The 72089-nt window shown below is 32.1% G+C and overlaps 1 protein-coding gene, 1 non-coding gene and 1 pseudogene across 3 annotated transcripts; 2 read left to right on the top strand and 1 right to left on the bottom strand.

Annotated features, from left to right (window-relative positions):
* Positions 1-31301: 31301 nt before the first annotated feature.
* On the bottom strand, positions 31302-32685 carry LOC107641289 (dehydration-responsive element-binding protein 3 pseudogene; annotated as a pseudogene). Its single transcript, XR_015883793.1, has one exon. The product of XR_015883793.1 is annotated as a dehydration-responsive element-binding protein 3 pseudogene (transcript).
* A 1189-nt stretch (positions 32686-33874) lies between these two features.
* On the top strand, positions 33875-35673 carry LOC107641288 (uncharacterized). The gene is made up of 3 exons (XM_016344784.1): positions 33875-34180; positions 34228-34971; positions 35062-35673. Exons 1-3 carry the CDS (start codon positions 33875-33877, stop codon positions 35671-35673), a joined length of 1662 nt encoding a protein of 553 aa, XP_016200270.1.
* A 14305-nt stretch (positions 35674-49978) lies between these two features.
* LOC148566190 (small nucleolar RNA R71) lies at positions 49979-50086 on the top strand. The gene has a single exon (XR_015885268.1). It is a non-coding gene; the product is annotated as a small nucleolar RNA R71 (small nucleolar RNA).
* Positions 50087-72089: the final 22003 nt, after the last annotated feature.

The following is a 72089-nucleotide window of genomic DNA, read 5'->3' as shown; positions in this document are numbered from 1 at the left end:
ATTGATGTCATTATGGGACAAAATAATTTCAAGACCAAGAAAATAACTAAGAGATCTAAGATCTTTCATCTCAAAATAGTGGTGGAAAGAAAGCTCTAGGCGATGCGTGGAGAATCAGACGGCGGTAGGGTTAGGTCTGTTAGACTTGAAACGACAAGACGGGTTCAATGATATAATCGATTATGTAAAAACTCGTAAAAAAGATTACCAAAAATAGTAAAAATGATGACATGGATTGAACGAATGAGTTCCATTCCTTCAACTCATAATGACAAGAGAAGCTTTGGAGGTGGTTAATAACTCAACACAACAACGAAAGGCGGCCAAAAAATGGAAGAAAACTAAATGGAGTGTGTGTGAACATCGCAAAAGGAAAAATAACCTAAACTCTAATATCATGTCAAAATCCAAGAGAAATATGATGAAATTGTTATATATATCTCAAGTATATGATACAATAAAGAAGCTTTAGCTAGTTATTTATAGTAATTATTAGAGATATAATCATTTATATTGCCTCCTTCTATTAGTTTAAGTTTTTGGGATGAATGATTTTATGACATGATATCAGAGCTGATGATTAATCGATCTAGTAATTAGGGAAGATTGTTAATATAATGTTGCAAGTGTGAGGAGTACATGAAATTAGTCTCACATAAAAAAAAATCAGAGAGAATGAAAAATTTATAAAATGAGAGACTCATTAATTTGATACTTTAATATTTTGACTTAGATATGATATCTTCTCATTTTATGTTTTCTCACTTGATTCTCTCTAATAATTAGGAGATCAAATGTGTTCTAACTTCCAACTATTAATCACTAACAACAATAATACTCTAATAATATAAATGATTTTTTATTATAAAAAATAGTATTTTAATTCTTTTTAATCCTGAATTACTCTTCCAAACAGGAGGTAATGAATGAATTTAACATTTCCATTAGCAAGAATGCGTTGACTATAACCTTAGCTTGCCGAGATCAAATCGTCACTCATGAGTGTATAGCTAAACATTAAAAGGGAAAACCACAAATAATTAACAATAATTATAATGTGCCACATATATTTGCTTTTACCTTTCCTTTTACTTTCAATGTACAATATGCTCAAATGATTGAAATCACAAAGTAAAAGTAAGATTCTTATATTTAAACCCACTTTTGAAACATTTGATAGGAAACTTATTCATAAAAAGTAGATGCTTATTTATTTACCAAAAAAAGCAGTTACGGAGTTTAATTTAATAGCATGGATGGGTTTGATTGAAATCATTTGTGTAAAAAGCTTCTAATTTTTTAGAAGTGTATAATTTAGTGTTCTTTTCGCATTTGAAACCGGAGGATATTATACATGGTATTTCTATAATTATATTTTCTTGTTTTAATGTTTAATTAAATTATATGGAATTCAGTATCCTTATATAATTTTTGTAAAGGAAAAGCTAGCAAAATATACAAATAAAATTTTTGTCGGAATTTTATGACCAAATGAGATGATATATATATTTTCAAAATAAAAAAGTGTAGCGTTATTATTACTAAAATTTCTATCAATTTTAATTTATATATGTTAGATATATAATTATTTACGTGTCTCTTTTTATTATGTTAAGTTTTTTAAAAAAATAATTTTATAATATGATATCAATATTTCTGTAACCAAAAATTCTAAAGTTCAATTTATTTGACTCTAAAAAAAATATTTAGCATAAGATACAAAATAAACAAAAATATGATTATTCATCTATCTTTTTTTATTAATTTAAATTTTTGTGATAAATAATTTCATAACATGATACAAGTATCCCACCCTTCATCATGATACTAATATCTCACAAAAAAAAAAAAGAGATAGATTTTGTATATAAAATTAGTTAATTAAGTTTATACAAAATTAGACTAATTTACCCTATATAGCTTAAAAAAAAGTGATAATGCGTGCTCAACCATATAAAGTGAGAACTAACTTTGTTTTCAATTTATATTAAGGAAGCTTTACTAACCAAGTATTTGGAAACTAATATATATATATATATAGGGAAGTTCTATGGTGGCATTGATTTTGGTGGCTAAATATGACATAAGTTTGACCAATAAATAAAATATTACATATGACAAAAAAATTAAATCTAAAATAAAAATGATTCTCTCTCTTATAATTTTTTTAAATTATTTTTATCAAAATAATTTTTTATAATTATTTTCATAATTATAAAAAATAATTTCAAAAAAATAACACCAAAATAATTTTATAATTATATTTATAATTATTATTTTATTATTATTTTATTTATTTTTGAAAATTAATTTTTATAATTATTTTTATTAAAATAATTTTTTATAATAATTTTTATTTTTTAATTATTTTTATTATTATTATTTTTAGTAATTTCTAAAAATAACACCAAATTTATTTTTTAATTATTTTATTATTATTTTTATTTCTAAAAAATAATTTTTTATAATTATTTTTTTATAATTTTGAAAAACTAACACCAAAATGATATTCTCTCTCTTGGTGTTAGTTTAAAAATAATCATAAAAAATTATAAAAGAAAGAATATTATTTTAGTTTTAGTTTTCCAAAATTACAAAAAGAAAAAATGATTATAAAAAAAATTTATTTTGATAAAAAATAATAATAATTAAAATAATTAAAAAATAAAAATAATTATAAAAAATCATTTTAATAAAAATAATTATAAGAATAATTATAAGAAATTATTTTTTAGAAATAAAAATAACAATAAAATAATAATTAAAAAATTATTTTAATATTTTTTAAATTATTTTTATAATTACAAAAAAATTATAAAAAATTATTTTGATAAAAGTAATTATAAAAAATTATAAGAAAGAGAGAATCATTTTAGTTTTAGATTTAATTTTTTTTTACTATATGTCAATATTTTATTTGTTGGTCAAATTTATGCCATCCTTAATCATCAAAACTAATGTCATCATAGAACTTTCCATATATATATAATGGGATCTCCCCCTTTCAAAATCGGACGTGAAAGTTTCCTTTCATCCGGCTTAAATAATTAAGTCCAAAAACAAAAAGAATTCGGTCTAATTAATTACTTGGCTTCGTGGCAGGATGTTTACTTTTTTATATTTGAAAAATATGTCCGATGTTATCTCCGAAGTGAATGGTGGTATATATAATTTTGAGACAACAATTTTCTTTTACTGCAAATGATTGAACTTTGTTTTAAACCGAACTATATTTTTATTTAATATATTAATTTTTTTAAAAATAAATAGTTCAGGATATTTTTTAGTTTTTGATTCTTAAAATCAGGTACCTGTTCAATAACCACTAATTCACTAAAGACATAGATACGAAAAAGGTCAGAAAAAGAAGGGCAGGGGGCAGGGGATGATGGAATTAGTGGCTTTCAATTCTTTGATAAAGCAAAATTTGGAAGAACATGCATGAACTGCTGCTTTACATATATATACTTTCCAATTTTTATGGTAATTATTATTGTTACTTTACATATGCAAAGTTGCAAACTGAAGATAGAAAGTGACAACAATAATGATGATAAAACTTCTGATTCCAACTTTTAATTATAAAACACTTTAGAGCATTATTCGTATTTAGGTAATGCTTACGACAGACGGTAAGAATGCATTTGTCATTTTCTGGCTATTAAAAAGGATTAATTTTTGGAGTGAAGTTACAATTAAGTTTTCAAAAATTTTAATTTTGGATTAACTGATCTTTGAGAAAAACAAAACTACCAATTCCGTCATCCACAATGGCAAGACAGTAAAAATGTTACGTGCTTTTTTTTATGGATAATGTAAAATAAAATTGAATTGTCTATGTATTTTATTATTTATAATTACGTGTCTTATTACTGTCACATAAACATGAAAATGATATTATTTTAGATAGTAAAAAATTTATTATTTTTTGAATTTTCATATAATACTTACCAATTATTATCTATTAAACACAAACCTCAATGAAACAAGTTAAATTTTACTTTAAAAATATTATTATCTTTGTGATCATTTTCTATAAACAAATATATTATTATAATTAATAGTGAGTTGAAACCCATTTTAACCCCTGAAATTTTTGATCGGTCTCAATTTCGACCTCTAAATTTATAGTTACCCAATTAATATCATCAAATATTAGATTGTGACCCACGTTTGTCTCTGTAGCTATCTCCATTAACAGAGATCTGATATGACACGTTAAGTTGACAGAATGTGTATTCACGTGGCACCCAATTTGCTAGAATGGATGTGTGATGAGTGAATGACGTGGCAAAAGTTAAATGAACTCAATTTAAAGCCTTTTTTTCCCAATATGTTCGAAACTTTGCCAGAGAAATTGAGTTCATTCAACTTTTGCCACGTCATTCACTCATCACACATCCATTCTAGCAAGCTGGGTGCACTACAAGAAAAACACCCATTCAGCCACACTTTTTTAAGCTACATTTGAAAAGCGTAGCCTATTCCTAGAATAGGCTACGCTTTTCTCAGTGTTGTCTTTTTGTAAGAGAAATGGAAACACAATTTTGGCATCATTTGAAAAGTGTAGCCTTAGGTATTATAGAAATTACTTATAAAGCATAGCCTTTTCTAAATATCTATGGCTACACTTTTCACACCAAAGAGAGCACTTTTAAAGAGTAACCTATTTGTTATAATTTGGGTACTCTTCAAAAACGTCTCCTAATGTATCTAGGGCCAAATACGGCGTATAACTTAGTGAATATTTTCCCCTTTGCCCCCCAAAGCATGCAGATCAGCTAGCTCTTCAGTAACTCGCGCCTCACCTTCATTCACTATCAGAGAAAGCCTTCGCGTCCTCACTTCTCACCTTCGCCACTCACCGTTGCTTCTTCCCCACTCACCACTCACCACTCACCACACATGACTTCGCCACTCATCGTCAGCTGCTCTCTCCTGCGTTGATCGTCAGTTGCGCTCTCTTGTATTGATCGTGAGCTGCACCCTCACCATCGTCATCTCTGCACTCTGGTCGTCCTCTCTGCGCACACATCGTCGAGAAGGTATCTATAGATTTCCGTTTGGTTTTGAAATTTGGGTGTTTAGAGTTCCAATTTTAGGGTTTTTAATTTGGGGGGTTTGATACAATAATATGGTTTATATGCAACTGTGAATTGTGAATTGATGAACAAGCCATGTATTGTTGATGAACATGCAGGGTTCAACTTGAATACCCCTTTTTTTCCTAATTCTCGCCAAATCCCGTTACCCAGTTTCCGTACGCACCTGCTACCCTCTACGGTGTTGGAGTTCCTTCAAGCTGAGCTCGAGCTTCAAGTAGCGGCTTTGCTTTCCATTCTTAGTGGAATTTGCGTTTTATTTGTTTATTTGTTTATTTTTTTCGAATTGTTACTGATTCTGGTTCGCGTGGCGATGTTATTTTGGAATAAAGAGGGAAGAGAGGAATTGCTTGTAGTGTTACTGAGCCACATTCAGATCCTGAGGGTGACAATGAGGAGGTACTTTTAGTTTGCTTTGGTACTATATCTGTTGGAGAATTTGTGAGTTGGTTAATTTGTTGTAACTGTCACGTTAGTTAGAAATCAGAAGTTAGTTTGTTTGTTTCAAATTTTGACAATTTGCTGCACTATATCTATTAGACTAGCATCTGTTATAAAAGTTATTTTAGTTTCAAAAGTTAGTTTCGATTAGTTTCAAATTCTGATCATTGTAGAACTCGACAGGAAGGAATTCACTACAAGAAAAATAGACAATTGCAGCGGAAAATTGCTTGCGTTTCCCCGAACGGCTGCAAATTCATTGAGTAGCTGCTGTTCTTGATGCGTTATTCGTCTCCGTCAAAGACTGCTCAAGATAGGGGCGGTTTTGTGTATCAAGCTCCCGTGCGCAAAAGCAAGGTGGAGAGGCACGTCCATTGTTTGTCCCTCCGCCGTGCACGTCCCGATGTCGTCGCGTGGCTTCCCAACCATCCCGGTATCGTCGTCCTCAACCTTCCCCCCCTTGCACTGTTGTGCGCCGCTCAAACGCACCCTCTTTCCCGCTTCCTGGTTCGCTTTCTCTCCCTTTTCTTGTTCTTCCAATTTCATCTTTTGTCTTCGTTCCTTTGTTTCAATTGAATCATTTTGATTGTTGATCGAATTTCTTTGCACCAATTTAGTTTAATTGCTTGTTCCCAATTTGGTTGCTATTTTGGTTCGAACCCTAGTTCCAATTTAATTGTTTCCTTAGTTGTTGACCTGAAGATAAATGGTTCATTAGTTGTTTCTTTGCTGAAAATATATTCCTGCATTCTATTAGAAATAATTGTCCAATTTTAATTGTGCATACAGAAGTAATCTGTTCTTTAAAATTTGTTAGAATTCCAATTTAGCTCCAAAATTGCCTCCGATACTGTTCTCATCTATCCTTTTTGAAATTGAAAAAGGGTTCTTTTACCTTTTGATCAATGTATATATAAGACAAAGGCTATCGTGGATTGAATGAAATGTTAAATGCTGAGGTTATAAAACAGAGTTCTGTGTTCTCTTTTTTTTTCTTGCTGAGTGTGTTCTCAGTCACATGAAATTGGTAGATACATTATTTTTTCTCCTATTAACTTCTGTGATCTCATGGTCAACCTCAATTTTGCTAATGCTTTCAATGCCATGTTCTTCTTTTTCATTCTTTTCTGTTTTTACTAGCACAATTTTGCTCCCTTGTGTCATTCATATGATGCAACTTAAAATTGTTATTGTTTATAAATGCTAGAATCTTATGTATATATATAAATGAAGGCAATGAAAGCTATGGTTTTATCTTGTTTTCGGTTCTGCATTATGAAATTATATTGGAGTCACCTAGTCAAACTCTATATGGTACTTCCAACTGCTTTTTATGTATATATAGTGAATGCAAGGCTAATTCTTTTCCATATAGAAGTAAGATAAGAGATATGCTTTAACATGATATAATTTTTTTGTATTCTTTAAAATTGTGAAAAGAACTAAAATTAAAGGGTCCAATTTCTAGGGTCCAAAAGCGTAACCTATTCCCAAACGCCAAAAGCGTAGCCTTTGGTGCAGAAAAGCGTAGCCTTTGAGAATAGGCAACGGCCGAATAGGAATCACCCCAAAAAACGTAGCCGTAACCCAAAAAGCGTAGCCGTAGCCTAAGGCATCATTTTTTTTTTACTTTTGGCTACACTTTTCAAGTGTACCTGAATGGGTGTTTTTCTTGTAGTGGTGTCACGTGGATACATATTCTGTCAACTTAATGTGCCATATCAGATCTCCGTTAATGGAGATAGCTACAGGGGCAAACATGGGTCACAATCTAATATTTGAGGGTGTTAATTGGATAACTATAAATTTAGGGGTCAAAATTGAGGCTGGTCAAAAATTTCAAGGGTCAAAATGAGTTTCAACTCAATTAATAGTATACATAAACACTTTCATTAAATTTTACATAATAAATTAATAGAATAATATAACATATCTATTATTTATTATTATTAAAGATCTCATTAATATTTTTGTTTCAAAAATTAATTAATTAGTCTAAAATTAAAATCTTCTAAAACTAAATTGCCACGTTACTCTAATTTGTATCACTGCTATCATGTAAAGAGATTTTTTTACTTTTGATTATGTATCATTTATATTAAACAAAAACATTTGATTGAATTATTATTATTTATAAACTCATTTATATACAAATATGTAATTGAGTAATAACACATTTGATTTTCTTATATTATCAAATGCATAACAACTAATTATATTAACAATGGTTTATCCCTTTCAAGAAAGTTTGTTTTTTCAGGTAGATACATATAATAATAGTGATGTTACGTTTTACCCTCTTTTAAGTTCTGACACATTGTCGATGTTAAGATTCCAATCTTACATATATCAGTCCTCAGTCCCAAAGAGGCAACCCTTTCTTTCCATTATATATGCTTCCACTGAAAAAGAAATCAATTAGGAATTTTCTGCCTTATTATGAAGTAAGACAGGCCTGTCTAGATTTTTTTTTTTGGTTGATGGCAATTTCTTTAATTTGTTTATTTAATCGGCTCATTGTTAAATATTTTTATTAAGTAGTCACCAAAAAAAGATTTTTATTAAGTAAAGAATATTATGTTTTTTATTAATTAAACAAATTTTTATTTTATTTTATTATATTTTATATAAATTAAATGATCATGATTCATAGGGAAACATGCATTTCATCAGGAATTTCTGTTCCTTTATACTAGCTCACAGTTTTTGTGATTAAAGCAGGCACACTATTGCACCCTGCTGTCAAACTTTATTTCATTCGGATTATTTCATAAATTATTACTGTTTGGTTTATATTTCCTAACATTAAACTCTTGTAGAACTAGTTAAAATGCAATTAAATCATATTAACTAGTTCTACCTACAATAATGTAGCCAAATTATTGTTATTTTATTAATTAGACAAAAAAATCTCAATCATGTTAACTTGTTCTACCTACAATAATGCAGCCAAATTATTGTTATTCTATTAATTAGACCAAAAAATCTCTTTAATCAATCTTAATATTAAAATGTACTCAATATTTTGGTTGATTCAGAGAATCAAACTAAAATAAGGGTGAATATTCATTTCGAATTTTTTTAAAAAGATTTTGAGGTTTTTAACAAAAAAAAAACTTTTTATTTTTGATATTTAATTTTCTGAGATTGATTAGTTTTTCTGTTAATATTTTTTTAAAATATATTTATGTGATATATTAATCATTAATATATCTTTCATTTAATTTATAAATATATATAAATGATTTAAAAATCACTAATATTTCTTAGTTTTACACTGTAAATTTAGCTAATATATTTTAAAAAGATAACAAAAAATATAAAAAAAATTAAACAACATTGACAATTATCCTTAAAAGACAACAAGATTTTTAACAAAAAAAAATTGTCAATCTTAGTTAATTTTTAATGGATAAATCAACAGTTTAACATGTCATATATGCTTATTCTATTAATACAGAGCGAGAATATTAATAGAAGAACTAATTAATCTCATAAAAATAAAGATCAAAAATAAAAAAAAAATTATCAAGAGTCTCTTTATTTTTTAAAATAATTGTCAAAAACTGTTTAGATTTTTTTTTCATAAAATAAAAAGTAAAAAAAATAAAATAAAATGCAACTGGTCTCAACGTCACAGTGAGGCAAGCTTTCGTAATGTGAATCTTTCTGGAATTCAGGCCCCACCTGATTTGCACCCAACAACATATATCTTGCACAAATCATACATACCCCATTCATTAATTGCTTTTGTATTATTATCTTGCAAATTATTGGCATTAATATTTAATACTCCTCTAGAAGATATATGTGCATGGGGCCAAATCATCTTAAAATTAAAATATACACATACACACAATGCTAGCTTCAATTGTCATATTATAACTATACCAAAAACATTGTATTACGTTAGCTGAGAGAAGAAGTTGTTGGCTGGGTTTGTTAGCTTTTTTTTTTGGATAGTGCTCTAGTTAATTATGAAAAGCATATGCTCTTTTTTATTATTAATTCTTTTGTTTGATATATAAACTAATTAAAATGTAGATAGTGTTTTTTTATCAATTAAAAAGAATATTTTTTAAAGGTGTTAGGAAAATGCAATTTTGTACTTTTTTTTAATAAAAACTCAATTTTTCCCTTGTATCAATTATTAATCATTTTAGTTCCCAAGTTTTATATACAATTCCTCAAAATTAAAACTAATTTTCTATATAAAAAATTTTAGAATACTGTAATGCTTATTATAATTTGAAAAGAAAAAAAAAAACCTAACTTTTTTATGATAAGGAATATTGAAATAAAATTATGAAAAAAAAAAGTTTTTTAGTATTAAATGTGTTCTAGCTGACAAAGTTACCAAACTAAATATGTATGATTTCTTCTCACTAAAAACATTTGTAAGCAAAATAATATATTTATTTATTTTAAATGCTATAATAACTTTTGAAAGAAATTTAAAAAGAATCCAAAATTTTGAGCAATAATTTTTTATCAGTTATTTTGTCATGAAATTATTTATTTTAAAAATTAAATTAACTAAAAATACATGAATAATCATATGTCTAGTATGTCTATTTTCAAAAAAAAAAAAAAAAAAAACTTAAACATGATACATAAATTTTTCATAAATTAAATCTAATTTTTTTTATTTTTCTCATAATAAAATTATTTTTTTAAATATAATAATAATTTTTATTAAATTCTATATTTCTAATCATAAAAATTTTAATAAAAAATTATTAAATCATTTATTTCAAAAATTAATTTATTAAATAAAAATATATAAATAATTATATATCTAACATGTTTACCTATAATATATGAAACCAAGAGTTAGACAAATATTACTTAATTTTAGTTACCCTTGACACATGGCAGCTCAAGAAGACTGAAGCTTTCAATTTTTGCAACTTTATTACTATTTTGGATTCTTAATGCATGGATTGATGAAATATGACATTATGACTAGTTATGCTGGAGGTTGACCAGACAATAGCCTTCAATATGAGTCCCTCTTTTTTTGAAAAGCTGCAAACAAAAACTCTCGTTTTTGGACCACACTGAAACTGAGGCGTAGAGACTACACAGCCTTCTTTCTTGCTATAACTAGTTAATTGCTAATTAGCTACAAGCCTTAGCCTACAAAATTTTTATTTAAAAAAAAAAAAGACAAAAAAAAGCACATGTAAATTTAAAGCACAGTACATTCACTGCTATATATGGAATGAGGATCTATCAATTCCCTTTCATTAAATTTTGCACTTCCCTCTTCCATGGTTACCTATAACATTAACTCCCATTCACCTAATAGTGTGTACCATTTATTATTCCATACCAATAAATCAACCTTCAAAATTATTTTATTGTGACTCTAGATATTCACTGTTAATTAGAATTGACTAGCTAGTTTGTTTTTGAAAAGTAAAATTTCTTATGTTGAATTAAGGAAAGAAATATAAATTAAGTGAAAAACTAAAACATAAGTTGATTATTTTATATTTTGATTCAAATAATATATGCAAGACTTACAACTTACATTTAAAATTATAACAATAATATTTTAATTAATCGATTGATTCTGATCTAATGCCTTGAAAGAATAAATCCTATCTACTTATAAGACACTCTTTATGAAATTATTTATTCAAAAGTTTATATATAAGGAGAGATATGACTGATTATATCTTTGATATATTTTTTAGCATAAATTTTATATATATTAGAGATATAATTATTTATATATCTTATTTTTTATTAATTTAAGTATATTTTTAGGAGAAATAATATTATGACATACTATCAAAATCTTTACGATTGAAAAATCTAAAATTCGATCTCTATTGAATCTCAAAAAAAAATATAGCATAAGACAAAATCAAAAAGAAAAGAAAGAAATCTATACAAAAGGTTCAAGACAAAGAAACAACATAATAAACCACAAGCATAGTGTGAACTAACACAACATAAAACTAACATTATTAGACTCAAAATTCTAACAAATAACTTGCATCAAATTACAAGCAATAGTAATAATATCATCATTTGTATAAATTTTAGATCAATTATTATCTAAATACTCAAGCACTGAAATAGATAATCTTTTCAATCCAAAATTCTTTAACATTCTGTAATGAATGATATCCAAATATGAGAGACAGATTCAATTTAAAAAAAAACACACACACACAAATTACAAAATAGTCGAAGGATGATAAAAATTGTGGAATGAGCAATGAAAACTTTACCTTCATCACAAAGAGATTTCTTGGTAGTGATGCAAAGAACCCTAGTGTGCATCTTTACGGGTCCTTTCACCCTGAGGTGCTTGTCCTTGGCAGAAGCACGGATAAAGGAGCCGAGCAGGACAACCAGAAGCGGCATAAATAGAAGGGGATGCAGGCGGCAACTGAAGTAACCGCCGGCAAATGAACCAGAGACAAAGGTGGAAATGAATGGTGGATAAAAAAAGGGGTTACATTTTTTTATTAAAAAAATAAAAACAAGATGGAATAGGGAGAAGGATGAGGGGCAACTTACCTGAACGACGGAAGAGAGACACAACTCTGGTGATAGAGGGAGCAGTAGCGGCAACTCTTCCAACGGTAGCAGAGACAGAAAGAGCAACTCCGTTTGAGACAATAAAACACGATACAGGTGACCTGACGCAGATTTTGGTGGAGAATGGAGGTGGTAGCACTGGCGGAGGGTGGTCGAAGGGGCTTTCGGAGGTAGTTGCAAGGAGAGAGAAGAGAGAGGAGAATGGGGATGGAGAGAGAAGAGAGTTCTCGAAAGTTAGGGGAGAGGGCCGCACATTTTGAATTTAAATCAGGTTTACCAGCGAATAAATCTGACGATAATGCTTACGCCAATGTTTCTTTTTCTCCCTCCAAATATTACCGACGAATTTATCGTCAGAAAATCTAATCCGACGATAACTTTTTTATCCGACCAATTTATTGCCATATTTGTCGATAAATTTGCCGCTAACATCTGACACTAATTTTGATGGTAAATTCGACGGTATTCAACGTTTTTCTTGTAGTGATCATAGCAGTATAAGTTTTATTTTTTTCTTGTTTCTTAGCTTATATTGATTTTTTCTCTTTTGGATCAAAATCAACAATGATTGAATTCTAAATTTTTTCGATCAAAAAACTCTAATACTATATTGATAAAATTACTTATACTAAAAGTTTAAATTGATAAGAGAAAATATATAATAGCTATATCTTGAACAAATAAAAATACATAAATGGTCATTTATTTAACATACATACAAAAGCTAAAAATTGAATTTGAAGTTTAAATAATTAATTGTGTTAATTAAGCTTCATAATTTCAAAAGTTTCAAAATTTTAGTAAGTTGGGTGCTAATTTCGGACAGAAAATTCGTGAATAACATAGGAAAACCCATCAATAAATTATTGATAGATTATCGAAAAAGTTTTTATTGATGGACAAAATTTTTTAATAATAAAAAATTCATCAATAAAAAATCAAAATATATCGCTAATTCTATTTATAATTTGTTATTTTTTATGTAGTGAAATGAGAATTTTAACATTAATTTTTTTTAGGATTCTTAAATTTACACCTTGTATTCTTAATATATTGATATCACATAATTCTCAAGGATATTGACAACTCTAACTTATATCTAATAATTCTTTCCTCAAAACACACACGCAGCAGTTCAGAGCAGGAGAATCTTCAGATTCATACAATAATACTAATAATAATTGACACGAAAAAATATATAGGAAATGAAGCTTAAAAACAAACAAAATCAAAGTAAAAAAAAAAAAAGAGAGAGAGAGAGAGAAGAGTTGCATAAAAATCTAGAGTTAAGATGAGTGTTGCGTGGGTTGTCTTATATATCTGGAAAAGAGGGGACCAACCCTGATTTGAAGATTCCTCAGGGAAACGATACTGCATTGCCTTTCTAATTATGACACTATCGTTTTTGGAGACATATGCATGCCTTCCCTTCCTAATAGCTCTCCACTCTTGTTTGCCATCCACCATGTAAATAAATTATTCTTATAATATTGTATATATGTTAGGAAAATTTTCAAGTGTATTGTCGTACCGGTGTTTCAGTGATTTTTAACCGTTGATTTTAATTATAAAAAATATATAATATATATAATTAAGATCAACGATTAAAAATTACTGATATACCAGTATAACAATACACTTAAAAATCTTCCTACATGTTATAATAACAACTAATTCATGGGTAATCTACTTGTACAACCGTTGCAAATATGTGTGTAGTTTGAGAAATACGCTGAAAATACACAATTCCAAAATTTATCTATTAATTTTAATGTATTATTAATATAAAATCGTTTTACACGTGTATCTAATTATATAATATTATATTAATAAAAATAATTATCTTAGGTAAAGTACTAAATTGGTCCCCTATGTTTGGGTATAATTCTGTTTTAGTCCTTAAGGTTTAAAGTGTTCTATTTGAATCCAAAAAAGTTTCATTTAGCATCAATTTAGTCCCAGAGTGAAGTCAAAGTTAAATAATTAACGAAATGTCCTACATAACAACAGTACAAGAACAAAATCGATAATCTGGAAAACAAGTACAAGCTCCATAGGCACAAAATCAACCGTGGATACATCAATACATTTATTTATTATTTTTCTTATAATATAAATAAAATATTTTCTATAGAACTAAAGAGAATGATAAATAAATGTATTGATGCATCAACGATTGATTTTGTGTCTCTGGAACTTGTACTTGTTCTCCGGATTATCGATTTTGTTCTTGTACTGTTGTTATGTAGGACATTCCGTTAATTATTTAACTTTGACTTCATTATGGGACTAAATTGATGCTAAATGAAACTTTTTTGGATTCAAATAGAACACTTTAAACCTTAAGGACTAAAACAGAATTATGCCCAAACATAAAGGACCAATTTAGTACTTTACCCAATTATCTTTTATATTAACAGCGTAAATGATCATCTAAAAAATGATCGTGATGACACGACTATATAAAATATTTTACATTATAAGTATATCAAAATTTAACTTTTATAATAATTTCATATAATATTTGTGTTATTGTTGATCGGTCAAACAATATTTTCTATATTAAATATTATTAGTAAAGTGAAATTTTATTTTCCTAGGTTTTACTTGATAATTGAATTAGAATGCGGGAGAAAATATGTCGTAAATGATTATATCTTAAATATGTTCTTTCATGCATGAATAAAAAATGGTATGAAGTATGAACCATAACAATGCACTGAAAATTTAGGAGAATAGCAGAAAATATTAATAAAATTGTGAAAGAATAGGAAAATAAAAGAATTGTGAAAGAAAAAGATAAAGAAATTTTATTGATTGTTGATTGAATGAATTGTAAACTATGAAGGTAAAACTAAGTATATATAGAGTATTGGTCTATGAAAGATAAAAGTAGATAAAGATAAGATATAGATAAAGATAAAGATAACTATAAGATAAGATAAAGACTAAATTATAATTTAATTTGTGTATTATGTTGGGCTAAATTTGTGGGCCGTGAGACGTCTTTATTGTTGTCATGGGCTAAGGTGGAAGAGTGGTTTAATACGCCCCCGCAAGCTGGAGGATGAAAGATGTCAAGAACGCTAAGCTTATTCAGATTAAGATGGAAGGGTTGAGGAGACAAAGGCTTGGTGAGGATGTCAGCTAGTTGCCCAGAAGAGGGAATTGGGAGAAGTTTCATCACTCCAACTTGAGCTTTTTGTCGAACCAAGTGACAATCAACCTCTAAATGTTTGGTCCGTTCATGAAAAACCGGGTTAGCAGCAATATGAAGAGCACTCTGATTATCACATTATAAAACTGGTGGGCGGATAGGAGAGATGCGTAAAAATTGTAACACATTTAGTATCCATTGAAGTTCACAAGTTGTGTTGGCAAGTGCACGATATTCTGCTTCCGTGGAAGAGCGGGCAACGGTGGTTTGTTTCTTGGTCTTCCAAGAGACTAAAGAACTGCCTAAGAAGAAACAATAACCTGTTAAAGATTGCCGAGTGTCAGGACATCCGGCCCAATCAGAGTCACTGAAGCCAAGAAGCTGAATTTCTGATTCCCTTGGAAAGAAAAGTCCTTTGCCGGGACTAGTTTTTAGATATCGTAACACATGCTTGGCAGCTTGAAGATGAGATTCAGTATGAGATGCCATGAATTGACTTAATTGTTGAGTGGCATACATGATGTCCGGTCGAGTAGTGGTGAGATAGATAAGACGGTCAACCAAACGACGATATACAAAAGGGTCGGATAGCAAGGGACTTTTGTCTTGATATAGTCTTGTGGTACTATCCATTGGAACAGAGGCAGGTTTTGCACCTAATAAACCAGAATCCTCCAAAAGATCAAGACAATATTTTCTCTGAGATAAGCAAATTTCCTTCTCTGATTGAGCAACTTCAATACCCAAAAAATATTTTAATGGGCCCAAGTCTTTAATTCGGAAGTGTTGGTGTAGAATAGACTTAATGGCAGCAAGTTCAGAAATGGAATTACCAGTGAGAACAATGTCGTCAACATAGACTAAAAGGATAGAAATTTGATCACCAATGAATTTGACAAATAAACTATAATCAGATGAGGTCTGCTGATATCCATGAGATAGTAAAAGATGAGAAAGTTTGTCATACCACATACGACTAGATTGTCGTAAACCATACAGTGACTTTAGTAGCTTACAGCATTGATTCGGTTGAAGAGATATAAATCCGGGTGACAGAGTCATATAAACATCCTCAGAAAGATCCCCATGTAAGAAAGCATTATTGACATCCAACTGATGTATAGGCCAATGCTTCATAGAGGCCAATGCCAAAACTAATCTGATAGTGGCAGGCTTGACAACAGGGGAGAAAGTTTCCAAGAAATCAACACCTTCAGTTTGAGTGAACCCTTTAGCCACAAGGCATGCTTTATATCGATCAACTGAACCATCAAGCTTGCGTTTGATGCGATAGACCCATTCACAGCCAACCGGCTTAACCCCTGCAGGGCAATCAACAAGACGCCAAGTTTTGTTCAGCTCAAGAGCATCCAACTCATCTTTCATAGCACTACGCCAATTAGAGTGTTGATTGGCGTCCTTAAAAGACTTTGGCTCAACGTCAGAATGTAGAGATAAAAGAAACTTTTTATGTAAAGATGAAAGAGAAGAAAAATACATGACTGAAGATAAAGGATACTTACACTTTGAGGGAGATTGATTTGTAGAGATGAGAGAGGAATTACACAAGTAATCAGAGAGATATGCTGGAGGTCGGTGAGGCCGGTCGGAATGATGAGGATGGGGTTGCTCAGGTGGTGAAGAAGGTGACGGGGGATGAGAAGGTGATGGTGGATTGGTGTCTAGTGTTGAAAGTGATTCGGTGGTCATGGGTTCAACTTGGTTAGGAAACGATAGTGAGGAAGAATGAGAGGTTGTTGGAGAAAATAAAGAACTAGGTGGAGTTGGGTCAATGGGTATAGGTGAGGGTTCAACTGGAAGACTAACTGAATCTTGTTTTTGAGAAGGTGTGTTTGGCAATGTTGGGCTGAGTGTCTGGAATTGGACATTTTTTGTGACTAAGGGCAAGATCTTTTCATAAAAAATCACGTTTCTAGAAATTTCAATTCTTTTATCTTCTAAAACATAAACAATATACCCTTTAAAACCAGATTGAAAGCCAATAAATAAAGCCTTTTTAGCTCTTAGATCAAATTTTGATCTACTTGCCATTTGGGTAGAAACAAAACATAAGCATCCAAAAACTTTAATGTCATGATAATTTAGTAGATGATTGAATAAAATCTCAAATGGTGTTTTAAAATTAATTGCAGATGATGGAACTCTATTAAGTAAATAAACAGCATGTCTAACAGCATAAGACCAAAAAGATGATGGTAAATTATATTGAAACATAAGAGCACGAGCTATATTCAAAATATGTTGATGCTTGCGTTCTACCCTTTCATTTTGTTGAGGAGTTTTAACACAACTACGTTGATGAATAATGCCCTTTGAAGCATAAAAATCAGGTAAAATAAATTCTGGTCCATTATCGGAACGAATAGTTTTGACTTTGGAGTTGAATTGTGTTTCAATTAAAGTAATAAAATTTTTTATTTGATTCTGTACTTCTCCTTTTGATTTTAATAAAGTAACCCATGTAAAGCGGCTAAAATCATCAACAATAGTAAAAAAATATTTATGATTATGAATAGAATTTTGTCGAAACGGACCCCAAATATCAAAGTGTAATAAATCAAAACTTGCATTGGCTTTGTTAAAACTTTGAGAAAATGAAAGTTTCTTTTGTTTAGAAAGATGACAAATGTCACAAGTCTCGTCATGATGCATAGAGATAAAAGGAAATTGTTTATGTAAATGATTAAGTCTTTGTTCAGAAAGGTATCCTAAACGAAAATGTCATATATTGGAAGGTGTAATGGGTGGAGATTGGATGGAATTTATGGAGTGTGTAGTGGATGAATTTTTACCAAAATTGGGTTCAAAGACATATAATCCCTCTCTCATTCTGGCCAAATCAATTGTCCCCAATTGTTGCTCTGTAGAGTGCAAGAAGAAGATGAAAAAGTGAGTTCACATATGAGTGCTGAAGTAATTTTTGAAACATAGATAATATTAAAGTTGAAATGAGGTAAATAAAGAACATCATGAAGAACCAAGGATGGTGAAAATTGAACGATGCCTTTATAAGAAACAGTAGTTCGAGAACCATTTGGTAAATGAACAATAATAGGAGAAATTTGTGTGTAAGAAATAAACCAAGACAAATTTGATACAATGTGATCTGTGGCACCAGAATCAATGATCCAAGTATTCAAGAATGAATCTCGATTTGAAGAATTATTAACAGTAGAAAAGGTATTGAAAGAACAAAGATAATGAGTAGTTGGACTTGGCAGAAACTCAAGTTGGTTTGAAGGACGAGCTTCTTCATTGAAAGGAAGTGCCATGAAAGAAAAGTGTTGGGCTGACGAAAGGTCCAAAAGAGACTCCGGATGAAGTTGCTGGTGTGCCCTTTCTCCTTGATCCATGGATGTCAGCAGAGCTCAAGAGGAGCTCTGATACCATAATAAAATTGTGAAAGAATAGGAAAATAAAAGAATTGTGAAAGAAAAAGATAAAGAAATTTTATTGATTGTTGATTGAATGAATTGTAAACTATGAAGGTAAAACTAAGTATATATAGAGTATTGGCCTATGAAAGATAAAAGTAGATAAAGATAAGATATAGATAAAGATAAAGATAACTATAAGATAAGATAAAGACTAAATTATAATTTAATTTGTGTATTCTGTTGGGTTGAATTTGTGGGTCGTAAGACGTTTTTATTGTTGTCATAGGCTAAGGTGGAAGAGTGATTTAATAAATATCAAGAGAAAAAGAAAAGACCGATATCAATATTAATTTTTTTTTTTTTTTACAATAACTCACATATCAAGTAGCCACACTATGCTACAATATATAGTACTAATATTGAAAGAAGTTATAACAAACTTTCAAAATCAACTCTGCTCACCCATCAATTAAGTGTAATAAACTTTCAAAAATTAAACTAAGACTCAGACTTTTTAATTTCAACTCTATCATCAATAATGCAAGAGTAGTTTCTTTAGATTTGTATGAATTTTGTTATAATTTTTTTTAATTTATCTTATACTATATTTTTTTTTCTTTTAGAGTTCAATAAGGATTAAATTTTAATTTTTTTGATTATAGAAATGTATTTAAATATTATGTCATGATATCAATTTTCCAACAACTTTAAGATGATAAAAGAAGATAAATAAATAGTTATATATCTAACAAAACAAATCCTATATATTTAGAATGTTATTTTTTTTTATTTTTTGTCAAAAATAAAAAAAAAATGAAAGCAATAGGAATATAAACACAACTTTCTATATTACTTTTATTAGAATTGAAATTGAATGAATTTAACTCAACTCTAAAAACTAATTTATATCATAAAAAATGTCTTATACGTAAACTATTTAGAACTTCTAACAATATTATTATTGGATCAAATAAGCTCTAATTTTATATTAGAATTTAAATTGAGTGAACTTTATTCAATTCAAAAAATTAACTCATTAAATACGAAATCTCGTACTTATAAATTATATACAGATTTTATCTTTGATAAATGTAGAACTGATAATAATAATCTTTGTTTTTGTATTTGTATAATATTTTCTACCATAATAACGAATCATAATCATAATGTTATTATAATTTATCAAAAGCATATGGAATATGTACCTATCATTAAAAATGCTATAGCGCCATGATATTAAATCTTACGATTCACGTGACGGTTTGCAAATAAAACCAACAACTATATATCTTACCAACAACGATATATCTTATTATTATCTTATTTGAATTATTTAATTTCAATGTCCAGGTTCTTAGCTATTATTGTGTTCGTGACACTTCTTTCCTACCTGTCTTATGATTGCAAGAGATCACATATTATATCGCACATAAATGGCGCCAAATTGACCACTCCACGACAACTTTTTATTACCACTTATACATATATATTAAAATTTATATTTACAAATATTTTGTATTAACAAAGAACTCAAAAAAAAAAAAAAAACGCATTCAAAAAGTATAATATAAATTGTTTAATTTGATAATTATATTAGTGATTAATTTTACAAATTAAACTCGTAATTTTAAAATCACACCAGAAATAATTCAGCACTTGTATATATGTTATTTTAGTAAAAGCGATATATATGTGTGTGTGGACGGATGAATGTAATATTGAAGGAGAAAGCACTCTCACTAAAATTTATTTTTTTTAATAGTATATAATAATAATATTTATTTGTTTCCATTGTATTATTAAATTTAATCTCATTATATTAAATTATTACAAATTTTATTTTATCATATTATATATGTCAAAATTTTCTATATCCGTGTATATATATATAAAAGGTTGACGTTCTATAAATTAGAAGTAATACACAGAACAACAATTTGTGAAATGACAATAATAATATATGCTCCTTTAATTTTCCATATTTTTTTATTTGGGTTTAAGGGGCAAAGCACTTCTTCAGCAGATTCTGCGCTGAGATATTTAACATGCCAGCTTCTAGTTAACAATAAGCTAACTAGTAAGGCCAACTAATTAAGATCTTAATATATAATAATTTCATGAATTCTCACTTGGTTAGTTGCATCTCTAATAATAATAATAACAAAAATATTAATTGTATATTAAAATTAATTATCAAAATTAATTATTAATATAAAATATATTTTAAAAATAAATTAAATAACATATATATTTATACATAAATACATAATAACTGATTTTAGTATAATAATAATAATAATAATAATAATAATAATAATAATAATAATGATGGTTTATATAGTTGTATTTATGCTAAAGCAAAGCACCGAGATCGGGTCGTAATTGATTTGTAGCGCCTGCTACGCTATATATATTCACAACCATGTGATCATATGTATAAATATGGAATCGTGGTGTTTGGAAAATTGGTTCACCATTGTCACATCGATCTATTAGTCTTTTCTTTAATTTGGAAAAAAAAGAAAAAGACATTAGTCCTTTCGATATCACATGATTGAGATTTAGTATCAAAGAATGATTTAGGCAAGTGATTGATTATGCAATCACTGATGAGATAATCGCCTATTAGAATTTTCTACACGGTACTAATAAATAATCATGCATGTCATTATCAGACGAATCCTCCATTTAATTTCTGGAAAATTATATATATATATATATATATTTCTATTAACTCTTTTTAAAATAATATGTAAATTATTTTTTATGATATATTTTATTTTAATTAAATATTTATTTTTAATTTGAGTTACTCTCTTAACCATAATTAGATTATATTGTAATTAATTTTTTAATAAAAGGGGTAAATATATAATTTACTAAAAAATTAAAAATTAATTTTTTTAATTTTTCAAATCACGTTAACGATGTTCCTAATCCTAAATTCTTCTTCCTCGTTCTTTCTCAATATCACTCAACAACTCTTCCTCATGCCTCTCCTGAAGTCTCGAATGGTCGAACTCTAAAGTCCAAAAGTCACGATCACTGTCTCCTTTGATTCGTCTCGCCAGCTCCGATGCGTCTCCAACACTGCGTTGTCGCGTCTGTGGCTCCCCTACTCTGTGTCATCGTGTCTCCTTGCTCCCATGCATCTCTCGTCATTGCGTCCTCGTTTGTCGCTGCTGTCACCCCTGGGCGCACCGACCTTGGCCAAATTCTCCTTCGCCGTGCTTTGACAAGTTGGTTTTCTCTCTTCTTTGCGTTCTTGAAACTTTCTATCAGTTTTTTTAGTTATTCAGTTGGCTTATAATTTGATTACAATCAACGAGGCAGTGCTATTTGGGAGGCACGACGAGGATGAAGGAATGGAGGAGGAGCGAAAGATCGAAAGTCATTTAAGAGAGTTAGGATACATGCATCTTCTGGACATGATTTAGAGAAAAAAGCAATGTTTCAATTTTTAATCCTTTAAAAAATTACATAATTATCCATTTTAAAAATTAATTTAATTATAAAATAGTCTAATCATGGTTAACCTAATAACCAATTAAAAAGTGATATATCACACAAAATAAATTACATGTTACTTTGTAAAAGATACGATAAAATTCATATATATATATATATATATATATATATATATATATATATATATATATATATATTAAAACCTAGGCAAATAGACCCGTCTTAATTATGTTGTAATTCCCAAACAATTCCATCAATAATTAGAGGTCAACTGTGGAATCAAAGAGCACGTGTGACAGCAAAATATATGACCTTGGTCTCAATAAAATACGTTTGTTTTGATAAGTCTACCCAAGTCAAAATGCATCAACGATATCCTCAGTTGTATTCATGATCTTATTATTTATTGTAGCCTGTAGGAGTAGCATGCAGTAAAGTTTAGCATTAGTTTTTATTTATTAAAATAAAACTCAGTTCTCAAAGCATCCACATGTAATGACATGATGCATGCACATGTATTTAATTTATGCCCTTGTTAATTTTACTTTATACCTTTGACTTCTATTTCATGTATGTATTTTAATTTGTTCATTGAATTTTGATATTATTGTATAGATTGATGTTCTTATTAAAACTTTCAAAATGATGTTTACAGTATTTAATTATATCTTTTTTAAATTGTCTAAAATATGTAGTGACCTAAAGTCCTAAGCCTTAACTATAAAATATGTGCTATTTTTTGTTAATAAAAATTATAAAAGCAACTGATATACACATTTAAAAAAAAAATGAAATTAGAAACATTACAATAAGATCAAGAGAGTCAAATGTAATTAAATAATTCTACTTTTAATTTTTGATGTCATTATTGCAGTTAGATTATTGGAAGGCTAGCTAATCAAGAGAGTGAAGATGGCATTTGAATAAAGTTACAAATTTAATATCGACTAATCTATCTCTCATTTTTTCACTTTACCAATCTTTTTATTTTTAAAATTCATTTTCAATTTTGAATAATAATAATAATAATAATAATAATAATAATAATAATAATAATAATGCACCAAAATCTTGTACTAGAAGAGAAGAGAAGAATGGTGATGAGCAAAGCAATCTAGCAATGGGTCCTTAGTCCTTTACCCCTCACATCTTACAGCTAATGTAATGGGGACATGAAGGTTTGACTTGTAAACTCACATATATATAGGTGGGAATGAAAATTGTGATTATTTTGAATAGGGAATGAGAAATGGGTTAAGGCTGCTCCTCAATTATTGAAACAAAAGCCACTATTTGTATTTGTGCGTCCACCTACCATTTTTTTTCCCTCTCCAAATTAATTAAATACTCTTGTGCTAGAGTTTAATGGAATTAACAAAAAGTATATGATAAAACCATGTAAACAAATAATATATATAACTTTTGGGAGCTGCATTTGCATCAAATGGAATGCCTAGCTAATAATGTAATTGTACTAATTATATGTGTTTTAAACAAGAGCTGCTTTTCATATATATAAAGTTGAAACCCTTTAAAATAATTATGGAATTGCAAAATATCTTCATTTTAATGTAATATTAAATTTGTATTTCATGCTTTGCAAGAGATAACAATGTGAATTTTAGTTTCATGCTTTGCAATGAGACAAGACTGAATATGACATGCACAAATTTCAAACGTGTTTCTATTTTTAAAATAGCTTTTGATTACCCTAATGTGTTACTTACTCATTGTATTTTAATAACTATTTATCATCAATATTTTGGCCACTCTAATGTGTTACTTATTCTATTAACAAACTTAGTCAATATTAATCTAATCCCTCTAAACACTGGACATCAATAAAATGGATTTTGAGATACTTATCAGTCATGATACATATTAGTTTTCAATTTAAAAAGTCTCATAATTTGCATCTTATTATTTTTATAGGTTTGGACTGAGAGCGTCTGACTTTGATGATCGCAAATCAATTTATGAATTTTGCGTGTACTATGGCTCGAACTTAATTTCTTGAAAAAGCACAAAACAACAAGTAGTAAGTCACAATTCAGCAAAAGCAGAGTTTTGTGCATTAGCCACTATATATCTTCATGTAATTAATTTGGATTCAATAATTGCTATTTGAAATGAAACAACTTTGCAAGACAGTCCCAACCGTATATTGTGGTAATGTCTGCTGTGCTATTGGCATATATAATTTTTTTTTTTTTTTTTACCGAAGATATGGAGATTCGAACCCGCAACCTCTTAATTGAGTATGGGGAGACTATGCCATTTGAGCTATTGCTTCTTGGCATTGGCATATATAATCTAACTAGTATTTTTACCCGTAATAATATTATGGAAATATAAATTTTTTAAAATTATAGTCTATTTTATTCTAACAGTATAGATTATGTATAACACAAAAGATTTATAAAGTCAAATTACTTTTATAAAAAAAATCGTAGATTGATAAAAGTCTCTAACTAAAAAGACCAAGGTATCTATAAATAAAAATCAAATAGTAAGATTTTTAGTTATTATTTTTATATGAAAAAATCTAATTTTTTATTAATAATTAATTTTAACATTCGTCATCTAAAATTTAAAATAATTTAACTTGTATATTTTTACATTTAATTAGGTGTTAACTGTTAAGTTTGTTGCATAAATAAAAATAATTAATGTTTATACTTGCTATTTAAAAATAATATATTTTCTCCCTGTGTATATAAAAATATAATTAGATATTAGTATAAAAAATTATATTGATAATTATAAAGTTAACTCAAAATTAATTTATTTTAAAACAATTGAATCTTGATTCTAATTTTTAATTATAACATTAGTATTCTCTCTAAATTATATGTAATGAATATTTGAAAGAAGAGAAATAAAAATATAGATTAGAAAGATAAGCGGTGAAAATTTAAAATTAAATAAAAAAAACTATGTATATAATAACAATAATAATATTTTTATTTAAATTATATTGTTTTATTAATTTTGTTTCCGGTAGAAGAGAAAAATAGAAAAAATAGAGAATGAGAGAAAAGAGAGAACGATAAAGATGAAGAATGAGAGTGAGAGTGAGAGTTTGTTAATTTTGAAAGAAAAAATTTTATTTTAATTATAAAAAATATCAAATGACATATTTTAATTTGTCAAAGTACTAATATAAGATATAAATTATATATAGAGTAAAAATAGTATAGAGAAATAAAAAAAATGGAGAGAGGTAGATGAGAGAATTTAGGAAGGGAGTTTATTAATTCTAAAAAAATATTTTCTCTCAAATTTAATAAGAGAGTGTCATGTGACACATTTGATTATTAAATTAGATAGTAATATATGATACATAATATAGATATATTTCAATTTTAATTTTAATTTTAATGCAAGTAAAGAATATTATATTGCACATTTTGATTATCAAATAAGTAATTAGTCATTAATATTGATAATGATATATAAAATAGATAGAGTGGTTGAAGGAATGAGAGAAATAGAGAAAGGAAGAGAGAGGAGAAGAGAACTCTTTAATTTTGGAGGAAAAGATTTGATTTCAGTTGCAATGAAGAAATGACACGTGACACATTTTGGTTGTAAAATTAGTAAGGAGGAGGAGAGAATTCTTTAATTTTGGAGGAAAATATTTAATTTCAATTACAATGAGAGAATAATATGTGACACATTTTGGTTGTAAAATTAGTAAAAAAGAGAGAAAAATTCCTTAATTTTAAAAGAAAATATTTAATTTCAATTACAATGAAAAAGTAATATGTGGCACATTTTGGTTATAAAATATAATAGATATAATAGATGCAATCCTCTATTTTGTTAGAGATAGAGTTAACAAAGTTATTTGCGAAATTTAAAAACAAACTTAGGCTGCTTCAAAGCCACCCTAAATTTGCGCGGAAAGAAGAGGTTTATAAGTGTATATGGAAATAAATAGTAAATTTGTTTTGTCAGTTAAAAAAGTAGTTAGGAGAATCTTGATATCATTCTTGATCCTAATATTATAAATACCAAGGCTGTGACAAGTATTGAATGAAAACCAATATAGCAATTTCATCTATGTGCGCTCTCTCCTATCTCTGCTTCGTTTACAATATTGTTAGTTTAAATTCTTTTAATTATTAATATTTAATTAAATGCTATTATGTAAATAAAAATATTTTAAAATAATAATTTTAAATTAATTGCCTTAATTTATATAATATTGTTATATACAATATCTACCCTTATCATACATATTAATATAATCATAAAATACAGAAAACATTCATTGCAAAAAAGAAAAAGGATCTACATATTAGTTTTTTTTTTCTCTCTCTTTGTATTTTTGCACACTCCCAATATATATGGGAATAAACACCATCTAATATGTAAAAAAAAATTATTTATACATTAAAATTAATTACTAAAATTAATTATTATATAAATATATGTATAATTTAATTTAATTTAATTATGTATTTTATATTTTAATATATTTTTATATTAACTAATTTAATAGCTGATTTGAGTGTAAATTTTATATGATCAAATATATATAAAGGAAATGCCTCACTCTGTACATAGTTGGTATCCTTTTGTCGATCGTATGTAAATTCTCAATCCTAAAGAGAAAACTTAAGTTCATAACAACAGCATCTTTTCTTGTATTGAGGAGAAAGTTTAGAAATATAATTATTTATTTTATGTATTCTTTTATTAGTTTAAATTTTTTATAAAAATAATTTCATGATATAGTATAAGAGTTTATATAATTGAAAGGTTTAGAATTATTTTTATTTTTAAAATAAAAAAAATAGTATAAGATAAATAAAAAAAATTATACAAAAATTAAAACAAATTCAAAAAAAATCTTACTTAAAAGAGCATACTAAAAATATAATAATTTATCTGTTTTTTTTATTAGTTTAAACTTTAAACTACTGTACTCTTAAAAAAAGTTATTTCATGATAATACTTTTAAAAATATATTTTTAAATTAATTATATTATATATATACTAAAATTAGTTATTAAATTAATTATTTATAAAAAATATATATTAAAATATAAAATATATATTAAAAATATATGAAATAATATATATATATAAAAATAATAGTAACTAAGTTAATAACAAGTGTTTTTTTATATACACATAGTATTTTTATTTTAAAACTAAATGCCTACACTTGAAAAAATACCATTATTTTAAAAAAGATAATTGCCCATACTTTTAAAAACATCAAAACGGATGAATAGGCACTGGCTAGTATATTATTAATAAAGGAGCAATCTTACATGATTAGTAATTATTATTATTTTTAGTCAGTACTTAGTCACAATAATTTATATTTATATTTTTTTAAAATAATCTAATATTTATGTGATAACAAAAAAAAAAAATAAAAATTACTATCCTAAAAAATTTCACTTAATAAAAAAGTTTTATATTCATTTCTTTTTTGACCAGTAATAATTAAAGAGCTGTATACCAAAAATTGGATATGAATATTTGGTCCCTTCCTGCTGGATGCCGAACTATGTCATATTGGCATTAATCTTCATGCGCACAAAGAATTTACCAATGGATAGTAGTCTGCCAATAAAATAATTAATATTACAATTTAACGCAGTCAATAGTACATGCATGGAAATAGATCAAGGTAACAAAAATACCGAATGGTGACAAGTAGGCTTATTTAATTATACAAAAGGGACCTATATATGTTTATTTATTTATTCTTTCGTTTCCAGCATCGCAGCAAAAGAATTGGTTCAAAGAAGGGACCCTTTCTTAGCTTCCAGGTTGTCCTGTTAAGGTACAATCACTTGTGTTCCAGATTCATGAAAAGAAGCTGTTAAAGAACATCTCAAATCAGGAGCTTTAATACGTATGATATATATCATAACAAAATTTTAAAATATTCCAGTAATACCGGTATTTCAATATTTTTAGTATTAATTAATATATATATATTATAACTAAAATTAATAATCAAAATTAATAGAATACTAATATTTTTGGAATGCATGAAATTCTTCTTTAGTGTATTTCTCTCTTATGTAGCGTTTGTTTTGAGGTACTGAAACAAATATTAAGAGACTGAGATTCAGTATCATATTTGTTGTCCAAAGACTGGTACTAAAATTTTTGTCTCTGTCTCCAAAATTTCAGTATTTCAGTACCTTCAAAAAGTGGAGACACAATGGACTAAAATTTTAGAGATGGAGATTGAAACTTTAATAACATTTTATATCTAAAATACCCTCATTTCAATTAATTAATTTCAATTTTACCTTTTGTGCAAATTAAATTAAAATTTCATTCTTGTTTCAATTTCTGTCTCTCACTTTGTACCAAACAGAATACTGAAATTTATTTCAGTCTCTGAATTAGTCTCTATCTCTCAGTCTCAGTCTTTCAGTCTCTGTCTCTCCATCAAATGCTGTCTTAAAGACTTTTATTATATTGTACTACTCGTTCGATTTAATTTGTTTAAAATTTTTTATTTATGAATAAATTTGTTATTGTATTAAATTATAGGAAGAATTTTAAATATATCAAGTATACCAATGTTCCAATAATTTTAAATGTTAATTTTAATTATAAATAATATATATAATATATATTAATTAAAATCTAACTATTAAGATTATTGAAGCATCAGTGTTTCGAATACCTTTAAAAACTTTCCTAAATTATATATATAGAATTTATATGTAAAAGTCTTTACCAAAATATTAATCCCGAGCCAAACATGCATACCCTAAAAAAATAAAAATAAAGGAGTACTGTATCAAAGTAGATGTTACATTTTTTAATGGAGCTCATTTTGTATGAGTAAGGTGATTTGATTCTTATCTTTACATATAGGATGTGTTGTAATCTCACAAGTTTTGAAAGATCAATATCTGGAAAAAAAAACTCACATCAAAAGTTAATACCTTTAAAATAGTCTTATACTAATACTTTATAATATTGATTCTTTCAAGATTTTGTAACTCATTAATTATATGTAATTTATTTATTTTATAATTATTCTAAGTTTATTGTGTTGGGATCCTTGTCACAGTGAGCTGACCAGATAAGAATCTAGCTTTGACCCATCTCGGTTTTAATTTACCATCCAAAGAAACCTATATCTTGGTTTATAATAATCACGTAATTAATTGATACCATATTATATATACACAAAAAATAATTATTATATATTTAATTTATTTTTAATATATATTTTATATTTTATACGTATAATTAATTTAGTGATGACTAAATTTTTGTAATATTTATCATGGTTTTATATTATATATATGACCTATATGGAAGCAATAATAAAGAATCGTTCCTCTTAAAAATAATTGGAAAAACGGCTTAACTAATGACACCCATAATGAAGATCATAAATGTTTTTTTTTTTTTTTTTTTTTTTGAGTGACAATGCTTAAGGATTTTGAGCTTGTGGCCACATATTGTAAAGTTCAGAGATCCAACAACGGCAAAGAAAAGCAATTATCACTAGAAAGAGCTAATAGAACCCCACAACCAAAGTAGATATCAGGTATTTATCTTAACCAATAATTAAGTAGTAAAAAAAAAAAAAGAGAGGAGGAAAAAAAAACAAAAGTGATAGCTAGCTAGTTTCAACTTTTTCCTTAAGATTTTTAGGTACCAATTAATAAAAGAACGATAACAAATTGTCATGCTTTTAATTAAAATAGCTATAGCTACCCTATCAAAACAACTAGCAAATAGCCAAATATAGAAACATTAGAGTTAAATTTATTTATATATATATAAGGCCAATTAACTCCTTAGCTTCCACATAATATTTGAAATATTTTAACTCAAATGGTCTATCTTTAATCTTAAGATTACTGTTGTCACTGATACATGATACATCCATCTTCCATTCAAATCCCCACACATACAAGTCTACAACTCACGCACATAATAATGCTATGATATGATTTAACTTGGGTTAAATTTTAAATAATCTTTTTGGTACAAATGTTATTAATTTATTATTATTAAATGTTACGTACTTTAATAATACAATTTGCAGAATTGGATAAGCAAGCACTAGTTTTTGTCGAATATTGCAATGACCAAAGGAAAATTGTAAGACATGAAAAGCCGCGTTGCGTGTTATATAAACTTGTTGCTAGCTGTATATACTATGGGGTCAAAATTAAACTCCCATATATCGGTAATACTAAAAAAATATCTCTCAAATTATTTTATATAATTATATATTTATTATATTTTTAAAATTATAAAATTATTTTAATAATAATTAATAAATATTAAATAAAATAATTTTAAATTATTGAAATTAATTTTTTATTATCTTTTAAATATATATATATATTTCCAGCCACATTATTAGGTAATGTAAATTTACGAATCCAAGGGCGGGTTAATCATTTTATTCAATCATATGATAGATCAAGACTTTGGAATTTTGTTAACATCTAGAAAAATAATAATGGAAGCCCCATGTTTAAGGTACTGATTTTGTATGGACCCAAGGTGTGTGTCTATACGGTTAAAAAAATTAAAAAATAGAAATAAAAAAGAACAGAAGAAGAAGGAGGAGGAAAGAGAATTAATGAGCTGTAAAAAAGCCAAATTAAAAAAAATTAATTAAATTGAAGAATCTACTTTTAACCTTTATTCTTGTCTTTGAAAAGCAAAACTATATCATGCAAGCCCGTCTGAACTACTTTTTAAACGTAGAATTTTTTCTTTTTTTACTCTTCATTTAACTTGCATCATCATCATCATCATCATCATGATAATGATATTGACCCAAACTTTGACCGTATATGCTATATCACAAGCAACTATGGTTCATACTTCATAGCTAAAACCATTGAATTGAACCCACATTATTTCTGAGATTAGCATTGTACACAGTACAGTGCAAGCAAAAATTAAAGAGGAGAATTATAAAATTTTTACTCTATGTAAATCATCATTATATAATATTTTTTTAAAATAACATTATATCTATGAAATGAACAAGCAAGTAGTTGAATGATGATTTATTATTATTATATATCTCTTATTTTCATAACATCTTTCACAAAAATAAGTAATAATAAACACAGTACAAAACAGTGCTTTTAATTTTCTTTTGTCTCCTATTAGAACACACCATAGTCTCTCATATAATACACACTATATATGACTATAAAACACAATTCCACCAGAAAAATATATCTTATTAAGAAATTATATTATATATTTAGCCCTTCAAAAAAAGAAAACAAAATTGACAGAGAGCTAAAGTTAATTCCACCAGAAAAAGTAAAAAAAAAAAAAAAAAGATGATGAGACTGCAACTCTTGTGCAATAACATTATTAGTGTTGCCAGAGAGAACATTGAAGGGAAGAAGAAAAAGAAGAAGAAGAAGAAATAGAAAGATTAGAAGGAGAAGAAGGAAGAACAGAATCTGACTCGAGCAGCATTGACATCATGATGTTGCTGCTGTTATTATTATTGTTATGATTAATGAAGCAGCCATAACAATCATGATCGTGATCATCATAAATGCTTCCCTGATTCCAAGGGTAACAGTTACCGTCAAACGGATCGAAGAACACCAACTGATCAAGATCGTTGATCCCACTCGGATCTACTTCAGCTACTTCGAAGCTGTTTCCAAGCGGAGGAAGCTCAACGATTTCGCCAAGCTCCTCATCCTCGGAGGTGGTAGTGGTGGTGGTGGTGGAAGAGGAAGAGGATTCATCCTCCGGCGGTGGAGGAGGAGTAGTAGGAGTAGGAGCAGGAGGAGGGGGAATCATTGCGGCGGCTTTGGCGGCGGCTGCCTGGACGTCGCGGGGGGAGTTGGAGGCGGGGCGGGGGAGAGAGGGTGCGAGTTCGGGGAAGTTGAGGATGGCGGAGGAGCCTTTGATGGTGAGAGCGGCGGCGTCGTGTGCACGCGCGGCCATGTCGGCGGTGGCGAAGGTTCCGAGCCAGATGCGGCTCTTTTTGCGTGGCTCCCGAATTTCGGAGACCCATTTTCCCCACGTGCGCATTCTGACCCCTCTGTATATAGGGTGCTTGCTGTTAGTGTTAGCATTCCTGTCATTGTCATTTTTATTGCTTTGCCTTGATCGCTTCTTGCTCGATGTGAGAGTTGGTGTTGATGGTGGTGAAGCACATGTGGCAGTGCTTCTTCCAGTTTCTACTGTTTCTGTTTCCGTTTCAGAGCTTGGTGTTCGTGGCTCTACTCCCATTCTTCTTCTTCTTCTTCTTCTTAGTGTTTATTGCGGTGTGTTATTGTTGTTATATATATATATATAGAGAGAGAGAGAGAGAGCTGAGAGAGAAGAAGGGATTATGATAATTGGTGAGTGGTGAGTTGAAGCTAAGAGAGTGAGTGAGGGAGGGAGGGAGAAAAGAGAGGAAATTAAAAGGTGATTGTGAAAGAGAATTGAAAAAACGTGGGGGGGATTTTATTTGGGAGGACCCGGTTGTTAATAGGGTCGAGTAACTCTAATAATCTGATAATGATATGTATGATGTGGTGTTGTTGTCTGACCCACACACGAATGGCTCTTGTTTCTAAACCACATCCTGCCATCCCACCGCCTTCCTAATAATAATTAAAATAAAATTACTAAAATGAATTATAGTAATCAGGTGTAAATATGGGACTATGGGTGGGTAGGGGGAGAGGTGGGAAGGGAGAAGGAAGGTGGTGAGAGTGAAGAATGTGAATGGGAGGGTGCTCTGCTGGGTCATATAGACAGCCTGGCAGGGGAACAGAGCCCTCACTGCAGATTTCGATTTCCTCCCTCCACGCTCCCTTCTCTTGCCACATATCTCACATATACCGTACCGCACACTTTTTCTTATTTTTTTCAATACACTCAAATTAATTGTCATATATATTAAAAATGATTTAAATTATATATATATATATATATATATATATATATATATATATATAAATATATAATAATTAATTTTAAATTCTTATTATTAATTTTAATGTGTAAATAATATTTTTTATTTTTTATTTCTCTAACTTTCCTATTTTTTTATGTGGTATATTATTTTTCTTAACAACGTTAATAAAATTGAGAATTATTATACGTACAAGGTATACGGTTGTAGAGAAAAATAAGAGTCGTGTTGAACACAAATTTTCAGACTACTCAAAATAAGACATATGTACAAATAATACAGTCACTCATTATTTTATATATTTTTAGTATACAATGAATTTATGTATGTTACTATTTAAATATAAATTATTACAATATATATAACAAAAATTGTTCTTTATTCTGAAAACGTTGAATGCGATAATCAACGATTTTAGGTATATAACATCAAAAATTATAGTTGTAAGAAAGGAGTAAGCACTTTTATTACTACATAGACAACATACAAAAAGGTAACATCATTTAATCATTTTAGTTAGGAGAATTTACTAGAATAAATATTTTATTAGAATACACATTTTGTAAAATAGATATTAAAATGTATTTTTTTCATAAACTATGTAAATCGTGATAAGGGTCTTGCGGTTTACGAATGCACATAATTCGCTACAGGGGTGTTGCGGTTTACGTTTGAAGCAAACCTTCACATAATCCGCGGTAGGGGTGTCGCGGTTTATGTGTGATTTGCAAACGTATATAAACCGCTACAGGGGTCTAGTAATTTATGCTTTGTCAAATTAGCATATATATACCACTCAAAATAGGGAGTGAGGCATTTGTAGAGAATCATTTTCATACTTTCACAAATGGATAGTGAGGAGAGCTTGTTGGTTCTAGTCTACTGCTCTGGTAAAAAAAAAAGTAATAGGCATGGTGTTAAGTTTACTGATAAAGAACCGCTGAGCGTTTTTATCCGTTCGACTGATACTTTGTCGGATCTGAAGAGGAACATATTGCAGAAGACAGGGTTGTGTGGGGCCAAGTTCGTGAAGAAGGTGTTCTACAAGATTCCGATGGCTGTTGTGTCAAGTGGTGTGCAGTATGAAACATTTGTGATAGGGTCGGATGAAGACATGGAGGTCTTGTTTCATTGTCGGCGGAGTTTTCCAGAGGTGAGAATACACGAGTTGTTTGCCAAGTTGGAAGACGGTGTCGATAGTTCCGGGGCTTCAGCGCCAAATTCTCAGTCGATGACGGTAGGGGTGCTTCTACTTCGATGCCTGTCGTTGCACCTGGTAGTCTCTTAGCTGCACCTCCACTTTTTCTAGCACCGGCAGCTAGGTCACCTGGTTTGATTACTGGTCTTGTTGGTAGTGGTGAACCGGATGAGGCACACACCTTCAGAGGCCAAGGATTACACGAGGGCAATACTTCTGGGGAATTTCAGATTGGTCAATCTTTCCAGACTAAGGAGGAAGTTGTGATGAGTGTTAAGGATTATAGCATTCGTCGTGGAGTTCAGTATCGGGTTATGGAATCAGATCATTTGAAGTATGTTGAGAGATGCAAAGAGTTTGGAAACGGCTGCACGAGGATGATCTGCATGGCACTTCGACAGCGCAAGGGTAACTGGGAGGTTAGAAGGTACAACGGAGCTCACACTTGCCTGGCCACTTCGATTTTGAGCGACCACCGACAGCTCGATTACCACGTAATTTGTGCGAGGATCTATCCGTTGGTTAGGACGGATGCAGCGGTTACGATAAAGGTGTTGCAAGAAGCTACTGAGTCCACCTACGGATTCAGACCTAGTTATAGGAAGGTGTGGAAGGCAAAGGAGAAGGCAGTCGCACAGATCTACGGAGATTGGGAAGAGTCATATGCCGAGTTGTCCCGGTGGATCCTTGGGATGCAAGCAACGAAGGACGGAACCGTTGCTTTGTTGAAGACTTCTCCAGTGCGTGTAGGTGATGAGGTTGATTAGTCTACAGAGTACTTTCATCGTCTTTTCTGGACATTCCCTCCATGCGTTGAGGCTTTTGAATATTGCAAGCCACTAATCAGCATTGACGGTACGCATCTGCATGGGAAGTATGGCTGGACTTTGCTTCTGGCTATTGTGCAAGATGAAAACTCGAATATATTGTCGGTTGCGTTTGCACTTGTTGAGGGGGAGAATGCTGAGTCATGGACTTTTTTCTTATCCCACTTGCGTCAACATGTGACCCCACAAGAAGGCATTCTGGTGATCTCTAACAGACACAACGGCATTAAGGCTGCACTGGAGGTACCAGACAGTGGTTGGCTACCGCCTCATGCATATCGAGCGTATTGCATTCGACACGTTGTAGCTAATTTTGCTCTCAGTTTCAAGGGCCAGGATGCAAGGCGGCTGCTCGTGAATGCGGCGTATGCCAAGACTGAGGCAGAGTTTGACTACTGGTTTGATATTATGAGGACTGAGAATCCGGCCATGTGTGATTGGGCCAACCGACTAGAATACGATAAGTGGACCCAACACCAGGATGGAGGCAGACGATTCGGCCACATGACGACGAACATATCCGAGTGTGTTAACTCTGTATTGAAGGGGACACGGAATCTTCCGATTACTGCACTTGTGAAATGCACATATGGGAGGTTAGCAGAGCTTTTTGTCGTCTGATGGTAGACAGCAGAGGCGCAGTTGGGATCAGGCCAACGGTTTTGCCAGGTGCTGGTCAAGGCGATAGAGTGCAACTTGAAAGATTCGAGGTGCTTCACGGTTACTCTGTTTGACAGACATTAGTCTGAGTATACCGTGGCTGAGACGACTCTTACCGGTAAATTTTCGCTTGGGACGTATCAGGTTTCCCTCAGAGATCGCACTTGTGACTGCGGGTACTTTCAAGCTCTCCATTACCTGTGCTGCCATGCGATTGCATGCTTTCCTCCATCCCGGTTAGACTGGGCTACGTACGTCCATGAGATTTATACACTGAGTAAGGTGTTCAGTGTATACCGAATGGGGTTTTTTCTCCCTGTTCTAGAGGGTCTGTGGCCACCGTACAACGGTCCTACTGTCGTTCCTGATCCTTACATGAGACGTGTCAGAGAAGGGAGACTGAGGTCAACAAGAATCTGTAATAGTGTAATACCATGGATGAGGCCGATACTAGTCGGTCGAAGCGATGTGGGCTACGCAGACAGACAGGACACACTTGCAGGACTTGCCCTTAGCGAGGATCCGCACCCAGAGCCGAGGCATAGGTGTCATTAGGTCGTCATGATTAGCTTTCATTTTTCTTTTCTTATTTGTGTTGTTGTCATGTTTTAGTCTATGCTTTTCCATGTATGAATGTTAAGTAAAGTTATACTTGTTGTTCATTTTACGGTGATGTGGTTATTGCTAGCGATTCTCTATGTAGTTGTGATTCTCTTGAATAAAGGTGTTCTAATTTTGTTGGTAATTCTATGAGTTCAAGAGACTAATTTCAATTAAATCAAAGCACCAACCTATGTTGCGCCATACATAGAAAAGGCATACCAAAGTTTCATCCAATAACTCATACTCTATGGAAAATGAACTAAGTCCACACTAAAGCATAAACCGCTAGACTCCTGTAGCGCTTTATGCACGTTTGCAAATCACACATAAACCGCGATACCCCTATAGCGGATTACGTACATTCATAAATCGTAAGACCCCTATCGCGGTTTACATAGTTTATAAAAAATGCCAAACAAATAGGATCGAATCCTACCCCGCCTTCAGTCGATGGGCGCCCCGACCGCTGCTTGGGGTGCCCCGCAGGCTAGCATTAAAAAAGGCTTTTGCTGTATATATGGCATGCTATAGGCGATCTGAAGCGTAGGCAGGACCGGCCTTCCCTTCAAGTCCAAGTTTTGCATTCGAGACCCTGGCATTACTATGTGCACCAACTCCATACATTTCAATATCCATTTTACAAAAGAGGAGTGCTAGGGGGCCAGCAACTTTTGTATTTTGTAACCATCAATTGGCCATCAATAGTATTTTTAATGGTGTGAGATTAAATCCAATGGTGTGGGATCATTCAATTTTCTTTTGATGGTAAAATGCTGGCCAATTTTTACAAAAATTGTTGGTCCACTATAAAATGTGTATTCTGATAAATTTAAAGGCCAGAATATTTATTTCAATAAATTTTCTTTTTAGTTATAATAAGAATTGGATACATTGTAGTGACTAGTGAGGACTGAGGCGCACCATCAAAGGGTGGCCTAACAACATTTAGTATTATAAATAATTTACAAGACAAAAGGGGTTAACGTTCATATTTAGTTAGCAAACTATAGTATGAAAATATTTACGGATATTTTTATTGTCTATTTAATTTTCGTGTGACAAAGTCATAGAATTTAAATTATTTATTTTTCCTGCTATAATTTCAAAGGCTGAGTGTATTAATCTCATCAAATCACTTCTTCTAAAAATTTAAATTCATTATAATCACTTCTTTTGGAGTGTATTAATGTCTTATACTTAATTTTTTTATGTTATAAAAGTTCTGATATCATATCATGATATCATTTATCTTAAAAGTTTAAATTTGGTAGGACGAGATATATGAATAATTATATCTTTAAGACTCTAACACGTTCTCTCACGTTAAAGCCTGCTTCTTTTAGATTTGTGTGAATCTTTGAATAGATCTTCTTTCACTTTGTATTTGCATTATTATGCTGAAATTCTTTCTTTTGGAGTTAATAGGGATCGAACTCTAAACTTTTAAGTCATAGAAACTCCGATATCACGTCATGAAATAATTTCTTCCAAAAATTTAAGCAAATAAAAAAAACACATAAATGATTATATCTTTAACAATTAATTTTGATTTATTGTTCTTTGGATTTCTTTCTTACTCTATAAGAAAAACGCCGAGTATCGTCGGATTTAGTGTCGCAGCGTACTAGCGGATTTAGCGACAGTTTTGTAGTGGGATTCGTCATACCAAAGAGTTACCGTTGGAAAAGGTTATCTGACGGTAAAGTCGCTGGTAAATATTTGGCGGGAACACTAGACAAATAGGCACCAACCGTAGTCGTTACCGTCGAATGAAGCCGCCGGTAAATTTGAATTCGACGGTAGTCGTGCCCTAAATTCGAACTGTGAACCTCTTTTCCTTTATTTTAAATTCTCTCTCTCTCTAACCTTTCACCTCTCAGTCTCTCTCTAGCCCCTGCTACAACCGCCTCTGCTGCCACTGCTATCGTGCCCTACCGTCGTTGGAAAGATCGCCATCGCTGCTGCTCGAAACACACCCTTCGCTCTACTCTGTTCTCGCCGTTGTCACCCTCCCGCCACTGAAAAGGCCGCCGGCGTCGTTGCTCGAACCGCCCACTTCTGTCTAATTTCTTTGCATTCCAGGTTTCATTGAATATGTTTTTTTACTATGTTTAACTTCTTCTTAGTTTATTTTAATTTCATTTAGCTAGTTGATTTTTGTAATTAGTTTAGTTAGATTAATTTTTTTTAGTTGATTTTAGGTGATTAGGAATTTTCATTGGATATTTGTCACGCTGCTTAATTTCTTCTTAGTTAATCTTAATTCTATTTCGTTAGTTGATTTTTAGTAATTAGTTTAGTTAGATTAATTTCTGTTTTAGTTGATTTTACGTGGTTAGAGATTTAGTGTTTTGTTATGGTATGTTCTAATACAAATGTGGAGGTACATTTTAAATTTTATAATTTCAACTGCCGGATAAAAGAAAACAAAATAAAGAATATAGCAACAGTAACCTCATCATGGTTTGGGTGTTCTGTTAGTGTATGTTCTTATGCATACAATATTAAAAAATTTATAACATTTTTTTGGGTGCTCCTTTTTCTATTTGTATGATTTCTTTTTTGATTATTTGGTTTGCTTGTTTCTTATATTTTGTTGTTTTTTTTTAATTTAAACAATTATTTTATTTGTATACCTGGTGTACAAAAAATAAAGAATAAAAATCTGGTTCAAAATAGATTTGACTCAAAGAAAAGAATATATGTTCCTATGATTAACACGTATCATATTATAATCTAGCTTCTAATACATATTTATGTTAATTATTGCTCTGCATTCATTATCCAATTTTATGCTACTATCTTTTTCTTTTCTTCACTGCTTACTTGTTCTTGTTTTCTTTTTCTGCTTTGCAGTGTAAGCTTTTTATGTTACTAATATGTTTGTTGTACAGACATGACGACAGGTAGTAGAGGTAAGTCGAGTGGGTCATCATGTATTCGTCATAGAGGGCGGGCTTCCGCTGAATCCTCCAGGGCTGCCTAGTCATCCCCCTCTACCCCGGCTACCCCGTCGACCCTGTGACGTCACAGGCGGATCCATCGTACCAGCAATTCATCATGGTCCCAAGCCCGATCTGGGTGCCTCCTACTGGTATACCCCCTGTAAATGCAGTGACGACAGAGCCCACGGGGGTGATTCCTCCAATGTCCTCGAGCAAGATGCCCATCTATCACCGACCGTCATCCGGCTGAGAATTTGGCCCGATGACATACGGTTGTGAGTTTAATTTTTTGATATTAAGTTTGTTTATGTCAAATTTGGTTGATATATTAATTTGTAGTCTAAGTCGCTGGAGCGTGAGACGACACTGACGGAGACCTTTAAGTATACCCATACTTTGAAGGTAAAAAAGGAGAGATTTGTCGACGAGCTGCGACCCATTAAGTGAGTTTAAATTAATCCTAAGTTTCAACTTTATTTGGTTTAAAGTCAATTATTTAACTATTTCCTAATCAATATTAATGTATGTGACGCAGGAGGAGTGCACGCAGATGTTGGAGGCCGCAACCCAGAAATCTCAGCCGCCTAGTGGGGCCAACGAAGCCGGCTCTGAGACCTTCGTAATAGATCCCGATAGGATTTGGTGTGAGACCGCCTCTAAACCCCACAAGAATCGCCGCTTCGGGTTGGGGTCGTTCTTTGCCAGTGGCCTCCTATCTTCCGCTTTGATGGCTTCCTCTGCGTCTGCCTCTGCCACCAGCCTTGCTGATCCCCAGAAAGTTGTCGACCTAAGAGAGGAGGTGCAAAAGCTAACACAGGAGCTTCATCAGTAGGCGGAGCAGTCTGAGCAGAGGTATCGAGAGTTTCTTGTACGTGTTGTCGTCAGCTCTGACCTGACGGAGAAGCTGGAACAGCTCGATCGGTTGCGGCAATAGATGGAGGAGTACAGCTAGTAGATGTGCGCTGAAGGCAGCAGTGCTGTTGGTTCTAGCGGCACTGCTGTCGATTCCAGCGGCGACGCTACTGTTGGGGCACCGACAGTAGCACCTCCTCCACCGCCTCACTTGGTGGACCATGACGCCGACGACAATGAAGACTACCATGATTTGTAGGATTTAGAGTTTTACACATTTTTCTTTATCTTTACTTTATTGTATTCTACATTTGTGACATTTTATTTCATTCAAACTATTTATTTTTTAATAAAATTATTTCTTTATTTCTGGTGATGTTACATTTCTGCTAACAATTGTGTTAATAAGATTCTCCTAATTGTGGCTTAACTGTGCCAAAAAATTTAGGGTTTATAAATTTCACATTACCGTCAGATTTACCGTCGGTGATATCTGACGGTAACTTTGGCGCCTAAACACATGAAATGGCGCCATCAACACAAAGTCGACAAACCATTGAAAAAGACCGACGGTAACTCCGCTGATAATTAGCGTCGGACATAAAAAATTTGCCGATAAGCTGTTTTCGGCGACATTTATACCGTCATTTTCTTGTAGTGTTAATCTTTTGCCTTTCTCTTTTGTGGGATATATATACCTCTATCACTATAAGAAATTATTAGAATAGCGACCGATTTAGCAACTGATTTAGCGACCGATTCTGGTAGTCGCTAAAACATTGGTGGCTAAATTCAAAATAGCAACTGATGTTGGTCACTAATATTTAGTGACCGATTTTAGTGACCGATTTTCATCCAAGGCCACTTAACCATACAAATTAATTTTGGTCGCTAACAAGATCGATCACTAAATAGCAACCAATATTTCGGTCACTAAATCGGTCGTTGAGGTATTCAGTCGCTAAATGGTGACCAATATTTCGGTTACTAAATCGGTCGTTGTTAGTAATCAATTTTTTCGGTCGCTAAAATCGGTCGCTATTCCGGTACTTTTTTGTAGTGTATCTATTATTTAAAATTTTTTGCATTTTTGGAATAAGTAATTTTTGAATAGAAAAAAGGTCTAAATTTCAATTATTGTTGACCAAGAAAAAAATATTCAATAAATTTCAAAAAAAAAAAAAAAAGAAATACGTAAAATTTACAATTCAAATTTAAAAGGAATTATTTGGTGAATATTATATATATATATATATATATATATATATATATATATATATATATATATATATATATATATATATAAAATATGTTTTTATGTATCGACTTAAATTTTTGTAAGAAGTAATTTTATAGTATTGTAAATGATTAGGATGGTGATGAAAAATGAAAATACTGTTCTTTGAGTTTTATTTTATTTTTTCCCTCTATTTTTCATAAGGATAGCGAAGCCAACGCTGTCAGCATCACTAATGAAGTTTCCCTTGGGAGTTTGTTGTTCCTTCTAATTGGGAAACATCACATTACAACAAAGTAACATTTATGTGCTTCATTTTCATATATGTTTTCTTGTATTCATTATATAGCTATATTTGTAAGAACAATAAAAAATGATGAGAATATAATTTTGGTAGCTCGTCATCAATTGAATCCTTAATTAAGAGATTAGCCGTTAAATTCTATCTTGGCCATGAAAAATATATCATATTGCCAGCAGTCATTTGCTTTTAATGAATTGAATAACATGCAGTGAGAGATTATTAATCACCGCATCTATCAAATCGTAGTACATCCTCTTGAAAAACAAATATATAATTTTCCTTACGCTTATGATTATATAAGCTGCTTTCAACCTGTTCCTCATTCTTACTGGTCCCCTGCAATTTTATCATTCTTATGAATGATACGTACATAGTAATTAGTAGTTAACTAATTTTATTTAATCATTTTGCAAAAAGTTATGAAGCGTTAGTAATAATATTAATAGTTTGAGGTATATTTATCTTAACTCAGATCGATGCTATCATATATATGCACCAAACAAAGAAACCTAGTGCATCGTGTATCATTAGGGAAATGCAACACTATGTATACTTTATGTTTAAAATTTATATATCATTAGAATACCTTATGAAAATACCTGCATTGTTGGTAAAAAGGTCGACAAATACAAAATTAAAATAATTAATTAATTAATTTTAACTGTTCTAATTATTTTATTACTCACATAAAAAATAAAGCAAACACAAACAATCTATACCGTAAACAAACGAAAAAAATCTCTACTTTTATAAATTATTTCACTTCTTTAATCTTACAACTTAATTCTATGGGTTTAAGTCTCTATATATCCTAATTCTTTTTGTGACGGTCTCTATCCTAAATATATATGCAACTATTTGCAACTTAAATATTTTTTAACTATAAATTAATTTCACTCATATTAATTTATTAATATCCATTTCAAACATGATTTAATAAGGCTAAAAGTAACAAATTTTAATATATACCGAGCTAAAGACAATAAAATCTACGGAACTCTTTTACACAACCGGATGAACACAACACCAAGAACAACAACAATACCAACACCACTAACTCTCTAAAAATCTACAATCATAGAAACATTCTTAGAAACCAAACTCAAAACAATCAGAAAAAGTTAACTAATAAAAACGAAACCGATTAAAATAAAGGTTACTCACCACGAATACAAGGACAGTTTCAGAATCTCGAATGAAGCTCCAACTAGGGAGAAATCAACGGTTGGTAGTCACAGCTAGAGAAAGAAAGGGAGAGAGATCGAGGGAGGGTTTAAAGAGAATGAAGCTTTTAAAAATGGTCGAAGAGATGGGAGGGAGGGAGAGGCGTCTAGGCGATAAATGTGTTTATCGACAACATTAAAACGGAAAACATATTTGATTGATGGTTTAATTTGGTCGTTGATAAGTTAAGTAAGTGTGAAATTTAATTTCAAATTATTTGATTGTTGCCGACGGCCAGGCTATTGATAAAGTAGTTTATATTTCTAAAAATGAAAATTAAATTAAATTCCTATTACTTGGCCTTGGTAATTTGTATTTGATATTAATTTTTAAATTTAATTATATAACTTTTATTGATAATGATGTCGTGGGAAAGTAATTTAAATTTTTTAAAATAATAAATTAAATTAAATTCATTAATTACGGCTAAAGTGTTAATGAATTATTTACGAGATTAGTTTATAAATTTATTTATTCAATCATTACCCACTACCAAATCATCTGAAAATATAGGTGGAGCCGTCGACAATGTCATTCTTGCCGATTGTCGCTGGTATGCGAAATCGTGATCTTCAACAATGGCGCCAATGGCTTGGTGCTCTCAAATGTGAATCACACTTTGTCACAATTCCGCACAACTAACCAGCAAGTGCACTGGGTCGTCCAAGTAATAAACCTTACGTGAGTAAGGGTCGATCCCACGGAGATTGTCGGCTTAAAGCAAGCTATGGTCACCTTGTAAATCTCAGTCAGGCGGATTCAAATGGTTGTAGAGTTTTAATAATTAAAAGATAAATAGAACATGAACTAGGATAGAGATACTTATGTAATTCATTGGTGAGAATTTCAGATAAGCGTATAGAGATGCTTTCGTTCCTCTGAACCTCTGCTTTTCTGCTATCTTCATCCAATCATTCCTACTCCTTTCCATGGCAAGCTTTATGTAGGGCATCACCGTTGTCAATGGCTACATCCCATCCTCTCTGTGAAAATGGTCCAATACGCTGTCACTGCATGGCTAATCATCTGTCGGTTCTCGATCATACTGGAATAGGATTTACTATCCTTTTGCGTCTGTCACTGCGTCCAGCACTCGCGAGTTTGAAGCTCGTCACAACCATCCCTTCCCAGATCCTACTCGGAATACCACAGACAAGGTTTAGACTTTCTGGATCTCAGGAATGGCCATCCATGGGTTCTAACTTATACCACGAAGATTCTAATATCTCGGACTTGGTCCTCTGTATTAGATATCTAAGAGATACTCATTCTAGCTTGTTTGCATGTAGAACGGAAGTGTTTGTCAGGCACGCGTTCATAAGTGATAATGATGATGAGCGTCACATAATCATCACATTCATCATGTTCTTGGGTGCGAATGGATATCTTAGAATAGGAATAATCTTGAATTGAATAGAAAAACAGTAGTACTTTGCATTAATCTGTGAGGAACAGCAGAGCTCCACACCTTAATCTATGGGGTGTAGAAACTCCACCGTTGAAAATACATAAGAACAAGGTCCAGGCATGGCCGAGAGGCCAGCCCCCAAGTCTAAGAACTAAACGTCCCAAGATAAAACTTAGGATGATAAAAAAGATGTAAATACAATAGTAAAAAGTCCTATTTATACTAAACTAGTTACTAGGGTTTACAGAAATGAGTAAATGATGCAGAAATCCACTTTCGGGGCCCACTTGGTGTGTGCTTGGGCTGAGCATTGAGCTTTACACGTGTAGAGGCTTCTCTTGGAGTTGAACGCCAGTTCATAACCTGTTTCTAGCGTTTAACTCCACTTTGCAACCTGTTTCTGGCGTTTAACTCCAGAATGCAGCATGAAACTGGCGTTGAACGCCAGTTTACGTCATCTAAACTCGGGCAAAGTATGGACTATTATATATTGCTGGAAAGTGCTGGATGTCTACTTTCCAACTCAATTGAGAGCGCGCCATTTGGAGTTCTGTAGCTCCAGAAAATCCACTTTGAGTGCAGGGAGGTCAGAATCCAACAGCATCTGCAGTCCTTCTTCAACCTCTGAATCTGATTTTTGCTCAAGTCCCTCAATTTCAGCCAGAAAATACCTGAAATCACAGAAAAACACACAAACTCATAGTAAAGTCCAGAAATGTGATTTTTATTTAAAAACTAATAAAAATATACTAAAAACTAATTAAATTATACTGAAAACTATGTAAAAACAATGCCAAAAAGCGTATAAATTATCCGCTCATCACAACACCAAACTTAAATTGTTGCTTGTCCCCAAGCAACTGAAAATCAAATAGGATAAAAAAAAGAGAATATACTATAAATTCGAAAATATCAATGAAACTTAGCTCCAATCAGATGAGCGGGACTTGTAGCTTTTTGCCTCTTGAATAGTTTTGGCATCTCACTTTATCCATTGAAGTTCAGAATTATTGGCATCTATAGGAACTTAGAATTCAGATAGTGTTATTGATTCTCCTAGTTCAGTATGTTGATTCTTGAACACAGCTACTTTATGAGTCTTGGCCGTGGCCCTAAGCACTTTGTTTTCCAGTATTACTACCGGATACATAAATGCCACAGACACATAACTGGGTGAACCTTTTCAGATTGTGACTCAACTTTGCTAAACTCCCCAATTAGAGGTGTCCAGGGTTCTTAAGCACACTCTTCTTTTTGCTTTGGACCTTGACTTTAACCGCCCAGTCTCAAGTTTTCACTTGACACCTTCACGTCACAAGCACATGGTTAGAGACAGCTTGGTTTAGCCGCTTAGGCCAGGATTTTATTCCTTTAGGCCCTCCTATCCACTGATGCTCAAAGCTTTGGATCCTTTTTATTACCCTTGCCTTTTGGTTTTAAGGGCTATTGGCTTTTTGCTCTTGCCTTTTGGTTTTAAGAGCTTTTGGCTTTTTCTGCTTGCTTTTTCTTTTTCTTTCTTTTTTTTTCGCTATTTTTTTTTGCAAGCTTTTGTATTCACTGCTTTTTCTTGCTTCAAGAATCATTTTTATGATTTTTCAGATTATCAAATAACATGTCTCCTTTTTCCTTATTCTTCAAGAGCCAACATATTTAACATTCATAAACATTAACTTCAAAAGACATATGCACTGTTCAAGCATTCATTCAGAAAACAAAAAGTATTGTCACCACATCAAAATAATTAAACTAGTTTCAAGGATGAATTCGAAACCATGTACTTCTTGTTCTTTTGTAATTAAAACATTTTTCATTCAAGAGAGGTGATGGATTCATATTCATAACTTTAAGGCATAGACACTTAGACACTAGTGATCATATAGTGAAGACACAAACATAAATAAAACATAAAGCTCAAAAATCGAAAAACAGTAAATAAATAGACAAGGAGATTAAGGAATGAGTCCACCTTAGTGAGGGTGGCGTCTTCCTCTTCTTGAAAAACCAATGGTGCTCTTGAGCTCCTCTATGTCTCTTCCTTGTCTTTCTTGCTCCTCCCTCATAGCTCTTTGATCTTCTCTAATCTCATGGAGGATGATGGAGTGCTCTTGGTGTTCCATCCTTAGTTGTCCCATGTTGGAACTTAATTCTCCTATGAAAGTGTTGATTTGCTCCCAATAGTTTTGTGGAGGAAAGTGCATCCCCTGAGGCATCTCAGGGATTTCATGGTGGGGAATTTCCTCATGCTCTTGCTAAGGTCCATGATCTCTTATTTGCTTCATCCTTTTCTTAGTGATGGGCTTGTCCTCTTCAATGAGGATGTCTCCATCTATGTCAATTCCAGCCGAATTGCAGAGGTGGTAAATGAGGTGAGAAAAGGCTAACCTTGCCCAAGTGGAGGACTTGTCAGCCACCTTGTAAAGTTCTTGAGGTATAATCTCATGAACTTCCACCTCCTCTCCAATCATGATACTATGGATCATGATGGCCCGGTCTATAGTAACTTTAGACCGCTTACTAGTAGGAATGATTGAGCGTTGAATGAACTCTAGCCATCTCCTAGCCACTGGTTTGAGGTCATGCCTTCTTAATTGAACCGGCTTGCCTCTTGAGTCAATTTTCCATTGAGCTCCTTTCTCACATATGTCTATGAGGACTTGGTCCAACCTTTGATCAAAGTTGACCCTTCTTGTGTAGGGGCGTGCGTTCTCTTCCATCATTGGCAAGTTGAACGCTAGCCTTACATTTTCCGGACTGAAATCTAAGTATTTCTCCCGAACCATGGTGAGCCAATGCTTTGGATTCGGGTTCACACTTTGATCATGGTTCTTAGTGATCCATGCGTTTGCATAGAACTCTTGAACTATTAGGATCCCAACTTGTTGAATGGGGTTGGTGAGAACTTCCCAACCTCTTCTTTGGATCTCAAGTCGGATCTCCGGATACTCATTCTTTTTGAGTTTGAAAGGAACCTCAGGGATTACTTTCTTCTTGAAAACAACTTCATAGAAATGGTCTTGATGGACCTTTGAGATGAATCTCTCCATCTTCCATGACTCAGAGGTGGAAGCAATTGCCTTCCCTTTCCTCTTTCTAGAGGTTTCTCTGGTCTTAGGTGCCATAAATGGTTATGGAAAAACAAAAAGCTATACTTTTACCACACCAAACTTAAAATGTTTGCTCGTCCCCGAGCAAAAGAAGAAAGAAAGTAGTAGAAGAAGAAGAAAATGGAGGAGATGGGGATAAAGGTGTTTTCGGCCAAGGGGTGAAGATAGGGTTGTGTTGTGTGAAAATGAAGAAGGAATGAGGGGTTTATATAGGAGTGAGGGGGTGTGTAGGGTTCGGCCATTAGGGTTGGGTTTGGGAGGGAAATTAGTTTGAATTTTGAAGGTAGGTGGAGTTTATGAGGAAGAGAGGGTGGATGTGAGTGGTGAAGAGGTGATGGGAAAGAGTGATTGAGGTGATTGGTGAGGGGTATTTGGGGAAGAGTGTTATGAAAAAGGTGTGAAAAGGAGAGAAGAAAATGTGGAGATCCTGTGGGGACCACAGATCCTGTGGGGTCTACAGATCAAGTGGGGTCAAGGACTTAACATCCCTGCTCCAATTAGGCGTGTAAAACACCCTTGCTGTGCAATCCTGGCGTTTAACGCCAGACTGCTGCTTGTTTCTAGCGTTAAACGCCCAAATGTAACGCCAGGTAGATGCTTGTTTCTGGCGTTAAACGCCAGCTTGGTGCCTGTTTCTGGCGTTAAACGCCAGACAGATGCTTGTTTCTAGCGTTTAAACGCCAGACTGCTCTCCTCCAGGGTGTGCTATTTTTAATGCTATTTTTCATTTTGTTTTTGATTTTTCAGTAGTTTTTGTGACTCCACATGATCATCAACCTAATAAAACACGAAATAACAAAGAGAAAATAAAATAGATATGATTAAATAACATTGGGTTGCCTCCCAACAAGCGCTTCTTTAATGTCAATAGCTTGACAGTGAGCTCTCATGGAGCCTCACAGATAATCAGAGCAAGGTTGGAACCTCCCAACACCAAACTTAGAGTTTGAATGTGGGGCTTCAACACCAAACTTAGTGTTTGGTTGTGGCCTCCTAACACCAAACTTAGAGTTTGACTGTGGGGGCTTTGATTGACTCTGCAGTGAGAGAAGCTTTTCATGCTTCCTCTCCATGGTTACAGAAGGAGATCCTTGAGTTTCAAACACAAGGTTATCCTCATTCAGTTGGAGGACCAACTCTCCTCTGTCCATATCAATCACAGCTCTTGCTGTGGCTAGGAAGGGTCTTCCAAGGATGATGGATTCATCCTCATTCTTTCCAGTGTCTAGGATTATGAAATCAGTAGGGATGTAAAGGCCTCCAACCTTTACTAATACGTCCTCTACTTGTCCATAAGCCTATTTTCTTGAGTTGTCTGCCATCTCTAATGAGATCCTAGCAGCTTGCACCTCAAAGATCCCAAGTTTCTCCATTATAGAGAGTGGCATTAAATTTATTCCTGACCCCAGGTCACACAGAGCTTTCTCAAAGGTCATGGTGCCTATGTTACAGGGAATTAGGAATTTACCAGGATCCTATTTCTTTTGAGGTAATTTCTGCCTATCCAATGCATTCAGTTCATTGGTGAGCAAGGGAGGTTCATCTTCCCAAGTCTCATTACCAACTAATTTGGCATTCAGCTTCATGATTGCACCAAGGTACTTAGCAACTTGCTCTTCAGTAATGTCTTCATCCTCTTCAGAGGAAGAATACTCATCAGAGCTCATGAAGGGCAGAAGGAGGTTTAATGGAATCTCTATGGTCTCTAAATGAGCCTCAGATTCCTTTGAGGAACTCAAAGGGAAACTCCTTATTGGTCACTGGACATCCCAGGAGGTCTTTCTCACTAGGATTCACGTCCTCTCCCTCCCTTGTAGGTTCGGCCATGATGGTTAAATCAATGGCCTTGCACTCTCTTTTTGGATTCTCTTCTGTATTGCTTGGGAGAGTACTAGGAGGGATTTCAGTGACTCTTTTACTCAGCTGGCCCACTTGTGCCTCCAGATTTCTAATGGAAGACCTTGTTTCATTCATAAAACTTAAAGTGGCCTTAGATAGATCAGAGACTATATTTGCTAAGCTAGATGGATTCTGCTCAGAATTCTCTATCTGTTGCTAAGTAGATGATGGAAAAGGCTTGCTACTGCTAAACCTGTTTCTTCCACCATTATTAAAGTCTTGTTGAGGCTTTTGGTGATCCTTCCATGAGAAATTTGGATGATTTCTCCATGAGGGATTATAGGTGTTTCCATAGGGTTCACCCATGTAATTCACCTCTGCTATTGCAGGGTTCTCAGGATCATAAGCTTCTTCTTCAGAAGATGCCTCTTTAGTACTGTTGGATGATTCCTTCAATCCATTCAGACTCTGAGAGATCATATTGACTTGCTGAGTTAATATTTTATTCTGAGCCAATATGGCATTCAGAGTATCAATTTCAAGAACTCCCTTCCTCTGAGGCGTCCCACTACTCACGGGATTTCTTTCAGAAGTGTACATGAATTGGTTATTTGCAACCATGTCAATGAGTTCTTGAGCTTCTGCAGGCATTTTCTTTAGGTGAATGGATCCACCTGCAGAATGGTCCAATGACATCTTTGATAATTCAGACAGACCATCATAGAATATATCCAGGATGGTCCATTCTGAAAGCATGTCAGAAGGACACTTTTTGGTCAGTTCCTTGTATCTCTCCCAAGCTTCATAGAGGGATTCACCTTCCTTCTGTCTGAAGGTTTGAACATCCACTCTAAGCTTGCTAAGCTTTTGAGGAGGAAAGAACTTGGCTAAGAAAGCCGTGACCAGCTTATCCCAATAGTTCAGGCTATCTTTAGGTTGAGAGTCCAACCATATTCTAGCTCTGTCTCTTATAGCAAACGGGAAAAGTATAAGCCTGTAGACCTCGGGATCAACTCCATTGATCTTAACAGTATCACAGATTTGCAAGAATTCAGTTAAGAACTGAAAAGGATCTTCTGATGGAAGTCCATGGAACTTGCAGTTCTGTTGCATCAGAGAAACTAATTGAGGTTTAAGCTCAAAGTTGTTTGCTCCAATGGTAGGAATTGAGATGCTTCTTCCATGTAAATTGGAATTTGGTGCAGTAAAGTCACCAAGCATTTTCCTTGCATTGTTATTATTTTCGGCAATGTCTCCTTCTTTTTCGAAAATTTCTGTCAGATTTTCTCCAGAGAGTTGTGCTTTAGCTTCCCTTAGCTTCCTCTTCATAGTCCTTTCAGGTTCAGGATCAGCCTCAACAAGAATGTTCTTATCCTTGTTCCTGCTCATATGAAAAAGAAGAGAACACAAAAGAAAATATGGAATCCTCTATGTCACAGTATAGATATTCCTTTATGTAAGTATAAGAAGAGAAGAGTGTAAGAAGGAGAAGAGGAAAAATTTGAACATAGAGAGGAAGATGGGGTTCGAATTTTAGGTGGAAGAGAAGTGTTAGTAGATAAATAAATAAATAGAAGGAGATGAAGAAGAGAAGAACTCGAAAATTAAACAAAATAGAATAAAAATATTTAAAATTAATTTTTAAAATTCAAAAATTAAAATTGAAATTAAATTAAATTAAATTTTTAAAACAATTAATTAATTAAAAAGGAATTTTTGAAAAAGAAGGAAAGGATTTTCGAAAATTAGAGAGAGAATTAGTTAGGTAGTTTTGAAAAAGATAAGAATCAATTAAAAAGTTAAGTGGTTAATTGAAAAAAGATTTGAAAATCAAATTTGAAAAGATAAGAAGTTAGAAAAGATTTTGAAATTGATTTTGAAAAAGACGTGATTGAAATTTATTTTGAAAAAGATTTGAAAAAGAAATTTTGAAAATTAAAGTTGATTACTTGACTAACAAGAAACTAAAAAGATATGATTCTAGAGTTTAAAGATTGAATCTTTCTTACTAGGCAAGTAACAAACTTAAAATTTTTGAATCAATCACATTAATTGTTAGCATTAATTTTGAAAATATGAAATGGAAATAAGAAAAAGATTTTTAAAAATCATTTTGAAAATTTCGAAAATCATAAAAGAAAAATGGAAAAGATTTGATTTTTGAAAAAGATTTGAAAAAGATAGAATTTTTAAATTGAAAATTTGATTTGACTCATAAGAAACAACTAGATTTTAAAATTTTTTGAAAAAGTCAACCCAAATTTTCGAAATTTTATGATAGAATAAGGGAGAGATATTTTTTGATTTTTGAATTTTTAATGAAGAAAGAGAAAAACAACAAAAAAGACTCAAAACATGAAAATTATAAATCAAAACATACAATGCATGCAAGAACACTTTGAATGTCAAGATGAACACCAAGAACACTTTGAAGATCAAGATGAACATCAAGACTTATTTTTGAAAATTTTCAAGAAAAGAGAAACATGCAAGACACCAAACTTAGAAATTATCAAACTTTAGACACTAACAAATTGAAAATGCATATGAAAAACTAGAAAAGATACAAAATAAGAAAATATGAGGATCAAACAAGAAGACTGGCCAAGAACAACTTGAAGATCATGAAGAATGCAATGCATGAAATTTTCGAAAATAATTTTTAGAAAATTAAAAAGATGCAATTGACAGCAAACTTAAAACTTGACTCTAGACTCAAACAAGAAACACAAAATATTTTTGGTTTTATGATTTTATTAAATTTTTTTTTATTTTTCAAAAATTAATTGGGAAAAACGAAAAAGTAAAAAAAAAATTTTTGTATTTTTCGAAAATAAGAAATAAAAAGCTTAAAATTAAAATAAAATTACCTAATGTGAGCAACCAGATGAACCGTCAGTTGTCCAAACTCGAACAATCCCCGGCAACGGCGCCAAAAACTTGGTATGCGAAATCGTGATCTTCAACAATGGCTTGGTGCTCTCAAATGTGAATCACACTTTGTCACAATTTCGCACAACTAACCAGCAAGTGCACTGGGTCGTCCAAGTAATAAACCTTACGTGAGTAAGAGTCGATCCCACGGAGATTGTCGGCTTGAAGCAAGCTTTGGTCACTGACGAATGGATTTTTGACGGTTTAGAATTTCACAAATGAAATCTCGTTGTAAAGTATAGCTTCTAAACCAACAATAATCCTTTCATATAAAAATTTGTTTGTCACAAGTAACAAACCCCTAAATTCTATAAACCGAAGTATTTAAACCTCGGGTCGTTCTCCCTAGGAATTACAATGAAGTGTCTTGTTATTGGTTATGGATTGTATTTTGGGGTTTTGGGATAAGAGACATGAAATGTAAATGACAATGAAAATAAACTAACAACTAAAAAGCACTTGGCAAGGTTGTGAGAATTAGAAGTCCTATCCTAGTTATCCTCCTTGATTGTGACCACAATTGTCCATTGTTACCACTTAGTTAACCTCTAATAATGGAGGAAAGTCAAGTGGATGAATCAACTTGATTCCACAAGTCCTAGCCAACTCCCAAGGGAAAGACTAGCTTTAGTGGTATCTAAATCAATTAGCAACTTCTAATTATCAATCAACAAAGACATTAGATAACTCAAGCGTCACTAATTACTCTACCATAGCCAAGAGGAACAAAATCTATACTAAAATCCAACCATAGCATTTCATCAAACACTTGGAAGGCATAAAAGAAAAGCAAAGTAAATTGATAACAAAGTAGAATCTAACAACAATTATGGCAAGGAATTAACAACAACAATCAAAAGGAACACAATTATTATGAATTACCTCTAATTGAATTGAAAGAGAAGAGAAGGAACAAAAGTAGATCTACAACAAAGCATGGAAACAAAATAGAAGAGATTACAACAAAGGAATAGAAGAAGATTGAATGTAGCAACAAAGAATTGAGAGATAGAAGTGGAAGAAAGCAAAGATTAAAACTTAAATCTAAGAACTAAGCCTAATCCTAATCCTAATTCTAGAGAGAAGAGAGAGCTTCTCTCTCTCTAGAAACTAACTCTCACTACTAAACTAAGCTTAAACTAAACTAATGGTAACTAACTTCTAAAGTATGAAAGGTATGAAAAGTATGAAGTCTCCTCATTCCCCCTTCAATCCTTGGCTTAAATAGCATCAGAAATGAGTTGGATTGGGCCCACAAGGCTTTAGAATTCGCTGGCCACATTTTGCATTAAGTGGGTCATGTGCCACCATCGGCGCGTGCGCGTACTTTGCGCGTGCGCGCCACCATACGTGTAGCAACTATGGCAAATCTTATATCGTTTTGAAGCCCCGGATGTTAGCTTTCCAACCCAACTGGAACCGCATCATTTGGACCTCTGTAGCTCAAGTTATGGCCGATTAAGTGCGAAGAGGTCGGCTTGACAGCTTTCCGGTTCTTCCATTTCTTCATGAGTTCTCCAACTTTTCATGCTTTCTTTCTTCATTCCCTTGATCCAATCTTTGCCTCCTAAACCTTAAATCACTTAACAAACATATCAAGGCATCTAATAGAATCAAGGTGAATTAAATTTAGCTATTTTGAGTCCTAAAAAGCATGTTTTCACATTCAAGCACAATTAAAGGAGAAGTTATAAAACCATGCTATTTCATTGAATAAATGTGGGTAAAAGGTGATAAAATCCCCTAAATTCAATACAAGATAAACCATCAAATTGGGGTTTGTCAACCTTCCCACACTTAAACCAAGCATGTCCTCATGGTTAAGCCAAGAATGAAGTAAGGGTATGGCATTTATTCAATGGAAACTAACTAAATGCAATCTACCTATATGCAACTATCTAAATGAATGCAAGTGCTTGGTCAAAATAAATCAATTCCCAAGAAACATATATGCACAAGGGCTAAGGACTAGCAAGTCTAATCCACAATTGAATTGAGTTATTAAATATTTTTACAAACTTGCATGAAAATTATGATCATAGGTGAAAACATGTAATTGAGCATCAAACCCTCACCGGATGTGTTTGCACTCTATTCGCTCAAGTGTTTAGGGTTGATTCACTCAATTCTCCTCTATTTCATGCTTTCCAAGATTTGTTTTTCTTCTAACAATCAACACTTATTTCATGCATGCATACAAGTATCATGAGGTCTTTCCATTGGTTGTAATGGGGCTAGGGTCAAGGTAGGATGCATATTTGGTCAAGTGAGCTTGAAATTTGAATCTTTGATAAGCTTAAACTTCCCACCTAACCTATGACATCCTATACAATTAAGTTCTAATCTAACTACCCATTCTTCACTTTTTCACATACTCATGCATTTTCTTTTTCATTTCGCAACACTTACGCATTGAGTTTATTGGACCTTGCTTTGGAGCATTATGTCCCCTTTTTATTTCTTTCTTTTTTTTTCTATTTTTTTTTCTTTTATTTTTTTTTTATTTTTCTATTTTTTTCCTTTTCCATATTATTTTTCTTTTCTTTTTCTTTTCTTTTTCTTATTATTTTTTTTCTTTCAAACTATATACAAGAGTACCAATGCATAAGGTCTATACATTTAATCAATACATGAGCATGTACCCAATTCCCAATATTTACAACAAAAATTACAAAACTACCCTTTTATTCACCCAATGTCCCAAGGTTCCCACACTTGAATGATACTCACATACACTAGCCTAAGCTAATCAAAGATCCAGATTAAGGACATTTATTGTTTTTCGCTTTAAGGCTTGTAATGTGCTAAATTAAGAACAAATGGGTTAATCGTAGGCTCAAATTTGGCTAACAATGGAAGATAAAAGGTAGGCTATTTGGGTAAGTGAGCTAATGAAATGATGACCTCAATCATATAAATGCATGAATACACCAAATAATGGACATAAAGAGTCAAACAAATCAAAGATTACAATCATAGAAAGAGAATAATGCACACAAGAAGGAAAAATAAGTGGTTGTAAGATGTAACCACACCGTTAGGCTCAAATCTCACAAGCTTGTGTTCTTAGCTCAAAACATGTTCCACAATATATATAATTCAAGCAAGTTCTATGAAAAGTTTTCACTCAAATCAATTGAAGTGCCTTATAGATAATTTTCTCGAAAAATTTCATTATTTTGACTAAGCTTATTGTGTATACATATGCAAAAATAAGAAAATGCAAGTAAAAATCCTAAAATCCTAGAATGAAATGCAAAAGTGTTGGGATTAGAAACTTGTCACCCAAGATTGCCGAACGGTCGGACGACCTCCCCACACTTAAAAGTTTGCACCGTCCTCGGTGCACTCAAAGATGAGCAAGGGGGTACGGCGACTCTCCAGATTGCTATGTGTTCTTTCTTCCGCTTCCAAGGTTGCTTGTGGTGCATTCGTTATGAAAAACAAAAATATAACACCATAAGATGAGAAGATATAAAAGCAAGGAAGCATACATTGTTGGAATGAGGTAAATCACTAGAATGAGGTGAGGGAATTAGTGTGACATTAAGAAATATTAGGTGTGTGAATTCTAAATTGCGCGGTTTAGAATACACATTAGCATAAAAGCTATGTCACAAAAGAAGCATGCACTTCACTTATCCTAGTGTGCTTGAGATGCTTTAAGTAAGCTTGTAAGGTAAAACAAGCATTAGAGAAGCATGAAAGCATTCAAGTCAAACATATGGATGGATATAATCATGAACACAATGCATTAAGGTAAATGCACAACATCATCCATCAAGAGATTGCCTAATCAAAGAATACGGTTCAAATCACATGGTGGCTAGCTACAACATGCAATTCAAAAGAGTTATAAGCTCGAAGACAATTCTCATCACTTGGTATTTTTCAAAAGGTAAGCATGAAGAACTCAAAACCAAGTAACAAAATATAACCTCAATCATAGAATCCAACAAAGATTATCTAAAAACATTCATGCTAAAATAGCATTTAGGCAATAAGGGATATAGCAATGTATAGTAAACAAAGTCAATACTCCAACACTTATGATGAAAAGAGAGAAAATAAAATGAAAACTAAACTAAAACTAACTAATCAACTAACTAACTAACTAATTTGTTAACTAAAATAAATGGTTGTCAATGGTGTTTGGAAGTGTTGGATGAGGGGTAGGAGGAGGGAAGAAGAAAGGAAAAAGGGAGAAATGGAAGGAGGAGAAGAAAAGAAATGGATGGAAGAAAGGGCATCCACGCGCACGCACGCATGGTGCGCGCGCGTCGTTGGCTTATTTTGAGAGTGGCGCGTACGCGTCATGGGCGCGTGTGCGCAAGTGGGGTTTGTGCCAGAGGCACAACGTTGGCGCGGCGCAGGCACAACTCTCTGGAAAATGTATGGAGGTTGGAACTTCTCAATCCGCGCGTACGCACGCATGGCGCGCGCGCGTGGATGGTCGAAAATGCTGGAAGTGCGCGTACGCGCCATGTACGCGTACGCGTGGATGGTGCTCTGTTTTTCAAAAATTTTTTTCTATGTTTTTGCACCAATCCAAGCATTCCAAACCTCCAAACAGCTACCAAAACAGCATAAAACCTTATTTAACATACTTAAACTACCAATTAAACTCTACCAACTAATCTAAACATGAAATTAAACTAATTTTACCAATATTTACAAAAGAGAAAATGAAAAGATTTTACCATGGTGGGGTGTCTCCCACCTAACACTTTTGTTTATTGTCCTTAAGTTGGACTTATGTGGAGCTCCTCTCAATGTGGCTTGTGCTTGAAGCTATCCTTGAACATCCACCAATGCTTGAATCTCCAATAAGCTCCATTCGTCAATTTTAATATCTTCAAGCCTTGATGGAGTTCTTCACAAACCATGGGCTCCCAAAATTGATCCTCATGTATTCCCGGATCCCATATCTTATTTCCACACCCATCTTCAAGTTGATTATCATTATTCCATTTGGGTGGCATGACCTTAGAATTCTCAATAAAGTGACCAAACATTCTCCTAGACCCAAACAATCTAGCTCTATACCAAACCGTGCAATTAAACTTTGAACATGCAACCATAATGAGCCTAGAATAATGTTTCCAACCACTAGCCATTTCCTTTTTGCTTTTAAAGCCACAAATATGTCTAAGTTGACCATCCGTCTCAAGCAAACCATATTCAAGGGGAATAATAAGGCTTGAGTATAAGGAATTTACCCACTTGAATGAGAGAGTGGATGGTGGTGGCTTGGGGAGAGGTATCTCCAATGTGCTAGCGAGCTTCACTCCCTTGTGTTCTTCCTTGTCAATCTCCACCTCTTCATAAACTTCTTCATTCTCAATCCTTTGTTCATCAACTTCATCTAGCTCGTCTCCATCACTCAAGTCATAAATGGGAGGTTGAGAGAAATCTACCTCCTCATCACTTTTAAATTCATTGGGAGAGGATTCTTCAAATTCAAAGGATTCTTCACCAAGAAGATTGGATGCATGATCTTCATCACCAAGGGAACTCAATTCTTGCTTCATTCCCTCCAAGTCTTCATATAGAATATGCCTTGGAGGTTGTGCACATTCCTCCTCAACATCAAATTTACTCTTCTTGGAGGGATTTTCTTTGATTTTAGCTTCCCATGGAAGTTCCGCATCTCCTAAGTCTTCAACCACTTCTTCCCCTTCTTCCCCTTCTTCAATGGTCATAGGTTCCTCCAATTGTTCTAACACAAAGTAGCATTCCTCCTTTTCCACCGGAGTTTCCAATCTCTCCTTCATGTTATGCTCTTCTTGAGCCATGGGAGTTCCTTGAGTGTCCAAAAGTTGGGATGCTAACCGGTTTACCACCGCATCCAAGGCGGTCATGAATTGTTGCACATCCCTTGTCATCTCCTCATGTCCTTGAAGAAGAACGCCAAGGATTCCATCCATTAGAGGTTGGAGTGGATAAGAAGGTTCATTGTCTTGGAGAAATGGTTCATTATAGGAAGGTGGTTCTTCTTGGTGAGGTGGTGGTGTGTATTGAAGTGGTTCTTGGGAGTAGTAATCTTGGAATTGTGGTTCCATGTATGGCTCATATGGTTCAAAAGGAGGTTGGTATAGTGGGTAAGGATCATGGTCATATGGAGGTGTTTGTTGAAAATAGGCTTGTGAGTGTGGTTGAGGGTCATGTTGAGGATATGACTCATAGGCATATAGTGGTGGTTCTTGAAAATCACAAGGAGATCCACCATAGCCATTTGATTGATATGCATCAAAGAATGGCTCTTCCTCATAGTGCATTGGTGGGGGTTGTTGCCATGATGAATGATCATAAGCATATGGCTCTTCCCACCTTTGATTGTCCCATTCTTGATACACATCTCCATTATAGTCCTCATCACCTACAACATAGTTGTAATCACACTCATAGCCAAAATGAGAATTCATAATGGAAAGAGAAAACAAGAATCAAAAGATAATGGAAAATAAGAGAAATAAAATTCTACAACTAGCAAATAAAGCAAAAAGCAAGATATTCACACTATTCACATATGTACAATAACCAATAACATAACACCATTGCAATTCCCCGGCAACGGCGCCATTTTTGACGGTTTAGAATTTCACAAATGAAATCTCGTTGTAAAGTATAGCTTCTAAACCAACAATAATCCTTTCATACAAAAATTTGTTTGTCACAAGTAACAAACCCCTAAATTCTATAAACCGAAGTATTTAAACCTCGGGTCGTTCTCCCTAGGAATTACAATGAAGTGTCTTGTTATTGGTTATGGATTGTATTTTGGGGTTTTGGGATAAGAGACATGAAATGTAAATGACAATGAAAATAAACTAACAACTAAAAAGCACTTGGCAAGGTTGTGAGAATTAGAAGTCCTATCCTAGTTATCCTCCTTGATTGTGACCACAATTGTCCATTGCTACCACTTAGTTAACCTCTAATAATGGAGGAAAGTCAAGTGGATGAATCAACTTGATTCCACAAGTCCTAGCCAACTCCCAAGGGAAAGACTAGCTTTAGTGGTATCTAAATCAATTAGCAACTTCTAATTATCAATCAACAAAGACATTAGATAACTCAAGCGTCACTAATTACTCTACCATAGCCAAGAGGAACAAAATCTATACTAAAATCCAACCATAGCATTTCATCAAACACTTGGAAGGCATAAAAGAAAAGCAAAGTAAATTGATAACAAAAGTAGAATCTAACAACAATTATGGCAAGGAATTAACAACAACAATCAAAAGGAACACAATTATTATGAATTACCTCTAATTGAATTGAAAGAGAAGAGAAGGAACAAAAGTAGATCTACAACAAAGCATGGAAACAAAATAGAAGAGATTACAACAAAGGAATAGAAGAAGATTGAATGTAGCAACAAAGAATTGAGAGATAGAAGTGGAAGAAAGCAAAGATTAAAACTTAAATCTAAGAACTAAGCCTAATCCTAATCCTAATTCTAGAGAGAAGAGAGAGCTTCTCTCTCTCTAGAAACTAACTCTCACTACTAAACTAAGCTTAAACTAAACTAATGGTAACTAACTTCTAAAGTATGAAAGGTATGAAAAGTATGAAGTCTCCTCATTCCCCCTTCAATCCTTGGCTTAAATAGCATCAGAAATGAGTTGGATTGGGCCCACAAGGCTTTAGAATTCGCTGGCCACGTTTTGCATTAAGTGGGTCATGTGCCACCATCGGCGCGTGCGCGTACTTTGCGCGTGCGCGCCACCATACGTGTAGCAACTATGGCAAATCTTATATCGTTTTGAAGCCCCGGATGTTAGCTTTCCAACCCAACTGGAACCGCATCATTTGGACCTCTGTAGCTCAAGTTATGGCCGATTAAGTGCGAAGAGGTCGGCTTGACAGCTTTCCGGTTCTTCCATTTCTTCATGAGTTCTCCAACTTTTCATGCTTTCTTTCTTCATTCCCTTGATCCAATCTTTGCCTCCTAAACCTTAAATCACTTAACAAACATATCAAGGCATCTAATAGAATCAAGGTGAATTAAATTTAGCTATTTTGAGTCCTAAAAAGCATGTTTTCACATTCAAGCACAATTAAAGGAGAAGTTATAAAACCATGCTATTTCATTGAATAAATGTGGGTAAAAGGTGATAAAATCCCCTAAATTCAATACAAGATAAACCGTCAAATTGGGGTTTGTCAGTCACCTTGTAAATCTCAGTCAGGTGGATTTAAATGGTTGTAGAGTTTTAATAATTAAAAGATAAATAGAACATGAACTAGGATAGAGATACTTATGTAATTCATTGGTGAGAATTTCAGATAAGCGTATAGAGATGCTTTCGTTCCTCTGAACCTATGCTTTCCTGCTGTCTTCATCCAATCATTCCTACTCCTTTCCATGGCAAGCTTTATGTAGGGCATCACCATTGTCAATGGCTACATCCCATCCTCTCTGTGAAAATGGTCCAATGCGCTGTCACTGCATGGCTAATCATCTGTCGGTTCTCGATCATACTGGAATAGGATTTACTATCCTTTTGCGTCTGTCACTACGCCCAGCACTCGCGAGTTTGAAGCTCGTCACAGCCATCCCTTCCCAGATCCAACTCGGAATACCACAGACAAGGTTTAGACTTTCCGGATCTCAGGAATGGCCATCCATGGGTTCTAACTTATACCACGAAGATTCTAATATCACGGACTCGGTCCTCTGTATTAGATATCTAAGAGATACTCATCTAGCTTGTTTGCATGTAGAACGGAAGTGTTTGTCAGGTACGCGTTCATAAGTGATAATGATGATGAACGTCACATAATCATCACATTCATCATGTTCTTGGGTGCGAATGGATATCTTAGAATAGGAATAAGCTTGAATTGAATAGAAAAACAGTAGTACTTTGTATTAATCTGTGAGGAACAGCAGAGCTCCACACCTTAATCTATGGGGTGTAGAAACTCCACCATTGAAAATACATAAGAACAAGGTCCAGGCATGGCCGAGAGGCCAGTCCCCAAGTCTAAGAACTAAACGTCCCAAGATAAAACTTAGGATGATCAAAAAGATGTAAATACAATAGTAAAAAGTCCTATTTATACTAAACTAGTTACTAGGGTTTACAGAAATGAGTAAATGATGCAGAAATCCACTTCCGGGGCCCACTTGGTGTGTGCTTGGGCTGAGTATTGAGCTTTACATGTGTAGAGGCTTCTCTTGGAGTTGAACGCCAGTTCGTAACCTGTTTCTGGTGTTTCACTCCACTTTGCAACCTGTTTCTGGCGTTTAACTCCAGAATGCAGCATGGAACTGGCGTTGAACGCCAGTTTGCGTCATCTAAACTCGGGCAAAGTATGAACTATTATATATTTCTGGAAAGCGTTGGATGTCTACTTTCCAACGCAATTGAGAGCACGCCATTTGGAGTTCTGTAGCTCCAGAAAATCCACTTTGAGTGCAGGGAGGTCAGAATCCAACAACATCTGCAGTCCTTCTTCAACCTCTGAATCTGATTTTTGCTCAAGTCCCTCAATTTCAGCCAGAAAATACTTGAAATCACAGAAAAACACACAAACTCATAGTAAAGTCCAGAAATATAATTTTTATTTAAAAACTAATAAAAATATACTAAAAACTAATTAAATTATACTGAAAACTATGTAAAAACAATGCCAAAAAGCGTATAAATTATCCGCTCATCAGTCGCCATTGTTTACCGATGGTCAGGTTGTCGATAAAAATGACCCCTTGACAGAAAAAATTGACTACTTATTCATTAATGACACCAAATTTTACCGACCATCAGGCCATTGTTAATTATCCGATCCACACGTCGTTGGTAGTCGCTTGGTAATAAATAATAATTTTAAAGTGATATGTTCTTCTACTAGTATAATGTACATGGACTTTTAAGCCACGTGTTGATCCCTCATCTCTTTGGAAGCAAAAATGTGTAAGTATCTTTTCCTGAATTATTTGGAATAAAAAATAAAGGATAAGGGTTGGGTTCCCTTGCTATTCTGTCTAATTCATCTCTTTCTCTCTTTAAAACCCTAACATATCAAAGCTCTCTATATCCTTCCCAAACGTAGGGGCGACGGAGTGAGCAGAGGAAGAGGGCAATAAAGACTCAAAGAGGCAAGATGGACTTTAATAGGGCCGAGGACGACTCGACGGGATATTACTTCTCCCTCAGAGGTGGTGACTCTCCATCCCAAACGCAGCAGCGGCAGAATGAGCAGAGGAAGAGGGCGATGAGGAGTCAAAGAGGCCAGATGGACTATAATAGGCCTAAGAAGGGCTCAACGGGAAGGGACTTATCCCTCTGAGACGATGAGTGTGAACTATCGCTGGTGTGTTCTCTTCCTCTCTCTCACTCTCTTCGGCCTGCTTCCTCTTAGGATTTTTTTATTTTGTTTTAGGTGTCTAAATGGAGGCGCCGTGCGAGGAGCTTCTGGTTCTGACTTAGCTGGTGATGAGCCTAATCACCAGGTACTTCATTTAGATTGTTAACTGCTTCTGAAAATCGTAATTTTAGAAACATCTGCACTGTATTTTTGCCAACTGATTGAGATTTTTTTTTATTTGGAGGTGAATGATGTGTTGGGATGGATATTAGTTAGGGTTGCTGTTGATGATGATGACTCTATCATCTTCTGGGGTAGGTATGTCAGGGTTTTCGATTCATTTAATTTAAGTATTTTTGGATCTGTTATTTCTGAGTTTCATATTGCATTTTTGGTCTAAGAAGGAAGAGTTTTTTTTTTTTTTTTTTGTTCAGATTTGAGTTGGCGACCAAGGATAGTTTACTTTCCAAAATTCCCAGCTGCAGATGTAGGCAAAATAATAATTGAAATGGCAAAGCCTAAATTAGAACCCTCCAAATTGGCATTAAGGGAAGGAGAAACTGTTGAGAGCACAAAAGGCACTAGAACAAGGTACTTTTTATCTTGTAATTTTGGACCTTACATTGTATGTAGAAAAAAAAAGGATAATGGTGTCACATGATTGTTTTACCTTAACATAGTTAAGTTGAGTGCTAACTTTCAACTGTCACCAGCTCAGGTGCATTTATCTCTGCATCAGAAGACAAGTCTGGTATCTTTGTCTTCATTAAAAAAAAATTGCTAAGGTTACAATACCAACAAACCATGGAGAAGTATGTTCTTTTCTTTTTAATCTATCTGAGAATCTTCCATGACAGGATAACTGTTCTATTCATGTATGAGTAACCCAGTGTTGCCATTGTTGCTGTAGTGCAGGCATTCAATATAATGAGGTATGTGATTCTTCAGAAATATGATACTCATTATGATGCCTTCGACCCGTTAACAGAATTGATGGCGGAAAAAATTGAGACGATTTTGAAACGTTAAGGACTTAAATAGGACAAAAATGTTGGGGACAAAAACGATACATAGAAATAAATTTTAGTTTTATCCTTCAATAATATCAATTTTTTACTGTACATAGTATTCAATTATTTTTTAATTACATCTAAATAAATTACACTTAATCACATTAATTTTATTCTAAATAAAATTATTTAGAATAAAAGTAGTGTGATTAAGTGTAATTTACTTAGATGATATTATATACAGTAAAATTGATATTATTGAAGGATAAAATTAAAATTTATTCTATGTATCGTTTTTTTCCCCAACACTTTCGTTCTATTTAAATCCCTAAAGTTTCAAAATCGTCTCAATTTTGTCCCACCGTCAATTCTGTTAATGGATCCCTAACGGCAGGACAACATTGAGCCAATTTTGAAACATCAGGGACTTAAATAGGACGATTGAAATGTCAGGAACAACTTTGGGACTTACCCCCTCCTGTCTCATGGCATCCAAGTCCAAAGATGAAAAGTACTGAGGGTACTACTGTGTCCCAGAGCTAGAACCACCGCCAGCCGCAGCTGGATTACTCGCTGCAATGTCATCGCCACTGTCATCAGCAATGAGGTCCGGCTCCACATCATCATCGTCATCATCATCCAGCAATGCATCACACATACTAGCTGGTGCCCCCACACTGTAAAGAAATCGGCACCCTATCCACGATACCAACATTTCCGCTACCACTGCAGTTGAGATCAACTGCGAACCACGGGGAGGCGACAGGCTCGTCCCGAGGTGCATTCACAGGCACGGACGAAGATGCCCAACAGGTCTCGAGCTAGAACCGGCTACCGTGCCTATAGTTTGGGTATTCCGGTTCGAACCCCCCGACTTAGATACCACATCAACCAACTTTGCCAACAACTCAGGTGTCATGACCTCGGGAACCTGCCGACGACAATGGAAGAGGACCTGCAAATCCTCGTCACTCCCTATGATGAAACAATCGTACTTCACGTTATCTCGCAACACTAAGATCGAAATGCGATAGAATAAGTTTTGAACCCATTTCACGCCTTACAACCCAAGTTTCTGTATTATAAAATTCAAGAAGTCATCAAATATTGTCGTAGGTCTCATAAAAATAATCAGAGGATCTTTATCAGTGAACTTCACACCAGATCGTATTTTTCTCTTAATGGATCCTCTGTAATGCACCAACACTACAAAACTCTCCTCACTAGCCATTTTGTCACTCTAATGAGAGGAATTCACGTTCACACCATACTTATACACGTCTGGGGCTTCATAATTTGAAATAGCCAATTTCGAATTATATATATATAATTCGAATAAACTTGATTCGAACTGCCTAATGATTTGCTCACCATATAATTCGAATCAGGTCTATTCGAACTACCTATGAATTCATGCATGCATAGTTCGAATTGATCAGCTTCGAATTACCCTCCCTATAATTCGAACAGCTCTGATTCGAATTACTCTTGTTTATAGCTCGAGTTGGTTTGATTCGAATTACATATAGGCATGCTTTGGTTGATTCATGTCTCGTTTTTCTTTTTGGCTGAATTGTGTAAAATGTTGCTCCAGTTGGCTTATATGCGCATTTTTCCCAATAAGATATGTTAATGTCAATGTTTTGAAATTGATTGAATACCAGCCCAAACGTATGATTTGTTGTTGTTCACATGTTTCACATTATACCAAGATCGTACATTAATTATGATGAATATTCCAAGTTGATAACTGTTATTTGAGATAGAGAAAATATCGGAGAACAATAATGATTGTAAATAACGCGAATAATGGATTAGAAAAAGAAGGTCAAATTAAAATTCAGATTCTTAATTAATTAATTAATATTAGATTTTAAAATTTAAAAAATTAGGATTAACAACTAAACACATTCACACTATGTACGGTTACTTCCAATCTCATCATAACCTCATTTTCGATGTCCGTGGCATAGCCCACACAATCTCTTTTCAGTTCACGCCCACAACTCGCCGTTGTTGTCGGACACAGCTGTTTGGACGCAGCAGAACGCCGCCGTTCCTCCTTACCCCGTTCAGACACAGTAGAAGCCCGCACCCCACGCCGACGCCACCACATCCTCACGCCGACGCAGCCACAGCCTCACCGCGCGCCGCTGTTTCCCGCAGCCTGTGCAGACCCAGCAGTAGCCGCAACCCATGCCTTCCCCGTTCATGCTATATTTCCTATTTAGAAAACTAACGGATTTTCAATGCCCACGAATCCATCATCATTAATTCATTGTCTAATAATGTAAAAATTTCCAGATCTCAAATCAACATGCTTAATCCACCTCTTCCCATTAGCACCACCATGATCACCACCGACACCGAAAACATGTGCTATGTCAAGCCCCTTTCCAACCGGAAGAAACACCGACCGTACAACACATCTTCTGGATCCTCCTTCATCCACCACCCCCCTCCACTTAAATGTGTGCTTCGAAGAATTCGAACTCAGACAAATGAAATTTTACGCAGATGGTTATTTTCATTCTAAAGTGGATGTTTATTTAATTTGGATTGAATTTAAGTAGATACAATAAAATTTGCTGGATGTTCATTTTACTAGGTATGTGGATGGTTATTTTTATTCTAAAGTGGATGTTTATTTAATTTGGATTGGATTTAAGTAGATACAATAAAATTTGTTAGATATTCATTTTACTAAGTATGTGGATGGTTATTTTCATTCTAAACTGATGGCTTGATGGAGAGGTCAGGGGCGCTGAGGCTGGCTGGTGAGGGAGGGACCGACCGCGCAATGAAGATTTGGGAAGGGGATATGCGGCGGTAAAATAATTAGAAAGTGGATGATTAAAGTGTAAAAGATAAAAGTAAGATTTTTGGGAGGGTAATTATTTGTGATGAATTTTTTTTTTTTTTTTACCTTCTGTAGACTAGGAGTGCAGCATTAATGTATTATTCACTATAAGAATAATCAATTTCAGTGATAAATTTTTAAAGGTAATATGGTGGCATTATTTTTTTTAGTTAATTTATATTTTGATAATAATAATAATAATAATAATATTATTATTATTATTATTAATATTATTATTATTATTATTATTATTATTATTATTATTATTATTATTATTATTATTATTATTATTATTATGACAAGTTATAAAGTTTTGTGACTATTAAAAAAAGTTTGCTGACGTTTGTATAATATGCCACTAAAATTTTTTAACGACAGCATAAGATATTTAATGTCTAATTGTTGATAAATGTGTTAGTAGTTATTTTTAGGGTAAAATATATTTTTTATCCCTAAAGTTTGACAAAAGTTTTAAAAATATTCTTAAGTTTTATTTTGTTTCAATTTTGTCCCAAAAGTTTTCGATTTGCATCAAATATACCCCTGATGGCTAATTTTTTTAAAAAAATTTAAGATCGATTCAACAACAATTTTATAAGAACAACCCCTCAACACAAACAAGTCAAGCATAATTTTTATGCATTATTGTTATATTGGTCTTAAATTTTTTGAAAATTTAGCCTCCGATGATATATTTGATGCAAATCGAAAATTTTTGGGATAAAATTAAAACAAAATAAAATTTAGGGATATTCTTAAAACTTTTGTCAAACTTCGGGAACAAAAAATATACTTTACCCTTATTTTTATTGTTGCAAAAGGTAAAATAAATTGTCATTAAATTAAATTAATTTTTTACGTTGCATTCTAAACCATATATACTACATAATATTTTTTAAAGAAAGATAAATTAGAAATTAATTTTGACAAAGATATTAGCGATATCATCACATATATAAACAACTAGTAACAGAAATTACTCATTTGTATAAACATTAATTAATTTATTATTGTTGTCGTTATTATTTTACTTTGACATTTCTCATTATGCATGCAATATATATGGTGCATGTGGAATTGAGTTAGAATATGTCAAGTACCGAAGTATGGGTTATAATATACGTTGGTACATGTATATATGTACGTATAACAGTTACAAAAGAGTTAAATGTAACATGCATATACAAAATTACAATTATACTATATATGTGTACATTAAAATCAGTTATCAAAATTAATCATTAAAATCAGTTATCAATATAAAATATATGTTAAATATAAATTAAATTATATATATATTTATACACAAATATATTAGTACTTAATTTTAATGTACGAATAATATTTTTTAATAAAATTAACATGTATAACATGCATATATATACATTACACAGTAGTTCTTCCGATATGACAAAACTGAGAATAGTAATAATTCAGAAACATGAACCATATGATATATGCATGCTTTCATTCAGAAACTCACTAGTAAAGGAGAGAATAATGATGCTAACTAGTCAAGACCAGGGACCATGAATCCCATGATCCCTTTGTTTCTGACATTCAATTTTTGCATCCTCCATAAGAACATCATGTAGAAAATTATTTTAGTTAGGTCACTCTTGATAAAAATTATCAAATTATTCTTCTGCAACTTGTCAGATATTAATTTAGTTTTAAAAAAATTGCACATAAATTTGATCCTTAAAAGAATTATATATTTACATCATATAGATTTTGTTTTTATAAGACTTTTGACATTTATTTAGAAATTTGGACAAACTTGAATTATATATATGAGCGTGCGCGTTTTCTGATTACCTAATTTTTTTAATCTTTTGATACTATTTTCATCAAGAAACTAAAAAGAAAGAGATGGATAAACTCATATATTTATAATAGTTAAAATCTCAATTTAATTATTAAATTTTTTAATATTATAATTTTAAATGAACCAATTGGATTTTATAAAATTTATGCTAAATCTAATAATTTTATAATTTAAATCTTTTTATAATTTTTCATTTTACGTATTTATTTAATTTTACCTAAGATTTTAATTTTTTCTATCTTATTTATATTAGTTACAAATATTCCATATATAAATTACAATAAAATTACGTAATCAAGCAATTTTATTAACCAAATACCAATACTAATATGGTCAATACAAATATATTCGGTTCTTATTTCCAACAATTTCTTATTTTTGTTTTTCTTTTTTTTTCGAGTTTCTTCTTTTACATGTTTTTTCTTCTTCTAACGTCGTTTTTTTTGTCGCCATTTTCTTTTTCTCTTGTTTAATCTTTTCTCCTCTATCTTTTTTTCTCTTCATCTTCCAGTCATTATCATCATATTATTATCGTCTTTTTCATAATCTTCTTATTCTCTAATATTTGTTCAGAAAATTATAATACAAAAATTTTGATTCACAGCACAAAAATTTTGGTGCACATCACAAATTTTTAAAGAACCACATGTTTAAAATATTGACACCTAACTAACAAAATACGCACAACATATAATTGTTGGTACACATCATAGAAAATTTGGTGTATAGTACAAAAATATTTGAAAGATTATATATTCAAAATATTGATACCTAACTAACAAAATATATTTAGTATAAAAATTTTGGTGTATAATACAAAAAATTTTAAAAAACTAAAATTGACTCATTCTACTAACAAAATATATTTTCAACAAAAATTTATTTATTATATACAAAATTTTTTATGTTATATTGATAAAATTTTTGTTATATATAAAAATTTATGTATTATGTATAAAATTTTTTATGCTATATCAATAAATTTTTGTATTTTTCAACAAAATTTTTTATGCTAAAAATAATGGGAAAAAAAAAAGTGGTGACGCATACGCGGGTCTTTTTGTTTTTGTTAGGCTGATGACAAATTGGTTATATTTGACTACAAAAACTACGTAGAGCATTACCGTATAAATGATATGCTTTTAATAGTTTAGGGCACTAAATGTTAAGTTCATATTGAATTCCAAAGGTGATAATGATCAAATAAAATCAACAATTTGGAGTTTTCTTTAATATAATGCCAATTGTTACATAAAAAACAGTTATTACTTTATCAATAGTTATAACCATTAACAAGCTTATAACTTAATTATTCAAATAGTAGTTAAGAAATATAAAATAAGATAAACAATAATTAAAAAATATAAAATAAGATAATTTTAAACTGTTTTGAATTGATTTTCTGTTTTTTCTTAAATATTTTTATTTGTAAAATAATTATAGTTAGTACAAGAGGCTGCAACTATTACACGAATTGTGGCTGAAATGTTGATATATAAGTTTGTTGAATTTTGGCTAGTCTTTTATTCAAAACGTCTTTACAAAATTGAAGTTTGGTAAACGGAATTAGTAAATAATTAAAAAAAATACTGGTATATGCTTTTGCCTAAGTTTTTAAAAAGACTAATATGCTTCTTAAAATGTTGCAAGTAATAAGTATTGTCTTTAATATTTATGTTAACAATTTTTTTTTTTAAATCTTGAAATTAACATATGAATCGGTTCATATTTAATTAAGAGTAAGTATTCAAACAAGTTATTTATTTATATATATCATGTCAATTTCCAAAATCCTTGATTCCTAAGATGAAAAATTAATAATAATAATATTATTATTCGAATAGACAGGACATTAGAAAGGAAGAAAAAACAAAATATGACCAAAACGTAAAGAGGGTAGGGTTGAATCTAAATGCCAATAGGGCCCAAACATGAAACTAAACTCCAAATTCCATTAAATTGCTTCTCTTTTTTTTTTTTTTCTTATGTATATGGTGCTGCTTCAAACAGCAAAGCCTAATTAGCTTTTTGTTTCAACAATGTGTAGTGTCACTTGACAGGTTCAGAGAATTAGTACATAATTGTACTATTTTCTTGAGCTGTCATCATAAATTTTAAACATGTTTTAATTTGTTTTGCTAATTCATAATATATATAATTCCGCTATTTGTTTTTCTTAATGTTTTTATTTTTTGTTTTGCTTAGTATATTATATATAATTGTTTAATTTGTTGGCATCATATATTATTAATAAGCCGTTATAATATATATATATATATATATATATATATATATATATATATATATATATATATATATATATATATATTATATTATATTATACATGAAAGGCTGTCTAAGAAGACAACTTCCTTGTCATTTGGGAATTTTATTTCGTTATAATTAAATTTAATTATGTATTTATGTAAGTGTCTGCTGCTATTTATTTAAGATTTTCATATTAGTAATTTTGTGACATATTATGAAAATTTTTAAGACTATAAGAATTAAAATTCTATCTTTGTCAACTTTAAAAAGAACAAAACATAAAAAAATAAAAATAAAAAGATTAAAGACTTTTAAAATTAATGTAAATTCAAAGAGATTTTTATGTGAAATTTTTTTATATATATGTTTTTATCAATTTAAATTTTTGAGATATATAATATCATGATTCATGCATGACATATGGGGTTTTTTTTATTTAAATTAAAAAATATAATATTTATCGATTTAAATAAACGTGTAAATATTTACCAAAATATATTTTTAGTCACATCTCGGATATAGTGGGGGAAATAAAAAAACAAACATATCTCGGGTGCACTGACCCTGTTCTATGATACAGAATCTGAAAAGTCATATCTTAGGTGCACCCGAGATATACTTATAATCTGATATGCACCAGTGCATCTGAGATACGTGCGAGGATGCAAGACGGGAGCACTGCTTCCGAGATATAGTCAAAATCTGATATGCTTATAAAGTTTCTTCTCTTTATTTTAAAATAATTGAATATTGTATTTTATATATGTTTTGAAAATTAATTTGATTTATTAACAATTTAAAGAATAATAATAGGTAGATAATATTCTTTTTTATCTTAACCAATTTTTGAAAAAAAACTAATAATTTCACTTATGTTTAGACAATTAAATTTTGGATTTTTTTATTTAAATTAAAAAATATAATATTTATTTAATTTAAATAAAAAAATCCATTAAATTTTAGCTTATTAGTAATTAATTAAGCTTGGTTAGTTTTAAAAATTATATTATATATCAATATATATTAATGTTGAATTTGTTTATTTATTTATTTTTATTTTTGATATTTATAATAAGATAAATATTATTTCATGTTAAATTTAATAATATAATTTTTTTAACATAAATTTCAATGAAAACAAAGATAATATAATAATAGAAACAAATATATTAATCTATATGTGCTTATTAATTTATTTCCAAATTTCTAATAGAAATAAATACCTCCTTTTTTTCACCTTTGTTTGCCTCTCCTTAAATTATAAATCATAAATAGGATCTTGACTATGTAATTTTTTTTATTTGTTATGCTACTTTTATTTATATTATAAGTATATCGGATCGTGACTATATTTCGGATGCAGTACTTCTGTCCTGCATTCTCGCACGTATCTTAGATGCACTGGTCCATATGAGAATATAAGCATATCTCGAATGCAGTGTATCCGAGATGCGCTCATATTCATATCTCGGGTACACTCGAGATATGACTCTCAGATTCCGTATCATAGAACGGAGTCAGTGCACCCAAAATATATTTATTTTTTAGTTTCTCCCATTGTATTCAAGATGTGACTAATTATGCATTTTAGTAAATTCTTCTACGTTTATTTAAATCGATAAATACTATATTTATTTAATT

The sequence above is a fragment of the Arachis ipaensis genome, chromosome B5, assembly GCF_059453495.1.
Source record: "Arachis ipaensis isolate K30076 ecotype BB chromosome B5, ASM5945349v1, whole genome shotgun sequence".
NCBI classification, from domain to species: domain Eukaryota; kingdom Viridiplantae; phylum Streptophyta; class Magnoliopsida; order Fabales; family Fabaceae; genus Arachis; species Arachis ipaensis.
Note: the sequence above shows the minus strand (reverse complement) of the source record. Positions and strands in the feature narration are given on the sequence as shown.

Coding starts and splice junctions, on each gene's coding strand:
- LOC107641288 (XM_016344784.1), top strand. CDS start 33,875: ATGGATAGTGAGGAGAGCTTGTTGGTTCTAGTCTACTGCTCTGGTAAA. Junction 34,181..34,227: donor GTCGGCGGAGTTTTCCAGAG/GTGAGAATACAC, acceptor CGGTGTCGATAG/TTCCGGGGCTTCAGCGCCAA. Junction 34,972..35,061: donor TGAAGACTTCTCCAGTGCGT/GTAGGTGATGAG, acceptor GAATATTGCAAG/CCACTAATCAGCATTGACGG.